The sequence below is a fragment of the Castanea sativa genome, chromosome 9 (genome assembly GCF_040712315.1).
Source record: "Castanea sativa cultivar Marrone di Chiusa Pesio chromosome 9, ASM4071231v1".
Taxonomy (NCBI): Eukaryota; Viridiplantae; Streptophyta; class Magnoliopsida; order Fagales; family Fagaceae; genus Castanea; species Castanea sativa.
Window position 1 is genome coordinate 15844547 of NC_134021.1, and position 72089 is coordinate 15916635.

Consider the following 72089-nt stretch of genomic DNA (forward strand, 5'->3'; position numbering starts at 1 on the left):
TAGTTTTATATTGAAAATACTGTTTCCTTTATTTACGAATATGTTTTAATTATTAATGCATACTAAAATCAATTTGAATATGAAAAGGTTAAAAAAAAAAGTAAAGAAGAATAACAAAATTAATTGAAATAATGCTAGTACTATAACAAAATTCACAATTTGCCTATATAATGAATCATGAGTGGTATATTTATGTGAATCTACAACACCGCCGATCACAACTCTCGGCAAATGAACAATTTGTAGGCAAACTTATGAATTTTTTTTTGAATGTATTACTCAGTTTGGCTGGTCTGCGTACCACTTGAATATTTCTGTGCTCAGAGGGTACGTACACGTCCCAATCATTAGCTCATTCTCGCGCCGGTTATTACTCCACATGAAAGCCACTACGTGTTGTGTCCTCGTAGGGTATACGTACTTACTTGTGCATGCAGACCACATGGGTACCTTTATTAGTTTCTAGCTATTTCCCAGTGATCAAGAATTCGACAACTTTAAAACTTTAAAATTACCAGCGACTCTGGTAGTTTCCAAAACCAGTGGATGCTTTTTCTTTCCTTTTTGGCTTTCAGTGGATTCTGGAATTCAAAAGCTTGCTCTTACGGTTTTAGACTTTTAATAGTCAATTAAGTTGGTCATGTCTTCGTCCATTATTTTTTATTTTTTATTTTTTATTTTTTTTGAATTGAAAATGAATAGAATGTAGGTAAAAAATATAATACTTTTTATATTAATATGAGTAATTCTAGTACCACGTAAAAAAAATTTACTACAATTATTTACATAATAGTATCTAATTAATTATTTGTCACTTTTATATGAACTTACTATTTTTTTTTCATTATTTACACTAATGGCGGAGCTAGGATTTCAGTTTAGGTGGCAAGATTAAAAAACAATATTAAAAACAAAATTAATCTAAAAACATTAATCGATAATAATAACAAAATAAATAGACAATTGTAACTACAAGTATATATTTCATATTATTAAAACAAAGAAACAAAAATAATCAATCATAGTTACTAACAATCAAAGTGAGAAATTAATTTAAATATATAAAATTTAGATATAATTTGACTACTTAAAATAAATTAAAAAAAATAAATCAATCTACAAAAGTTAACTATGGAAACTATTAATTGAATTGTCAAACAAACTCAACTTTTTCACAATTGTTAAAATCGTGGATTGTGAATTGTGAAGGAAATAAAGTGGTGGGTTTATCAATGTAAGTTGTTCACTCTTCATAATTATCTATTTTCACAATTATGAAATTTATTGTGAAAAAAGTTTTGTCTATGGCATTATAATTATAATAAGAAAAGAAAAGAAAAACTAGAATAGGGAACAAAAGTACTATAAATAGTACAATGGATGGGACAAGATCAAAACTACTTGAAATAAATACTATTTAAGAATATTAAAATAGGTGAAAGTGTGATTGTGTGGGGGGAATTGAGAAGCTTTTTTTCCATTCTTTCTTTCCAGTGTCAGGGCTATTTCATAACAGTGGGAGTGCTTTTTCTATTTTTTTTACTGTTAAGGGGTAAACTACTTAAAGGCACATCACATAGCAAGTATCAAGGCATTTTTTAGAGGAGTCAGGGGGCAAATGCCCCTTCTCGCCTCCCCTTGGCTCCGCCCCTGATTCCCACTCTGTCACACAAAAATTGTAGCAAGAAGTGAAAAATTATGCCAGTCTTAGATTTTTATTTACCTATATATATGCTTGATTATCTTAACTTTTGAAATTTTTTGAAGAAACAAACCACATATAGTTAAGTTTGTCTTCATCATGTTATTAAGGAAATAACTTAAAAGGCTATGTGTCAAGGCCAACAAAGAGAGGCCAATCACTGAGGAGCGTGATAATTGTTGCGAGTGAGATTGGGATTTTGAAGAAATTGGTATTTGGTATCTAATTTAGATTCTAAAACCAGGTGAAGGAAGTTTCTGGCTGTGTTCAAAAACCAGGTTACAGCTAAGCGAAGCACCAGTATTGCTGAACAACTTTTGTGTATTGCGTTATTTGGCAATTTGACACTTTGACCCTCTTTTCTTTGGGACCACGAAAAATTTGTCCGCCATTGACCCAAATAACCATCATTTAATGCCAAAAAGTAATACCGCATTCTTCTCAAAAAAAAATAATAACAATAATAATACCACATAATTTGTATTAAAATTTAATAAATTAAAGAATATGCGTAAAAATAAGAGCCTATTTGGTAAGCATACTCAAGCTCATATTTTTACATTTTAAATAAATTTACACACTTTTTTATACACTTTTTCATTCACATAAATTTCATAAAACTACAAAAATCTCATCTCAAACTACTCTACCAAACACTCTTTAACTATCCATCAACATAAATTTTTCATTTGTTAGTGGGTTAGTCATTTTATGATGACATGTCTCGTATTTATTGGATTTTGATAACATTGATATTGTATCATTTTTTTTTAATAACAGAGATAGTATCATTTAATACCAAATACTTTCTCATTGTAACGCCGGTTTGAAATATGCATCAATACTATAAATAATTTACTATCGTAACTTTTTGAGTTAAAAATTAATACAATACTCTATTGTAATAAAAATATTGATTTCTTATTTGTTGTTAATATTTTGTTTTTTAACCCCTTCTTAGAGCATGTGATATGTCATAAATACATTAGAATTATTAATATAATTTATTTTAACTGAAATTCTATTAAAATAGCATAATACTACTCTATTAAAGTTCTATTACAAACAATTTCTAGTTTTAAAAAAAAAACTAGTATTATTTCCATGCAATGCACAGTTTGATGAAGATTCATATGTAAACTAATTTTTTAAAAAAATTAAAAAAAAATTATCAATAAATAGTAATAATAAATTATAAAATAAGTATATAATTTTAATAAAAAAATTGCTTTAAGTTCTAACTATTTAGAGTTTGGACTTTATCAGTGTTTATCTATTTTTATATTTGAAAATTATTTTTGTGCTTGGTGTATATGGAATGAGTTTGATAATTCCTATTTGGGTTATGTTTAATCTATGCTCTAGCTAGTATAAACAATAATAAACAAAATAGTTCCTTAATACAAATTTTTTTCCTAGTGATAGTCTAATTAAAAAAAATCAACAAACTCACAAATTAAGTATAATAACCAAAACCCAAAATCAAAACATAAACAAAAGAGTTCAAAAATTGAGAATATAAAAAAAATAATAAAAAATCACATAAGAGAACCAAGAACTTAAATGAATGTCCATTATTTTGCTTTTTGTTTTTTTCATAGTAAACTTCCTTTGGCGTAATATCCTGCACACAAATTCAAAAGCAAAGAACAATAAATAAGATGAATTTATTAGATTAAAACATAAGCGAAAGTTGCATTTTAGGAAAAAAAAAAGAGTGAAAAATTACAACAATATGAGGTTTATTGCATGGGATTTAATTATAGAGATTACTTTATTGGTTAAGAGAGATGTGAAGGAACGAATCTCTCCCTTAGAAGGTATTGTCCACTTTGGGAATGGGCCAAGGAGGCCGATGCCACCCGCACAGATTTGCTCAATCCCACATCTAAGAGAGACGCCTCCCACTCACAGCTTATAAGCATAATCTCACAAGTGGAGTGTACCGTGAAACCCATTTTTAATGAAAAAGTTGCTGAAAAATGAAGTTTGTGAGTCTCGTGAACAGTGCACAAGACCCACTGATGTGCTGAAAAATGACTGAAAAGTCCACTATTGCGGCTACTGTTTATGCACAGTGCATGAACAATAGCCTTTGTCCCTTAAAAGCTGAAAAAAAAAAAAAAAGAGTTCACACACACACACACATATATATAGGGAAAGAAAGATGAGATAAGGGAATACACTCACATACCAAAATCAAAACTGCATGCGTCAGTTAGTATCGCAGAGCAAATAATAAATCTCTTCTCATGATGGGCCAACTTATGTGATGGTGTGAGACTACGAGGCAGTGAGCAACTTCTTTTTTTCTTTCTCGTTTACTTGCGAATTTCTAAAGCCTTGGATGCTATAATTTCATTCAAGGACCCATAAGGCAAGACGTGTAACACTTTTATACATGGAGCTGCTGAGAATAAGAGTAAAGTAAATTACATGTTCTATTACAAACTTCTCGAAGAAGAGATAGACAAACCTGTGGATCGCATCGATTCCACAGGTTAGTAGTATTTGTAAACCTAGACTTTCTCAAATGCTATCGATTTTACCTTTTATGATACTACAAATCTATCAATTGCATACAACCCCTGTTAAGGTCAAGTTGAAAAAAAATACTTATGGTTATTTTTTAAAAAAATTATTTTTTATGAGGTCAAACTTGATGTGGCATATTTTTAATGCATATTTTCAATTCTCAACAAGCCATAAATGGATTAAATTTTGCTCAATGACATCTGACTACAAAAACTGGGAAAAAAATATGTATGAAACCATATTATTATAAAATAAATCCCTAACCGTGTGCCTCAAATTCTGTCTTTTTAATCTTCTCAAAAAATAATTCTTTGTCTTTTTCAACTGAATAAAAATTCTTACCAAGTTTCTCGTGAAAAAGAAAAACTATATAGCTAACAAGGCAACCGGATATCAATTTTCCTGACAGTTTCGATTCTCATAAGAAAAAAAAAAAACAGTGGGGGACCAAACCACAAAAACTGTACTAAAAACGTCTACAAAGTAGTATAATCGTTCTGTACCACAAGTAATAGTGTATTACACCACATGGTGCTGTACAGTTTGTGGTTTTATAATATATTTAATATTATTTAATATTAATATATATTATTAATAGTTTAATAATCCTAGTTTTTAAAATAAAAAAGTAATTTATTAACCTAGTAAGTGTTGATTAGAAAAACCATCCAAAAATAAAGAAAAACTAAAATTAACTCAATCACATAAAACTTGGCCCAAAACAAAGGAAAAAAAAAATCAGTTTTGAACTGGATAAGAAAAGTCCAAAATTTGAAAAATATATCGGTTTCAAATTATATATCATACATTGCACTGTACATGTGACCGTAAAAATAAGATGTGTACAGTTATACCGCAAAGTGCAGTACTAAAAATTGTCCAAAATCGCACTGCGAATATCCTTAGTCGTGGATCTCATAAAACTCTCTTATAATTTCATATTTTCAACATACTAAAACAATATTGAGGATATAATTCCAATTAAAATTACTTGCCCCACACACCATTCTTCTAGCCCCTTCCTCACTCCAATCCTCGTAAATTGCCATCAAAATTTTAATTATGGATGCAAATATATCCAAAAAAGTGTCTGGATTTCACAAAACACATCATAATTCCAACACATTAATAACAAATGTTAGGTTTTTTTATTTTATTTTATTTTATTTTGAGAATCAAAACAAATGTTAGGTAGTGTTTAAAAAACCTGTTGATTATTTCTTATACCAAAGAAAGAAAAGAAAAGAAAAGGAAATAACTTAATTAAAATTACTTCGCTGACACACATTTCCAAGAATGGCTCCTTTCTCACTCCAAATCTCCAATCCCAAGATCCTCCTTTCTTCCTACCAAAATTTAAACACTGTACAAGAACCCATAGAATTTAGTTTACCACCCCCCATAAAACATATTTCCAATTCTTTTCATAGTTCCTAAAATAATAAATTCTAATAGATTCACATTAAAACTCAATAATAATTTTACCAATTTTGTTATTAAACAATAAACCTAACTACAAAATTTCTCTTCGTAATCCGTAAATTGTAAATTTTATAAAATAAATTCATATCATCAAAAAACTTGCATAAAAAATAAAAAATCTTATAGTTGAATTGACGTTTTTAATATTTTAATATTCAAATTTCTTTCATTTTCAATGTTATTTTATGAAATTACTTTTAATAAAAATTAAAATCAATTATACCTTTACACATATATATTTCCAACATTCATATAATTATAAAATTAGCTTTTAAAAAAAAAAAACCTTAAAATCAATTATTAGTCTGCAAACATTTCTTTTTTGGCAACATTTCTGTTTGCTAATACTACAAAACACCCTCCAAAACCGCCCCTAGTAACAAATCCCACTGTCAAAATCACCCTATAAATTCACAGTCACTTCTCTCACTCACTCACACCAATTCCTAAACAAACAAAAAAAACTCCTACACTATTCCTCTCTCTCTCTCTCTCTCTCTCTCTGATTCTAGAACTATCACACAAACAAAAACATCTAAACAAAACCAAAACCATTCATTCATTCCCTTGATTTTTTACACTCCCTCTCAAAACATGGACACCAAAATAGGAGCACTCGACGCGTGCCCACACACCAGCACAGACCTCTGTACCGTACCGTCAAACGGCGCCGTCTCCACCATCCAAAGCTCAACCCCTTCCACCATTGTCACCCCCTCGGACGCCACACTGGGTCGCCACCTCGCTCGCCGGCTCGTCCAAATCGGTGTCACCGACATATTCTCTGTCCCGGGTGACTTTAACCTCACTCTTCTCGACCACCTCATCGCCGAGCCTGGTCTCACCAACGTTGGCTGCTGTAATGAGCTCAACGCTGGTTACGCCGCTGATGGCTACGCGCGGTCCCGTGGCGTCGGCGCGTGCGTTGTTACTTTCACCGTCGGTGGGCTCAGTGTGCTCAACGCGATCGCCGGTGCTTACAGTGAAAACCTCCCTCTCATTTGCATTGTTGGTGGACCCAACTCCAATGACTATGGAACCAACAGGATTTTGCACCATACTATTGGATTGCCTGACTTTAGCCAAGAGCTTCGGTGTTTTCAGACAGTCACTTGCTATCAGGTAAAAAAAAAAAATGATTGAGACCCAGTTGGGTTTTTTAGTTTTTACTGTGAAAAAAATGTGATTTTGATATGGAAATTTGGTTGAAGTTGTGATTTTTTTGGCTTAATTTTGTTGTTGTAGGCTGTGGTGAATAATTTGGAAGATGCACATGAGTTGATTGATACAGCGATTTCGACTTCATTGAAGGAAAGCAAGCCTGTTTATATTAGTATAAGCTGTAACTTGGCTGGGGTTCCTCATCCAACGTTTAGTCGTGAACCTGTTCCATTTTCGTTGAATCCCAGGTAAAATTTCGGACTTGTTATTTTTTTATTTAAGGAGATTTTATTTTCCTTGTAAAGGTAAAAGTGAATATTAAAAAACTATATTCTGAGAAAGTACTTTTGAAACCATGCATTTTCGTGGTGAAAAAGAGTGATCTTAAATGAAAACACAAAAAAAACTGGTATATTTTTGTGTTCTTAAAATCGAAGTTAGAAGAAATGCACTACAAATTGCAACTTATGCATTTTCAACTTCGTTTTAGTATTGCAGTTTTTAAAGCAATACATGTTATAGATTTTACCAAATGCTCAAATTACGTTTTTAAAAATCATGTTTTCAATTTTCAAAACCATCTTTTTGTAGATCCTGTGATTCTGGTTGTTGAGCTATTATGAGATTTACTTATTGGGTTTTTTGTGTATTGGGGAGGATACAGATTGAGTAATAAAATGGGATTAGAGGCTGCAGTGGAGGCAGCAGCGGGGTTTTTGGACAAGGCTGTGAAACCAGTATTGGTGGGGGGTCCTAAACTGAGAGTTGCAAATGCAACCGATGCATTTGTTGAACTAGCTGATGCTTGTGGTTATCCCCTTGCTGTGATGCCATCAGCGAAAGGGCTTGTGCCTGAGCACCACCCACATTTCATTGGGACTTATTGGGGTGCTGTCAGCACTCCATTTTGTGCGGAGATTGTGGAGTCTGCCGATGCTTATTTGTTTGCTGGACCTATATTCAATGACTATAGCTCTGTTGGGTACTCATTGCTTCTCAAGAAAGAGAAGGCAATCATTGTGCAACCTGACCGTGTTGTGATCGGGAATGGACCTGCATTTGGGTGTATTTTGATGAAGGATTTCCTCAGAGCACTTGGCAAGCGGCTCAAGCGTAATACAACTGCTTATGAGAACTATCATAGGATCTTTGTTCCTGAGGGACATCCTTTGAAGTCAGCACCAAAAGAACCTTTGAGGGTTAATGTTCTGTTCCAGCATATACAGAACATGCTGTCTAGTGAGACTGCTGTGATTGCTGAGACAGGGGACTCATGGTTTAACTGCCAGAAGCTGAAATTGCCACAGGGCTGCGGGTAAGTGGTGGAGAGCATGTAGTATTTGATGTTTGTTTATAAGTTGGAGCTTTTAGTATTAATTCAAAGTTTTGATTGGCTTGCAGATACGAGTTCCAAATGCAATATGGATCAATTGGTTGGTCAGTTGGTGCGACTCTTGGCTATGCACAGGCTGTGCCTGAGAAGCGAGTGATTGCTTGCATTGGTGATGGGAGCTTCCAGGTTCACCTTGTTCCTATATATCTGTAGCAATTTTTTTTCTGCTTACAATGTAGGCAAGCAAGAACCTTGTGGACCGCATCCAAAATTGTTAATTGATTCTTTTAAACTTATTTTGACATTTATCACTCAACAAATGAAAATCTAGAATCAATATTGTCATGAAAAATTCTTACAAAATTCCAGAATGGCATTGTATGTCAATGTCTCAAATGTCATACATGGATTGCTATATCTTACCTAAATCTATATATTAATTCTTTCCAACATACTAGAACTGCCATGATTTCACCCAGGACTTTGATTCGTAAAATCTTGATGTGTTTTTTATTGCCTCACAGGTCACTGCACAGGATGTGTCAACAATGATTAGATATGGGCAAAGGACCATCATCTTCCTGATAAACAATGGTGGATACACCATTGAAGTTGAAATCCATGACGGGCCTTACAACGTGATTAAGAACTGGAACTACACTGGGTTGGTTGATGCAATCCACAATGGCGAGGGCAAGTGCTGGACAACCAAGGTGAGTTGTTTAACATGGTGCATACGCTCTAGAGCATTAATACCAAAGCTTAGAAACACTGATAATACTATTATTTTGTACATTCATTGTTTTCAGGTCCATTGCGAGGAGGAGCTGATTGAAGCAATTAATACAGCAACAGGGGATAAGAAGGACAACCTGTGCTTCATTGAGGTGGTTGTTCACAAGGATGACACCAGCAAAGAGCTGCTTGAATGGGGCTCAAGGGTCTCTGCTGCCAATAGCCGCCCACCCAACCCTCAGTAAATCTTTAGCCACATTAATGAGATTGAAAAGCACAAAATAAATTGAGCAGTTTTATGTTGACATAGTAATATTGAGTTTGCTTGTTGAGTGGTTTGGGTAATGAACAAGGAGAGTTTTGCAGATTTATGTGTATATTCTCTTTGGATTTGCTTTACTATTGAAAGATCAAATTAATGAGTATTGGGATAACATTTTTCAAAACTTTTTCCAATAGTCTGTTGTGCATAATAAAAGTATCAATCACAACTTATGATTTTATCACAACTTATGATTTTAGCGAATTGTAGAAAAGGTTAAGTCTTTACTTGGGGGGAAGGGGGGGGGGGGGTGTCCTCACAGTTGTAGGAATAGGAATTGGAATTTAGTACTCATTTTATTGATGAGATTTCTCTTTGTGGTGTGAGACTGGTAGGCAGAGAGGAAACTAAATAGATACGTAGAGAGATTTACCAGTACCCTGAAAAAGAGCCTGCTTCTTTGAACCCTCTGTGTGAGGACCGCCACTTGTCCCTAAGAGCATTTATTTACAGCAGTGATGTTAAAAATTTAGTTATTTGATATCACAAAAAGTTACTTTATTTATTTTATCTATATACAGTAAATTTATTTTAGTTTTTAACATAATAAAATAAGATATTTACTACAATAAAATAATATATTTATTACACAACTATCATAGTCACACACACAACCGGGCAGTGAATAAAAAATTGTTTTTTTTTTTAGTTCTAAGCTACCGTGCACATTTATAAATAGATGTACACTATAGCAATGAAGCTAAAAAAAAATAACTATAGTTCAACTGCTAAATTGTAACTTTTTGTGTTTTGGTAGAACTAAAATAACTATATAGCATTTTAACTCTGCTGCTACAAGTGTTCTAACGCATCTATGTCACTGGCCACTGCTAAAAAAAAAAAATCTCCATAGGCTCGTGGAAGTTCCAAGCTTTCTTATCCAAATTTCTATCATACACATCGTTGTCACTGGCCACTGCTAAAAAAAAAAAAAAAAAATCTCCATAGGCTCGTGGAAGTTCCAAGCTTTCTTATCCAAATTTCTATCATGCACTAGATTGATCACTGTCTCAATGATTTCAACATGTCGGAAAACCTTACTGGAGGAGGGGAAATGTGGCTCTTCTTCCTCCGGAAGTAGATATTTTTGGGGCACTTTGTGTCCACTCGACACGTAGGAATATAGACATGTCCAGTTTTGGGTGTACCCCATTGAACACAATTTCAACCCATTTTTGTAAGCCTTAAGTCCTGAGGATACTATTACATAAGTCATTACATAAAAGTGGGTCATGATTAAAGTTGTCCTAGAAAAAGACCTTTGCTTTGCTATGATAAAATGATTTTGGTGTTTGAAATAAGCCCACTTGGAATCCAAGGTCATCCCTGTGCTTAATACGTATCCTGCAAGAACTGTTAATTAGCTCCAAGTTGTACACAATCCAATCCAATGAATGAATATCATTACAATTGATTCACCTCACTCGTTGGAGTGACATTCGCTTATTGAGATTTGGCTTATTTCTAGTATTTTTTGAAATGGAGATGTCCTTTTGTTTTAAGAGTTGTGTTAACGGGCACCTTATGGTACCCATTACTTGCAGCCCTTTGTACTTTTGCTTCAGCTTTATGTCATATTTTTGTAGTTTTTAAGTTGTGGGACCAACTTTATAGAGAGAAAAAATATATTAAAATAAGTTAAGGTCAGTTTTATGTCCTTTTTTTTTTCTTCTTATTCAATTTTTTTTTTAATCGAATAGGACCTACATTAGTACAACATTAACCAGCACCACACGGTGCTCGTTAATATTTGTCTTGTTTAAAATACACTATCGTAAGGGATAATGGGTTTTAGTCTCTATTTTTTATTTAGTTAGTGAGCGATGTAACAGTTTCTCATTAAAATAAAATGAGATTTTAGTACAAAAAGTATTGAAAGTAAATCAAATCAAAATGTTAGCTAGGTGATTTGGTATTATTGAAGTATTTCTTTTTTCTTTTTTAAAGTAGAGGTCGAGGTTTTTACTTTTTTAGTCACGTTAGTGACTTCATTTTCAGTTCTCTTAAAAAGTGATTTTATGGAATAAATACAATTATATAACCATTCTTCTCCACAACCTGAAACTGATACTTGAAAGATTACGGTGACATATATAGTTTATTATAAGAATACCACTCATTTTATAATTTTGAATATAATATAATACAATTATACAAATGATACTTTTCTCCCTTTTGCTGAATTATATATATATATATATATATATATATATATATATATCTTGTCATATCATATTCTATATAATAAAAATTGAGTTAAGAAGCCATAGTTGCTAAGTAGTTTCATCAAATTGCAAAAATTTTGTTAGATTAAAAATAAATAAATAAATAAATTTTTTTCTCCTTATTTTCTTTTCCTATAATTTCTAAGTTGATAAAATTTTTAATTTGATTACAATCCAAATTCTTTATATAATCCTTTTATTATTAATTTATCTATAATTTCTAAGCTACTCAAAATCTTAATATTACAATCCAAATTCTTCAAGGTTTAATTTCATACAAAAAAATGTTTAGTTTAATTTTTTTTTTAAAACACCTCATGGATAGACACAAAATTATAATTATTCTTATTGACTTTTTAATTTACATCTCTATCAATTTTTTAGATAAATACAAAAATTTAGTTGTTATATTTTGTTTTTTCATTCACTTTTTTCGATGTTTCAGTTAATTTTTATTTTTATTTCTTTCTTTTCAATGCTTCATTCAAGTTACTTTTTATTTGATTTTTTTTTTTATATCAGGTTGGTTTGATATATATATATATATATATATATATATATATATATATATATAAAGAGAGAGAGAGAGAATCTAATTAAATTTTAAATTGAATAGTTAATTTTGCGTAACGTGTCTCATACAAATTTTTAAAATTTTGTACTGAGTTATTAGGTACGAAAACCAAAGAGTTTTGCTCCATAATCCCTAAAATCCCCTTCAATTCTCTCTCTCAAACCCATTGACATCTTTTTTTTCATTTATTGCTTTTTTTTTTCCTCCATGCTTATTTGTAGAGGTTATTAAATTTTATGGTTTAAAAAAAAAATTTGAAGTAAGTTTTGTGTAGTTGATGATATTGAAAGTTTGAATTGAAGCTAATTTCTTTCATCAAATCTTAAATGAGTTTTGTATAGTTAATGCTATTCAAACACTTTTCAAGTTTAACTTCTTTCTCCCCGTGAAATTGTAAGTGGATTTTGTGTTATTAATGATATCGATATAGTTTCATCTTGAAGGTTTCTTTTTCTTTTTCTTTTTCTTTTTTCTTTTCAAGTTGGAAGTAAATTTGCGGTGTTGATGATATTGGAACACTTTTCATGTTAAAGTTAATTACTTTTAATCAAAATCATAACTTGGGTTTTTTGTGTATTTGCAGTTGATGACTAGGGAGGAATAAAAAAAGAGGACTAGGGAGGAATAAAGAAAGAGGCTTGAAATTTGCTCCTACACTTTCCCTGTTTGTTACAAAATCACCATCAAATTATCTATGATCTTATCAATGGGGTCAATACAGTTATTATTTATTGTGTTTGTAAGAACCGGGCATAGCGTTTCTCAACTATGTATCCATGTAATTTTAGCTTTTCAATTGATTTTTTTTTTAAAAAAAAAGCCCAAAGCTCATATCAATTATTTTTTACAAATTATATAACAGTATCAACTTTGGTTGATGTTTCTCTCATTTAATTTATAATATCAACATTTTCTTAAATTTTGCTATGTTATTTTAATTGAAACATGCAATAGAAAATCTCAATTAAGTGTAAATTATATGATTATATTTATTGTTGTGGGCAGGAAAAGAAAATGAAACCTTTATTGCCCACGCAATTAATTATCAGATATGGGATGCTAGATCAGCATTAAATACCCATTCCGTAATAAAAGTTCATAATTATGTAGCTTGATAATTGACTAAGTAGATTCAGAATTGACTAAGTGTTTATCCTCGGGTTCTGTCCGAGGAAGAAGATACAATGGCTGGTTTTGTTCTCTCTCTCTCTCTCTCTCTCTCTCTCCTATTTCTTATACAAAAATTTCACCCCTTGATCTAGACACTTCTTGGCTTTATATAATTTAGCAAGAACGCATCTGGATCTTACATTTGGAGGGCTACGATTACACTCTCCTGACAATTGTCTCATCAAAACCTTGCTAGAAGGCTTTGACACCAGAATATGGGCTGTGTAAGACACTGTTCAGTGTCATTTCTCCATTATTGCAGCCAGGTAAGTGGTTGTGGTGCATTTAATGTGGAGGGGATGGCTGTCTTATCCTTCCTTTTTCTTCTCTTCCTTGTTTTATACCAAGTTACCTTTGCCTCCCTTGGGATTGCACCATGCTCCTTGCACGCCTGATTCTCGACCATTCGAGGTTAATATGGAGTCCTTGGTCCTCGGTATTTTTCTCAACAGCAATATCTCGAACTCTTTTATTCGAAAAATAGTTCTTCTCCAAAGACTCCTCATGAAATTCCCCTCCTCGGAAACAACCTTGCCCACTTTATTATTGCTTTGGATCCTGGTACCCCCACATTTATGATGATTTTTTTTTTTTTAAGAATTCCTAATTCTGAGGAAGAGAAATAAGGAAGGAAGAGTGGGTGGTAGAGTTATGTTTCTTAAAGAAGGTTGATATAGTTCCTAATGTGTATTCATTTTATTTTATTTTCTGATTTTCAAGTAATTAGTATTTTTTGTTTACTTATATATTTATTTTTGGATGTATGCTTGCATAAGCATGGGTTACAATTTAGTGTACACTTTATACCATTATATAGTTATACCATTGCATAAATTGCTCCTATCTAGCTTGAATTTGTGTTACAATTTGATGAAGAAGTCAAAACTTAAAATATTAGCAAATCGGAAGATTCATTGCCTAGGTATTGTTGAAACAAAACAAATTATATATGACTTCACAATAGAGAAATATAAGAGAAAAATTAGTTATCTTCAAAAGAATAACCCATAGTATAGTTGTTGAAATCTTCCAAACATGTTCAGATATTGCTAAAACTAATGCAAAAAGTCAAATGTTCTAACCTCCAAAGTGCCAAAAAAAAAATTAAAAATTAGAAGATTCTAAACCTAGAATTCTTAAAACAATAGAAAAAAAAATATGACTACAGTCACTACACACAAAAGAGATATATAAGAGAAAGATGCCATTGAAATATGCCAGATAGTTTTAGATAATGCAAAAAATAAACCTAAAAATTCAGATGAAACTAAATAATTAGAAAATTTGGTGCCTACTAATTATTGAAACAATATATATATAAAAAAAAATAAATGTAACTACACAGAGAAATATAAAAGAAAGATGTTATACCCTTAAAAGAATAATCTATTGCTATAATTGTTGAAATCTACAAGAAAATTTCAAATGTTACAAAAAATTAACCAAAAAGTCAGAAATTAAAACAAAATAGAATTATTTAGATAAACCAATTTACTGGTGGGTTGAATCTAGCGCCAAGTTTACCTTAGGATAATAGCTTGTTATTGAGGCTTGAGATTGAAATTATATATATATAATATTATGAAGGAGTATGATAAGCTTAGAACTGCGAGCTAATAGAATTTAGTAGTATCATGGCATTGTAAATCCATAAAAAAAAATAAATATATACAAAAAATTAACAATCTTGATTTAAAATTTAAAAATATCCAAAGAGATTTTTATTTTTTATTATCTAAACAATTAAACTACGCTAAAAGTAAAATTGTTACTTTATTATAAAAATTGATACAATACTTATTGTTACTTTATCCAAATAAGTCAATAAGGACAAATAGAATTAGGGTCTTACTAAAACTAAAACTTGTTTGTTAAATGAATTAGATGAAGAATTTGGATTGTAATCAAATTAAAAATTTTATTAACTTAGAAATTATAAGAGAAGAAAAATTATATATATTTTTTAAAATCTAAAAATCTAAAAAAAAAAATCTGCAATTAAAGATGCATTAGAACGTGTAGTGTAGTAATTAAATAATAATGTTGTTGCATTTTTTATAATACACTACACGTAAAAAATAAGGATTAGATGAAGAATTTGGATTGCAATCAAATTAAGATTAAATAAGGATTAGATGGATTATATGAAGAATTTAGATTGTAATCAAATTAAGATTTTGTTAGGGATATTTGTTGGGATATTTTGTGGTGTAATTGTAATGGGATATTTGTGGGCATTTGGGGGTATGACTGTAAGGCCATTGTGCACGTGTAGTGTTGGATATTTGGGGGTATTGTGTAATGTTGGGTTGTAATTGTTGGTGCTGCAATTATGTATGCAAGGCAGTGACAGGGTGGCAGGTCAGATAGTTAGAAGTTACTTAGGATATTGGGTTAGTTGGAGCAGTACCAAGCACGGGTTAGAGGGTTAAGCATTAGTCAAGGGTATAAAAGGAAGTTGCACAGAAAATATCAGATATCAAATAAGATGATTGTTCCCAAATTTACTTTCCTATTTCTCCATTTCTTTTCTCTGTTATCTTCTCTTTTCCATTAGAGGACCCGCTGACCTCAAATCAGCTAGGAAACCCAAATCCATCTATTCCAACCCTAAAAAATTTCTATCAACTTAGAGATTATAGGAGAAAAAAAATTATATATATTTTTTTAAAATCTAAAAATCTAAAAAAAATTCTGCAATTTGGTGTAGTCACTTGACGCAATCGCGGCGTCTAAGCCCAACTTTTATTATAAAATATATTATTTTTTTAAATAAAAAAAATCTGCAATTAAAGATGCATTAGAACGTGTAGTGTAGTAATTAAAAAAAATGTTGTTGCTTTTTTTATAATTCACTACACTTAAAAAATAAGGATTAGATGAAGAATTTGGATTGTAATTAAATTAAGATTAAATAAGGATTAGATGGATTATATGAAGAATTTGGATTGTAATCAAATTAAGATTTTTATCAACTTAGAGATTATAGGAGAAGAAAAATTATATCTATTTTATTTTTAAAATTTCTAAAAGCTCTTAGAAGTAAAATTGTAATTTGTTTTTATGTGTGTGTGTATAAATTTCTTGCATAAAAAACAAATTCCATAAATTACAAAAATATAAGTATTAGAGTTTTTAGACTGCAATGTAAATGTAAAATTTTACATTAATTATTTTAATGTTGCCATAAGTGAGGAAATAATCAGCATAATCAACGAGGAATACCAAATCAAAGATGAATTGCATTAACTAATTTTTTTTATATAAAAAATCATAGAATTTATGCTATAATTAAACTAAGTTAGTATCTATACCTTCTGTGAGGGTCACTTTTTTTACGGTGTCTAGGCCCAAGCTTAAGCAAGGACCCCGTGGCCCTCTTGTTGTAGTTTGAAGGGATTGAGCTTGGTTAACCACAGCTAAATGGGCTGTTTACAAACCAAGTGGTGCACAGGGCAAGGTTCCTACAATACGTATACACTAGCAAGCGAGAATATATGTATTGAACAACAAGAAAACAGCAAAGGAAGACAATGTAATAAAGAAACACACAAAATAATTGTTAGGGATCCTCAAATCAATAAGAAATACTCCATTAGTTTTCTTAATTATGGATTACAATGTACTCACTAAAACGTGATACAAGGTCCAAATAAGCTCAAAAATTACAGACTTAGATGGCTATCTAAGCCTCTAAGACTTGCAAAGTTTAAATCCTTTTGAATCCAAGTATGTACTATAGTGACTGTTTCTGGGATACCGCGAGATATTTCCTTATTTTCTTAGAGTTTTGACAGAGTTTTATGATTCTATTATGATTTCACTATTGCTGAATAATCCCCTTTCAATGTTGGCCGCTTCACCCTTTTATAGTGTCACTCTAGGGTTCTGGGGTACCACTGATTCCTACCCCCCGTGGCTCATTGGGTACCAGAGCCCCTGTTGTTCCAGCCCTTCTGACGACTGATTCTTTCCTTGTTTCTCATAGTCTCCCTCTTTTGGTGCTGTTTCCCCAAAAGTCTCTTGTTGACTTTTCGTTCTAGGGGTGTCCTTGGAGAGCTGACCTTCAATCTCTCTTCCTTCAATGATTCCACGCCTTTACCTTTTCAGACTTAGTTTTTGGCTGCCCTTCCTTTTTGTCATTTTTCCCAAGTGAGCCGAATCCTTTCCTGCCAAGTTGAAGGTTTTCCCAGCTACTTCCCTTTATGGTTCATCTTTTTGGGTTCCCCGAGGTACCAACCTTTTGCTCATGAGTTATTGCTCTCCAAGCCCTCTGGTTATTTGCTGCATCACTAAGCGCTTGAGAAGGACATATTTGTCCTTCGTTTCTTGTGCTTTTTGGTTCCCCTTTTGAGCTGTCTCAATCCCACTTTGGTTGTGCTACACGTCCCAGGGATCCCAGGCCCTTGGCAGTCTCTGGGATCCCGGCCCAGTTCTTTCTACTGGACTCTCTTTGGTCCTCTGATCTTGGTAGGTTGGGCCTTTTTCTTTCTTCCCTTTATTTCATGGGCTCTAAAACCTACCCCTTCATGGATCTTGGGCTTCAAATCTTTTGGGCCTACCATCATTTTCTTTTGTGAGCTCAACCTCTTTTCAATTTTACTTTCCATGGGGTTGGCTCAACGTGCTATTTCTTTGGGCCTTATGTTATGATTTTTTGAACCTCAACATTTAGGCCCTCGAGCTCGTGGGTTGCCTGTAGCTCACATGTGAGAAAATAAAATTATTCTTGGACACTTTCCTGGTTTGTGGAACCAATGCGTAGATCAAATAATTCTTGAGGGAAACTCCAAAGGAATTGCTACACTTCCTTCATGGAATGAACTAACGTGTTGCCAAAGATTAGAATTCACCTTCATGTTAGTATTAAGTTGTAGATTGGTATTCAATTTTCCATAAAACAAATCAATTTTGTTAAGACGACAATGAAGTATTCATATAAAGCTAAAATTATATTGGTGTTGCATTTGATGTTAAGAGTATATTTCTAGCACTAATGTTTTTTTGCAAGCAATTTTAGGATATGCTTTTTGAAAGTAGCATACAAAAATCACATTGGATGCATATTAAATCTCAATATAAGATAGCGTTGCTTTGTCAACAAGATTTTGTTTGTTTTACAAAATAGGTTGAGTGAGGGAAGCCCCTATAAACTTTGCCAAAGATATTCTATGCATTGTAGTACATGCTTGCTATGGCTAAGGTGAATAACACAAGGATGTTTGCCACATGGGACTATGATATTATAAGTCATTTAATCATATAAATATGCTAATTTAGAGTCTAATCATGGCTAGCTATTCTTTTCAAAATGTATTAAGAGATGGAAACGTCCCTGAGAACATGACTTAGAAGGCTTAAGAACGTCTCCATGCCTTGCTTTAGCTAAAGACCTTGGTCTTCCTATGGATGCTTTTGATCTTTGCCTTATTCTTTTTTCAGATTGTGAGATATTGTATAATATTTCAGATTGCAGCAAATTATTCACATATCATGCCACCAATTATATTGTTGTTGTATTGCTATGTACCATATAGTTCATGAGCCAAAGAAAATAACAGTGGCTGAACTTATGTACAGTAAAGTTTGCACTAGACTTCTGTTGAGGTCTAAAAAAATATATATATAATAAGAGAACATGATGAAAGGCCCAAAGAGATGGTACATTGGGCCAATCCGTGGGAAATAAGAATTGAAATAAAAAAGAGAAAGGTTGGGGCTACAAAAGAAAGAGGGATGATGGACCTGAGGCCCAAAAAGAAGAAAAAGGGATAAAAAGTCCATGGGAACAGGGGGGAGAAAGAAAAGAATTCAACCCGCCTGGACTTAAGAAAAGAAAACAAGGAAAGACTAGAGAAAGAAAAGAGTTGGACAAGGACGTTGAGGGCTGCCTGGGACCTCTGGGTGAACAACATGGTTAAAGGAGAACTAAGACAGCTCAAAAGGCATTAGGAACAAGAAGCTAATGGACCTTTCTTGAAGCACCTAGCAATGCAGCGCAAGGCCTGAGGACTTGGAAAGCAACGGCTCAGGAGTAAGAAGCCGGTGCCTTGGGGAACCCAAAATAAGAAATCCACGAAAGGAAATGGCTAGGGAAACCTTCGATTTGACAGAAGAAAACTCCACTTACTGGAAAAAATGACAAAAGGGAGGGGTGGCCAAAAAGTGGTAAGCCCGAAAAGAGAAGACAGAGCAAAAAGGGGCTTGGGGAGAGAGAAGAGCTGAAGGTTCAGCTCCCCCAAAGGCACCTTGGAAAGGAAGGTCAGCAAGATACTTTCAAGAAAAGAACACCAAAAGAAGGGGGCTATGGAAAAATAAGGAAATGAGCAGTTGTCAGAAGGGTTGAGACAAACAGGGGGCTCTAGTACCCAGGGGGCCAAGGAGGAAGAATCAATGGTACCCCGAAACCCTAATGTGACACTATAAAAGAGGAGAAGTAGATAACGTTAAGGGCATTCAACAAGAGAGAATCAGATAGAATCATTAAGAAAAAGCTCTGTACAACTCAAAAAAAACAGAGAAATGTCTCCCGGTATCCTAGAAACAGCCACTATAGCATATACTTGGATTAAAAAGGATTCAAATTTTGCAAGTCTTAGAGGCCCAGAGAGTCATCTAAGTATCTAATTTTTTAGCTTATTTGAACCTTGCACTAAGTCTTGGTGAGCTTATTGTAATCCACAACTAAGAAAAACTAATGAAATATTTTCCTACAGACTTTTGAGGATCCCGAGCATTCTTCTTTATTACGTTTTGTCTGCCTTTACTATTTTCCTTGCTATTCATATATATTCTCGCCTGCTAGTGTATGTATATTGCAGGAGTTTTGCCTTGTGCATCACTTGGTCTTTAAACAACCCATTTAGCTACGGTAGATCAAGCCCAGTCCTTTCAAATTACAACTACAGGGTCTGGGGTCCTTGTTTAAGCTTGGGTCTGGATACTGTTCAAAAAAGGACCCTCACAACTTCTTAATTTTTATCAAGTGAAAGATATATCTAAGGAAAAATTTTCAATCTTATCTTAGCCCCCAGTGTATGCACTGGAAAGATATAGCAATAAAATTATTTCATGTATATGAAACCATGTGAGGATTTCAACCACACAAGGATTCCAAATTTTGATTTTTGATAATTGGTCAAGTAGGAAGACCAAAATATTAGAATTTTCATTTTAATCTATACAAATAAAGTATTAGTGCATGGGTGATACCTCTTGTACAACTTTTTAGAGTGTTTTGATATATTCAAACATGGTATTAAAGAGTGGGCTTATCGAAATGATACCTTTCTTTTGTTGAATCGAAGTACCTCCAAGCCTTTGGTGAGTTTGCACCTTGTAGGAGGAGGGAAATGTTGCTAGCCCATGTTACTTGGAAAAAATCTGTTTTGGCCAAGTCCTGAGTCAGGTACATGGAAAGTTTGCTGCCACTTGGAAATTTTGTTCATGGCCATTAAATTTTTTTTTTTTCAATCAAGTCCTAGGCCATGTTACATGGAAAAAATCTGTTTTGGCCAAGTCCTGAGTCAAGTACATGGAAAGTTTGCTGCCACTTGGAAAATTTGTTCATGGCCATTAAATTTTTTTTTTCAAGTCCTAGGCCATGTTACTTGGAAAAAATCTGTTTTGGCCAAGTCCTGAGTCAGGTATATGGAAAGTTTGCTGCCACTTGGAAAATTTGTTCATCGCCATTAAATTTTTTTTTTTTTTTTTTCAATGTATAGAAAAGGTTCCTTCGTAGCCTCCCATTCTCAAGTGGGGTCATTGAACTGATTTCTTTTCTTTTCTCCAAAGGGTTAAAGATTTGTTTCCTTCTCCAAGGATCTTTTAAAATATCCTCTCTTGGTTGTGAACAAATACTTCATGGAAATACTCTTCTTTTACGAGTCATCTAAGGTTACTTTCACTGATGAACTGGTGGCTAAGAGGAGCTCCACCAAGGTGATTTTGTCATGGTGTTTTCTTTAGGTGGGGGATCCTCTTACGGGAATCCTAGAAGAGGAAGACTTTCTCTAGGCATGCTCGTTAGTGGTTGTCTTCACAAACCTCATAGTCTGTTTCTTTACAAGGATGTCTACCGCTACTACTTTTTTAGAGATCTTCTCACTCATTTGGTACTCCTCTTCTCCGGGGAACTAAACTAGTAAGTTTGCTATAGCTTAGCTCTTAACAACCCTGGGGATCCTTCAGACCTATGTTATATTGAGAAATTAATATTAGCCACTGGGCCACTCTTCAAGATCGTAAGGGCTGATGGAGGAGAGCTTTTATTGGATGGGAGCTCATCACCAATAGGATTTGGTGGTATGAAAAGTAACTATTCAATTGTTAAGATGAATAACTGCCAAACACGCCATTTCCATGTTGGGATACCTCATTTTGGTATCTTTCAATGCTTTGTATGCTTGGGATCGAGATCCCAGCTACAACAATAATGATTTTGCCATTAACTAGTTCCCATAAGGGAGGCAGATGCCTCATGATCTGTTGAAATTTTATGAAAGACATTCGGTTGCTCGACTCCCCATATGAAAATATTCTCCTTTTTCAAAAGTTTGGATAGTCCACTAGTGACCAAGGCTGGCCTTGGTGTGAACTTCCTAACGTAAGAAATTCTTTCCAAGAAGCTCTTGAGTTCCTTGATCGTGGTATGCTTCTTCATGGTTGATATTGTTGTTGCCTTAATTGGATCTATGAGGAGATCATTGTTAGGCAAGGCAAATTTATCCTTTGGACGCGCCTTATTTAATTTGTGGGAGTACACGCCAATAAATCTTCATTTTTTTTAATAGCTCCACGAATTTGTCTATTTCGTGTGATAACTGACTGTTGATTAGGATAGGCCTCGGGTTCCTTGGGTCAGCCCTCAGGTTCATTTCTTTAAGATCCTCCTTTGGTCGGATCTATGCCTTCCTTTCCATATCCATAGGTTTCTCCAGGATCTTCATAAGTAGTATATTAGCCTTCCCTCTAGGTTTCTTCCTCTTTTGGGATAGGAGCCCCCGGGATCCTAGAGATGGGAGCCCCCCGGGATCCTAACAATGGGATGTTCTTTAGCTAGATCTGACACATCATAGAATGTATTTTCCACAATGTTTACTTCGTGCTAGATCAAGGGACTAGGATTGGCAGCAATTTGTGGGCTACCCATTTGGTCCCTATTTCACGAACCATTGGTACATTGAGAAGATCAGACGATATTTGTGATGCCATGGTGACCTTTAGAGCTAGTTGTACATGTCCTTCAGTGGACTCTATATCTTCTCCAAATCTTGTTATTTCAATGGATGAGCCCCATTGTTGGGCTGCAAGAAATGATAGATGCACTGCATAGTTGTTGAGCTTTCAATGATGTTGAGCTTTCAATGATGTTGATTTTGCTATTGACTTGCAATATAGTATTTCTATTGATTTTCTTCAAAATATATTCAAGGTCTGCTGCACAATAGGCTTTAGGCCCCAAGACATGGGTTGTTGTTGAATCCTGCTTAATCCACCTTCTCTTGATGCTATTGTGGAACTTCTATCCATTTTCCAGATGTCTCCATCTTTTTTTTTTTACTTTGCTGGATCCATGGAAGTACTTCAACTTTGTTGGAACCAAAGAACTATTCCACTTTGCTAGAATCACAAAACTATTCCATCAAGGAATAACTCGAATTCTTTTTTTTTTTTGGAACCAAGGAACATTTTGCTAGAACCATAGCTGGAGCTAGGAATTTTTTTTTTACTGGAATCTGGGATCTCCTGTGAAATCAAGGATCTCCTCAGCTTTGTTGGGATTAAGGATCTCCTAGGCTTTGCTGGAATTGAGGGTGTACTCAGCTTTGCTGGAATAAAGGATCTCCTCAGCTTTGTTGAAATCAAGGATCTCACAGGCTTTACTTTCCTGGAGTCAAGGATTTCTGAGACTTTGCTAGAATTAAGGATGTATCCAGCCTTACTGAAGTAAAGGATCTCCTCAGCTTTGTTGGGATTAAGGATCTCCCAGGCTTTGCAGGAATTAACGGTGTACTCAGCTTTACTGGAATAAAGGATCTCCTCAGCTTTGTTGAAATAAAGGATCTCTTTAGCTTTGTTGGGATCAAAGATCTCACAGGCTTTACTTTTATGGAGTCAAGTATCTCCTAGACTTTGTTGGAATTAAGGATGTACCCAGCCTTGCTGAAATAAAGGATCTCCTCAGCTTTGTTGGGATTAAGGATCTCCCAAGTATTGTTGAAAATTAAGGGTGTACTGAGCTTTGCTGGAATAAAGGATCTCCTCAGCTTTGTTGAGATCAAGGATCTCACAGGCTTTACTTTCCTAGAGTCAAGGATTTTCTAGACTTTGTTGGAATTAAGGATGTATCCAGCCTTACTAAAGTAAAGGATCTCCTCAGCTTTGTTGGGATTAAGGATCTCCCAGGCTTTGCAGGAATTAAGGGTGTACTCAGCTTTGCTGGAATAAAGGATCTTCTCAGCTTTGTTGAAATAAAAGATCTCTTTAGCTTTGTTGGGATCAAAGATCTCACAGGCTTTACTTTTCTGGAGTCAAGTATCTCCTAGACTTTGTTGGAATTAAGGATGTACCCAGCCTTGCTGAAATAAAGGATCTCCTCATCTTTGTTGGGATTAAGGATCTCCTATGTTTTGTTGTAAATTAAGGGTGTACTCAGCTTTGCTGGAATAAAGGATCTCCTCAGCTTTGTTGGAATAAAGGATCTCCTCAGCTTTTTTAGGATCAAGGATCTCCCAGGCTTTACTTTCTTGGAGTCAAAGGTCTCCTAGACTTTACTAGAACTAGGGATGTACCCAGCCTTACTGAAACAAAGGACCTCCTCAGTTTTGTTGGGATTAAGGATCTCCTAGGCTTTGCTGGGATTATGGAACTACTCCATTTTGCTAAATCCATGGGCGGAGCCAAGGACCTTGTCCATTTCACTAACCTGCGCCATTTGATATTATTATCAAGTCGTTGCAAAATTATTTAGCCCTACAACGTGAGGCAATTGCTTTTCCTATGTAATTTACATTTCATCAAGCCTCTTTGATTCACTTACTTCTTTTTCTTCTTTTTTAAACAAATGAAACAATATCATGAATTTTTTTTAAAGAAAATACATTAGCCCCCAAATGTGGGGCCATTGCTTTATTATGCAGCTCATACAATCTTCATTTCATCAATCTCTCTATTTTTTTATTTCTTCACTTTTCCATTTTTTAGCAATGAGACAATGTTATGATTGTTTAAATACTACAACATGATTCTTTTTTTTTTAAGAGTGTAGGGCAATGATCCATTATGTTCAAATTGTATAATGCATAAAATAATGACTCATAAAACTTATCTTGTGTTGGGAAGTTCCCCAAAATTCCACACAGAGTCTCTTGGTAGGATGTTCTTTGGAGGAACCCGCACTTTAAGGAACTTTAAGAAGAACTTTCTTTCCTCTTGGTGTTTCCCAGCTTTGGAGCCATGCTTGTGAAGGGACTGCTTTTTCGCTCTCCTTTTTCCCAGTCCCCAGTAGAGTCGCCAAAATGTGAGGGGTTACTTTTTTGACGGTGTCCAGGCCCAAGCTTAAGCGAGGACCCCGGGGCCCTCTTGTTGTAGTTTGAAAGGACTGGGCTTGGTTTACCGCAGCTAAATGAGCTGTTTACAAACCAAGTGGTGCATAGGGCAAGGTTCCTACAATATATATACACTAGCAAGTGAGAATATATGTATTGAACAACAGGAAAACGGCAAAGAAAGGCAATATAATAAAGAAACATGCAAAATAATTGTTAGGGATCCTCAAATCAATAAGAAATACTCCATCAGTTTTCTTAATTATGGATTACAATGTGCTCACTAAAACGTGATATAAGATCCAAATAAGTTCAAAAATTATAGACTTAGATTGTTATCTAAGCCTCTAAGATTTGCAATGTTTGAATTCTTTGAATCCTTTTGAATCCAAGTATGTACTATAGTGGTTGTTTCTGGGATACCGGGAGATATTTCCTTATTTTCTTAGAGTTTTGACAGAGTTTTATGATTCTATTATGATTTCACTATTGCTGAATAATCCCCTTTCAATGTTGGTTGCTTCTCCCTTTTATAGTATCACTCTAGGGTTTTAGGGTACCCTTGATTCCCCCCCCCTTAGCTCCCTGGGTACCAGAGCCCCTGTTGTTCCAGCCCTTCTGATGACTGATTCTTTCTTTGTTTCTCATAGTTTCCCTCTTTTGGTGCTGTTTCTCCAAAAGCCTCTTGCTGACTTTCCATTCTAGGGGCGTCCTTGGGGAGCTAACCTTCAATCTCTCTTCCTTCAATGATTCCACGCCTTTACCTTTTTCAGACTTAGCTTTTGGTTGCCCTTCCTTTTTGTCATTTTTCCCAAGTGAGCCGAATCCTTTCCTGCCAAGTTGAAGGTTTTCCCAGCTACTTGCCCTTATGGTCATTTTTCTAGATTCCCCGAGGTACTAGCCTTTTGCTCATGAGTTGTTGCTCTCCAAGCCCTCTGGTTCTTTGCTGCATCACTGAGTGCTTAAGAAGGACATATATGTCCTTCATTTCTTGTGCTTTTTGGTTCCCCTTTTGAGCTATCTTAATCCCATTTTGGTTATGCTGCACGTCCCAGGGATCCCGGCCCAGTTCTTTCTACTGGACTCTCTTTGGTCCTCTGATCTTGGTAGGCTGGGCCTTTTTCTTTCTTCCTTTTGTTTCATGGGCTCTAAAACCTACCCCTTCATGGATCTTGGGCTTCAAATCTTTTGGGCCTACCATCCTTTTCTTTTGTGAGCCCAACCCCTTTTCAATTTTACTTTCCATGGGGTTGGCCCAATGTGCTATCTCTTTGGGCCTTGTGTTATGATTTTTTGAACCTCAACACCTTATAGGGTACCACACTTAAAATAATTTCAATAATTGATAAATAAAGGTACATAAAGAGAAACCAAATATTGTAATGCAATGTAGATATAAAAGTTTAAATATGTAATACATACTTTCAAGAAGAATAGAGGTTGTAGGCAAAAGAATATAAGAATAAAGAAAAAGAGTTGTATTGTAGGTATTCATTATGAATTATTTGAGATATATATACAATCCACATTGAAGAAGTTGATATGAACAAAAAGCCTAATGTTAGTTGAATATAATTTTATAAAAGACTTTTTTTAAGTGTACTACATTGTTGTTAGGTTGTTGTTTTCTTTTTACATGTAGTATTATATGTTTTTTTAAGTTGTTGTTTTCTTTTTAAGTGTAGTAATATAATTATAGGAGAAGAAGAAGATAAGAAAAAAAATTATGTCTATTTAAAAAATATATATATATATATATATATAATGTGTACTTGTGTACTACTTCTTCTCAAAAAAAAAAAACGTGTATTAAAAACCTGTTTGATTTTTAATATATAAGAATATATATATATATATATATAAAAGAATATATTAATATATAAGAATATATTAATCATTAATTATCATTCTATTATAATTTAAAAAAAAAAACGTGTACTACTTTTTACTTGTGCTTCTGTTTTTGTTATTAAACGTTTGGGTTTAAGATTTTTTTGTTGTTGTTTGTTTTTCATTAAGATTTTTTTTTTCAACTTATATATTATAATAAGAAAATGATTAGATGAAGAATTTAATTTTATTGAAAAATAACAAATTAATAATCACTTGAGTCTAGATCATATAAATTATATATAAAGTATTGTTTTTTGGATTCAAACAATCACACAACATATTTATGTGAAAAAAATTCCTGAATTTAACAATTATAAACCTAAGGAAACTTAATCAGAGGTTTTTCATTTGTCAGAATATTTGTAGTACATCTAAAATGTGTTATGCACTTGAAGAGTATAGACTACATGGTATTTTGTTTTTCAAACCTTTATTTAGAGTTACGATTTGATACACTAATGGCATTTTTTATCTAAAGGGATCTCCTTAAAAATGAGTGGAGAGTCTTGAAGATTTAATATTAAAGGAGTCTTAATGGATAAAAAGGATAAAGACAATTGTTAGAAAAAATTATTAGTTCAAACAAAGAGTTGCATGATCATATTAAGATGTGAATTCCTTTTCATGATGTAGATTTAATATTGCTTGCTAATAGCAATCTTGTGAATGAATATGTTGTTGATATTTATAACATGCTATGTTAAAAAAAAAAAAAAATCATGAATACTATTCAAATGTGTTATGGGTGATAAATATAGGTATGGATATTGATATTTGTAAAAACCAAAATAAAAATTAATTACAATGAAATTTAAAATAATAAAAAAAGTTACATGCTTATAATGTTAGACAATTTCTTTCGCACACATATAATATCATTAACAAAAAAAATAAAAATGAGAAATAGTAACATAAAAATTTTACTTCTCAAAAAAATTAATTTAATCTAATAACACGCATATAAACATAACACAAATACAAATAGAACCCTTGTTGTAGGAGAGAATACAAAATTTGATAATTCTTAAATAATATTTATAGAGGTTTATATAATAGATTTCATGCATTTAAAATTGCATTTATGACTCATAAGCAAAACCTAAAAAAAACAAAAACAAAAACAAAGAAGAGAAATACATACTGTAATAGTTTGGATGGTAGGCTTGATAAAGGCTTTTACTATGGATTTCACAAACATCAAATTGCCTAAGTAATAAGAAAAAAAAACAAACAAACAAAGGAGAGTTAGATTTCTAAACAACATAGAAATTGTAAGAGAATGAGAACTATTGATAATGGGGGAGAGAGAAGAAGAAGAAGAAGAAGAAGAAGAAGTCGTGCCTAAGAATATATAAAAATACACTAAAAAACATTATGTATATGTGTGTGTGTGTGTGTGTGTATATATATATATACACACACATAGAGAGAGAGAGAGAGAGAGAGAGAGAGAGAGAGAATTTTCAATTGTGAGGAACTTAAATTTCTAATCGTTTTATAAGAGAAGAAGAATTAACTACGTGAATGGCAATAAGGAAATAGGACACACACACACACACACACACACACACACACACACACATATATATATATAAGGTTATTATCAGCTTAGAAGTATAAAGTTATCCAAATAAGATGTTAAACTCAACGTAACTTTATCTAAAAAAGTGATAAAATCATAGAAGAAAAGTTGATAATAGCAAAATTATATTTATAAATATTTGCATGTGTAGTATGTTGATGTTTTTTAATAAACGTGTAGTATGTTATATATATATATGTAAGTGCACAATTGCACCTGGCCCCAAGAACAGTTATGGACTCAGGCCCAATGAGCCTTAAACAATATGAATTTGTAGAGTGTGGGCTTGAAACCCAGGTTAGAAGTGTGTGAGGATTAAATGACAAACTACAGATTGCAAATACTTGGAAACAACAAGGAATATAGTAAATCAGCTTCCTCGGACGTAAGCCGAGAGTTGTTCTTATATTATCTCTCTCTCTTTTTCTTTTCCTTTTAGGTTACAAAAAGTCCGTCCCCATTTCCTGTCTTAGATTGCTCTTTAAATACTACTCTTTTGAATACTTTGTACACGTGTTGCCCCAACTCCCCCTTAGTCTAGATATTTCTTTTCTTAGTGCCTTTGAATAGTAACCAGAAGTTTCCCTTCCACTGTTCAAGTGTCACTTCCCCATTAATGCGGCCAGGGTGGTTGGTGCAGGGTCTTTAATGTGGAGGTAGCAGCCTTTATCTTTGATATTTCTCCAACATTGGTGCTTCTAGGACATTCAAGGGTTCACTCCCTCTAACCATTGGTCTTGACCGTGTCATTCCCTAACCTGTACCATGAAGTCCCGGGTTCTCCGGTGTCAGTCCGAGGGGAAAATCACCCTCGGCTGGATCCTCGGACCCTCGGCGTATGGATCGACCCGTAGTACTATCAAGTCCTAAACCCAAGGATAGGTCGGCCTTCCTTAGCATGGCCCCACGGCCCATATACCCATCAAGGTCTTTTTACCCCCCACAATATATATATATATATATATATATATATATATATATATATATATATATATATATATATATATATATATATATATATGATTGTTGTGCCAAGTGGCTGCATCAAATTGCAGTACGTTTTTATTTTATTTTTTGACGTGGTTGCAATAAGTTTTTAGATAAAAATAAAAAGTTTCTTTTTTCAATCTTATCAACTTCTTTGGATAAAGTAATAATAAGTGTTCTAATGTGGGTTTTTATTTTTTATTTTTTTTTATTTTATAAAGTAACAAAAAAAAAATTATCCTACATCATCTATTTCCTAATAATAAAGTAACAAATTTAAAAGTATTATTTTTTCTTCTCAAAATTTTTTTTTTTGGGATAAAGTAACAAAAAGAAATAGCTAATATGTATTAACTTTAATGTAAACTAAAAAAAATTCTAATAACAATCCAATAACATTAACTATTTTTTGGGGATAAAGTTAAAAAAAAAAAAACTAATATGTAATTAACGTAAACTTCTTAATTACTTAAACTCCTTTTTTCTGTTTGTTCACATCAAGTTATCAACTTTTTCGCAACTTAAAATTATCTAATATAAAAGTGTAGGTATATATACGGTTTGTTTTATTTTTCCCTTTTCCTACTATACGGTTTTTTGATGTATTCATTCATTCTCATACTTACCTTACCTATGAACTTGCATGTATGTATTTACTTTCTTCTGTTTGTTTTTTCATAAAATTCCTTTCTTTATTTTTTTTTCCATCAAATTGAATATGTTTTGTGTGCAAGTTGCCTTTTGTATAAGTTATTTTTGTTAACTTTGATCTAATTTATATGCTTATTATGGTTTTCAGAATCAATGGTATATACAAAAATCTTATTCACTTTTTGAAAGATATGTTTTCTAATATGTGTAGATCCCATAGGTAGCCATGAAACCAAGATTTGAGCATCACCCAAAACCATGACAATGAACATCACTCAGCAAAGAATGAAGACAGAAAATTGATTAAATATAAATGGGTGATGTAAAAACAATGGATATTTAAGGCGATGTGAAACCTCCATGGCTTCACTACCTCTCCCTTGCTGTTAAAATTAATTCAATTTTCATGTGAGTATCTTTACTTTAACTCTAATTCCAGATTTTTTTTTAATGTTTAGAAATTTATATTGTTTGTAATTATTGAATTCAAAGTTTCTTTGTGTTTATATATTTTTGAGTGTGTTATTGTTATAGAGAATTTTGCTTTCAATTTTTTTTTTTTTTTGTTTATAAATTTGGGTAGTTTTAATTTTTGTAAATTCGGGATGATTACTTGGGGTTAATGTAAAAATATTAGGTCAATTTTAATCATAATTCATGCAATAGTAGGGTGTTAGATGTTGATATTAATTTTATGCTTATTTACATTAATTGACATAAACATCTTAGCATGTTTAGTGTTGATATTAATTTGACACTTTGAGATGCAAGCGTTTCATTATAATTAAATATAAATATTATTATGTCGGTATGCAGATTATTATTATTTATTTTTCCTCACCCTACTTTACCTTAATTGTTATTTGAACAAGTAAAAGTAATGTCTTAGTCCGACCGGGTATAGTATATCTCTTCAATCATTAATTAGTGTTTCTCAATAAAATTATTCATGTTATAAGTTTATGACCAAAACCATCCAACGCCCGTTTATTACTAAGAGCTTTTAGAAATTTAAAACTTGCCATAATCTTTGAAATATTTTTACTATTTTATTTGTTGTTAAATTTAATTATATTATTAAAACATATATATTTTAAAATTTATATATAATTCTTTTATTAAACCGTACATCGCACGAGCATAATATACTAGTATATATATTATACGTAAGTGGAACTCATTCCTCGGATATGAGTCAATTAAGTGATGTGGCAAACTAGGCTGAGGAATACCAAGTAAAAGTTACTCTCTGTTTTAAGAAAAAGTCAAAGTTGTGTTCCTAACTATTTGAAGAGAGGGTCAATTCTACTCCTATAACTCCTAAAACAAAGTTTGCAATTCCAATAACACATAGGCCCTAAACAGAATGTAGATAAGCCCTCTTCTTCTTCATTTTCTTCTTTTTAAATTTTATTATAACAGAATGTAGATGAACTTAAAACCATGTGGAATGCCACAGCTTTCCTGGCCTAGTATTTCTGCTGCAAAGCTTTTGTTGTACCATCAACGCTTACATTATGCAAGGTGGTTCCTAGTGCATGTTCTCTAACAATGAGAACTTTAACCATACAATTGTACAAATTTTGGGTTTGTTAGGAACTCATACCATAAGAAAACTAGACTATCAAAATGGTTCCAGTGAAGTGCAAACAACAAACGAAATCAGCACCAAAGTGTATAAAACATGTATTTAAAAATTGTGAGAGCATCTCTTCATTCTTCATAGTTGGGAGAAATTACACTTTACCACCTTAAACTATACTCTCGATTACACTTTGCACCCTAAACTATGATCATTGTTACACTTTGCACCCTGACATCAAATTTGTTGTTAACTTGGATGGAAAAATATAATATAATGTGAAAAGACCTAATTGCCCTTTTTTATCCCTTACAAACAAATGAGAAATTAAACTTTACCACCCTAAACTATGTTCTTAATTACACTTTGAACCCTAAATTTTAAATCCATACACGTTAACAGAAAACTTAACGTTGGAGTACAATTTGTAACAATGTTCATAGTTTAGGGTGCAAAATGTACATTCAAAAAATTTATGGTGCAAAGTGTAATATGAAATATAGTTTAAGATGGTAAAGCATAATTTTCACATAGTTGACTAAGGAGGAAGGAAATGTTATAATCTCCTAACACTACTATATTATTTCACAATCACAACTACAGATCCATTGAAAAGACAAAAATCATAAAGTTAGATTGTAGATGCACAAGGATTTCATTACCAGTGCCAAGCCGGCCAGCAAAACACAATTGCTTGAACCAGTATGATTCTACATTTTTTTGATGCAAAGTGTACATTAGTACAATTCTACATTATTTACAACAAAATTTGAGGATACATGACAAATAAACACATCTAAGGATCAATACCAGCATTACATGGGGCAAGCACTAAGCGGGAATTTTGAAGTAGAGAGGGTGGAAAGGGGGCTCTACAATTGCTTATGTGTGACTTCAACCGAGGAATGTTGGGTTGTGCACTTCTACATCGGTGACAACGCAACTCCATAGATAACAAGCTTTCATCATCTCTTAAGGTTGCTTTACCATGACAGCTGACTTCCTCAAGTACATCTACAGAGTCGAGAAAGAAAGCGGTATTGAATGAGTTCCAGTGCTTCTTATGTTTCAAATTTTTTGAATCAAAATCTTGGCTAATAACATGTAGGTGTAGTTGTCGCATTGATGGGACCTGCAAAGAGGAGACACAATCAGAAATGCCTTTTAAGAAACCCAATTTTCAACTTCCACTATACCACTGTTGATTGACCAGCCAGCAGTTTGTGCATGAAACTGGAAAAACTATCGAAATTAACAATGAACAGAAAGGCACAAAAACTGCTACCAAATGTAATGGCATGTTGGATCATCCTTAACACATCTTTATTATACTCCAGTCTTTAATTCTTTCCATCATGAATTATTCTCACCAAATCAATTCAATTTACAATTAAAAGTAACTTTAAATACTTTTTTTAAATCATAAAATCATCTTATTTTTTCAGACCAAAAACAAATGTTTCTGTCCTCTCCCCTTCTCATCATAGATCATCATATTGTCCCATATCATTATGCATTGTTCCAGTCACTTGATATCACATAAAACCAAACCCAGGTAGCTAATCCCTAATTTGGCCTGCAATTGGTATTGTCCTCAACTTTTAAATTTATTTGTTTGTAAATCTAGCCTTTCCACAACCCCAAGTCTATGGCTTTAAAGCTTGGAACTACTAACATAAAATAGTTTCTTTTTTCCTCTTTTTGGCAGAGTCAAATGCAGAAGCTACACAGACCTCACCACAACAGATCCTGAGCCACAGCCCATAGGCATAAAAAGGAACACAAAAGAGGAACACTTAAACAAATACTCTAAAGCAAAAGTATTGCATACCGAGTGATAGCCAAGGCGGAAGATCAATGATACATCTTCTTGCAGAAACTTCTCAGCCCACTTCAAACCCACATCATGCATTGTCTTTAATAACTGCAGATGGTCTTTACTAACATCTGCAAGGCGATCAAGACCTTCAGATCGTGCTAGCACCAAAAGATGCCTTCTTGCCTGCATAAGGAACAAAAATTCCACACCTGATACATGCAATTTATAAATAAACGAAAAGGGTAAGGGGAATTAAGGGTATTACCTTGGGATAAAGATCATTCAGTACTACAACATCATCTGATATCTCCAGCGCAACATCCTTATGTATCTGAGGGTGCATGGCAATTTTATGAAGAGCTTGAGCCCATGATCCCCATGCCTTGGCCATGCTTCCATCAATCTTGTCATTGTTTTTGTCTACCTTTCCGATTTTGGACTCAGGGATATTTGCCCCAATTTCATCTTGAGATCCTTTGCATTTTTTGCTTCTATCATATTCATGTTCATGCTCTCTCTTACTCTTTTGATCATTATTTGGAGAATGCTTTGTATTTGCACCTTCAATGACCTCTTGTGCCCCTGAAGAATTTGAGTCAAGGTTTTCATTGCTTACTTTGGCCAACTTTCCTTGGGTCTTAATTGTAGATGCAAAACCTTCAAATAATGAAGTGTAAGCTTCACGGAGAATTTGGCAGCCTTTAATATAGTCATTGTTCAGACAATTTGGTCGATGTTGGTTCATATTTGGGCCAAGAACATGTATGACATGGGTAACCCCTTCCCTACTAAACAAGGGAGAAGTTGAAGGGAGAGGAACAACCACAGCTTTCCCAGGGTGAAGAGATTTAGCTTGTTCTTTGGTTGCAACCTCAAGGGCAGGACCAGCAGCATTAAAAATTGCAGCATTCACACCTCCACCTCCGGGTTTAAGTCGCCTAGAAGGGAAAATTACACATACATTTGATAATCTTGACATGCAAATTATGCATATAATCACAAGCTTATTGTATTATACTTTCGCCAACAAAGTAACAGTGAACTAAAGAAAATTGAACTTTTGCGTTATAATTGAGCAAGCAAACATGCAATCAGAGCTCAGCATATTGTAACGAGAGCAAAATGGTTGACCTTCATTTTCTCCGTGTAGTCAAAACAAATAATGACCAAAGCTTTTAAATGAAAAAGCTCAAGAGCACATCTTGCAACAGTTTTACAGTCATGGATTAAATTCAGCCAATGCATCTTTGAAAATAGACAAGTGATCTTTGGAGTTAGCCTATATGGTTTTTTTTACTCATATATTTATTAGCCCTATGTGGTCCAGGTGCCAATGAGGTTGAAATAAGGGTCTCAACTAAGTTTTCCTGCTTTAACATGTGTCCCCAACCCCCTTTCTTTTCCTCTTCTTTGGCTATGTAAATAAATACAAGGAAATGATAAACTTACCAATTTGCAGCATTAGCTATTACATTGCAGCGTAAACCTCCTACTGAATAAAGTTTTGTGATATCTCCTACAAATGTAAAAAACTTATTCAACTCAATGTTTTTCTGGGCGGCTTTTGTCTTAACCAAAGACAAAATTTTTGATTTATGAGACACGTCCACCAACACAAGCCTAGCACTCCCAAGCTTATTTACATATTCCTCAACTACCTCCACAATAATATCAGAGGCTTTCTCAAGGTTGAATTGGAAATCTGATGTTGAAATAGATGGAAATGCCAGAGTAGGAGCATTGTTCAAAGAAGCATGACTGCCAGAAGAGTAAACTGCCAGGTTTTCACCTTCCTTTAACTCCTTACTGGCATTCCCTGAAAATGAAGATATATTATTGTGTCCTTTGTAGCTGGGCTGCTTTTCCTCAGTATTCTTATGAGAAACAGAACTCTGAATGCTATTTGCATCAGATACCGTGTTAGCAGGAACCTCTACTTTCTTTAAAAACCTCATTATACCAAGCTGAATTTTGGCATCTGGGTTCTTCTGGCCAAAGGAGCCATTGGGAAGTGTATCCAAAGGACCAAGTGCACTGTATGTGTTATGAGCAGCTTGGACATCACTCTCATTCTGGCAAAATGTGATCCGAGTAAACCCTTCACTCAGTTTAGGAAATTCTTTCTTTTGTAGCATTCGGTTCACCACTGCAGCAGCTTTTCCACCTTGCAAGTTTCCCTCGTGCCCAGTCCGTTTAACTGATCGAGATGTACAGAGTTTAGCTGGAAGATCAAGCACAACGGCATGCACATCTACATTGGGATTGCCAAGCTTCAGAAATTCTGCACGCTGTTCTCTGTCGAGATTGCATCTATCGATAAATACACTTTTTCCATCATTCAATGCACTAGCAGCACTCTTTAGGCACTGGGCTTTTGTTCCAGACTTACCATTTCCAATGGTGTCCTGACCAGGGCAGTGACATCATCGAAAAATATCAGGGAGAAGCACTTCATTCAAAAGAAGTAGTTCAAACATTAAATAGACACCACAAATTATTTGTATATTTGTACAAGAAACACAAACTAGCCAAATAATAGCAGCTAGATAACATTCTAAGAAATGGGTCGTGGATAACCATAAGAAACTCTGGTAATAAAGCAATTGTGTTAGACCATTAGCCTGGTGGTGGTTGTCTTTTAAGATATTGTTCTGTATTTGCCATTGAATTTTGTTAGAGTAATGTTTAAAAGATTTAATTCACCATTTTTTAACGACTTAAGTTTTCAAGACGGTAATTTATAATAGTATCATAATTTGTGATACCAAATTCAAACCTTTTCTTTGTTCTACCTACATTTAAAAATAAAAAAAAATTCTCACATGTCAGGTCCCACTTAGTAATTGGGAGTTTGGGCTCACGTGAGATTATTAGAATAATAGTTAAATGATTAAATTCACAATTTTCTACTGGCTAAATTTTTGGAAAATTTTGCAATTATCAAATTTCACTCAGTTAGTTCTTCCTTAGAGAACTAATCACTTACTGATACCCATCACATAATTCACACACACACACACACACAAATTGATGCAAACGAAAACAATCCCACAATCTGTGAACTGAACTCTAAAGTCAAACCCCATACAAGCATTTCATCGAACATGTGGCATTCATCAGAGATAAACAAGAGAAAGACAAAAAAAAAAAAAAACCTGGCAAATTCGAACCCAGGGTCTTGTAGAAGAGGCCATGACTTGTTCACAAAATGTGGACTTGCCACTACCTGGTGCACCCACCAATATCACCACGATAGGCTTCCCTTTTGTCTCTTCACCTTTGAACAACACACAATGAATATCAACTAAAAAGAGCACAAAAAGACACAGAGTTGAATGACATTTGATACTCCATGACAGCCATAAACCCTAGCAAAGTATAAGAAAAATAATTCAATAAATAAATAACTGCTCTCAAAGGTGGTACCTTTGGGTTTTGGAGTGTCATCGATTTCCATTTCCATTTTTTCGATTCCGATTTGCCTTCAGGAGAGTTAAACAGTTTGTCCTTTGTAGTACATTCTGTTCTGTAAAACTTTAGTTCTATACCTTTGGTTCTTCAATTGCTTCTACGCTGTGTTTGGCTGCGGTTTATGGTTGGCCTAGGCGAAGGCTAATCTCGTCCTAGAAAATATGTGTTTGGCTGAGAAAGATGGTACCAATTACCAAATACCAAGCAATAATTAATATAGTTATCTATCTATGCGACGGTCGTTTAGTGTTAAACTTATATACAAACTAAAATCCTGTTTGATCCGGTCTAAAATGTTTTCTGCAAATTTTTTTTATTTTATTTTATTTTATTTTTATCTAAATGTTTTAGGCAAAATTGAACATTTTATATGATCCGTAGATATCTATCTATCTATACCAAAATTACAAAAAGAAAAGAAAAGAAATGTTTTACACTTTTAAACACTATAGATCATTATCCAAAGAAAGTTTTGGATTCATATGTTTTTTAAAAAATAAAACATTATTTGGTTTGGGTGTGATCGGATCCCTTGGGTGGGTTGAGTTCAATGGGTCTCTAGATAACCTTACATGCTACCGCCACCCTCTTCCATCACCGCCAATGACCATCATTAGTGCCATTGGGTTCATCATTTAGCTATCATAACCCCTCACCCATCGTAAATAGTTGGTTGTTGGTCATTAGTCATTGCGACCATTTTAGTTAACCACCACCATTGGTCAATGTTGTCACCACCTACTCGCCATTGCTATAATTATTGGTCATTTGCCAATATTCTTGCCACTACTATAACTAACTTTTTCTTCTCAATTTTAACAATCATTTCAAATTTCATTTGCAACCAAACCTTAGAATTAGATAACGAAAAACAAATCAAAGTCTCCAAAAATTGTTTCCCACTAATATTTGTTCCAATAGAAAACATTTTACATCAAAAAAACAAAATTATATGCGTACAAATATATCAAATTGAAACTATCAAGTAACAATTTTCAAAATTTGTGAACCTGTTTATCATTTGATTAAGACAATATATAAGTGGTCATTTGAACAAGATTTTGGTGATTACTAAATAAGTGGTCCATATGCATCATAACGTTTTGCCTAAAATCCAAATTGCACTTTGTAAAGTTTAGATAAATTGATAACTTTATAATGTTCGATGATGCATCCAATATTAGAAAAACCAAGTTAAAATTTCACTAATTTTGTCACGAATAGAGCTCATATTAACCATTCATATCAATTGCCCACATTTGGTGAAAAAGAGAAATAGAGGGTGTGGATTTTTAGTGGAAGTTGACGCTCTCAAGGACAAGGACGAATGTGGTTTAATTGAGCTACAAATCTAACCCAAACTATGTACTCAATGCCACCATCACATAATCTTAAGGTAAGGATGAGAGAGATTGACATAATTTAACACATGTGCAAGTTGTGGCAAAATATGTGGTCATAGAAGAATTATATTATTATTTAAAGCCTATAATTATAAAAATTTTAATGCCTATTTTTATAGTTATTTAAATAATTTTAAATTTCCCTCACCCATAAGATGTACTTCTTCCTATTTTATTCCATGGTTAATATTAAAACCCATGCCAAAAATTTGTCTACTTTTTCATCCACACGTGAGAAGCCCAACTTAGCTATAAAATATTATCATGGAGTATTTATTTATTTACTTTTTTATCCGAGTACTTGTTTTACACAAAAAAATAAAAAGAAAAAGGAAAATTTTTTTTTTTACAAAGAAAGGGTTGGTGAACCGGTCCGGACGGTCTGATAGTTGTGAACCATAACGAGTGACTCCGGTCTAGCAATAGGGTTTAGCTATAAATACTTCCAAACCCTTTCACATCTTTCACATTTTCCCCTCAGATCAACTAGGGTTTCTGGAAAAACCAAACGAAGCAAGAAACACAACCGCGGCGGTTTTCGTTAGCTCAATCACCATGAGAGCCAAGGTAAAGCTTCCAATCAAATCTCAATCCCAATCCAAATCGATCTATTTCTCCGATTTCAGCTTCAAAAAATTTCGCGATTTCATTTCAATCTCTCATATATTTGCTTGCGTTTTGTTTGTTTGGTAATTTTGTTTCAGTGGAAGAAGAAGCGTATGAGGAGGCTGAAGAGGAAGCGCCGAAAGATGAGACAGAGATCTAAGTAGAAATGCTTACAGATACAGTCTCCTCTTGTTTAATGTTTTGTCTTTTTGAGTCTCGAGAAACAAACAGAGGATTGCGTTTTCGTTTGTTCTCTGTAATGTCTTTTGACTAAAACTCTGTTGTTGTTAGATTCTATCTAATGGATTATTATTATTATTAGTTTTTGGATCTTTTTATTTGGTTCTGTTTTGATTAAATTTTTTGAGGATGTTTATGATTCCGCGTTATAATTGCGCATTCCGTGAGTTTTTGCGTAGTTCAATATTTTCTGTCTTTGATTGTGAATTTGTGAAGTGGGTTCTCAAAGTATTGAGAAAAATAGTTGAAGATTATGGTAAACTGCATGACAAGCTAAATGAAATTATGGTATCAATTGTAAATAGGTTGTTTGTGTCATGTTTGCTTTCCCATTATCTAGTTTAGTGTATGATTGTTTTATGGATTCTTTGTTAGTTTCTTGAATGTATATAGTTTCTTATTTAGGATTACATTGTCTTCAATGTGTTTGTTTCTTCGGAAATTGGAAAACTCTGTTTTGTACTTTTTGTTCTACACATTACATTTTATTTAGGTAATCGATAGAACAAATCCTTTGTATGCACTGTACTGCTATTGACTCTGTTATCTACACTAACAATAACCAAGCCTTAGACCCAAAGATTTCCGGCCAGTTATGGATTCTCGAGTGTATTCTCTTTTGTCACTCCACTCTATCATATCCAAAGGCATTTCTATGTCACCTTCTTAATTGACATACTTTTTTACTGGCTCCACTAATGTCATTAAACGTCTTCGTCTAATTTTTTTTCCTTGTTGATTTGAATTCACGCACTCTTCCCATTGTTTCATTAATTGTTAACCTTAGCACATCACCAAACCATTTGAAATTTTTTAATCATCTTTTCATCAGTAGAGCCCACCCCTAATTTAAAAAAAAAAAAAAATTTTGAATCCAATTTTCCTTATGCTCACTTTTTTTTTTTGTTTTTTAAATTTTTTATTTTATGAATCCATGTATCTTCACTTATGTTATTTGTCTCATTTTCAGCTACCCTCATTACCCAATTTTTTAAAAATATTGCTTTTTAACAGCCTGACATTCTTAGCCATGGAGCATAATTGGTAATAGTCATTTTAACTTAAGAAGTATTCTCTTGATTTGAGTTTTCACTTTACATAGTACATGCCCTACATCCTCTTCCTCTTCAATCTGTGCTATGGCCTTAGCGATTAAGTTTTACAATTTTTCATTAATACTTAGTATATGAGGAATCTCCTAACCAGCATTTTGATTCTTGAGTTTTACAATTTTTCATTAATACTTAGTATATGAGGAATCTCCTAACCAACATTTTGATTCTTGAGGCCATCCGCAAAGGATTCCTCTTGATTAAGTGGAGTGTACATTAGGGTAAAAAGGGTAATAATGTAGCAAGAAATTTTCACTTAGACTGTTCAAGTAAACGCATTAATGTATTATGCATGTATGTAATATGTGTATGAATAATTATTGAGTTGTAGCTAAAATGGCACATTCTCCCCTTGTACGTTTCAAGGTGGGGGGGACGAGGATGTGAATTCAAGACTTACTGATGTGTATCCTAGGAAGAAAAATGTGTGTATATAATATTTATAGTTTAATTATGTTTCAATTATATAGAATAGATTGGTCCTCTTTAGGAAAAAATATTGGTTTGGTCCTTGTTTGTTCAAAACCATGTTTGTTTCAATTTTAATATTCTAGAATTGTTTTGTTGGTTCAACAATGAATGTAAATGACTCGTGCATGAACATCTTGTAATCAATGTAACCATTTAATTTACTTGAAAAAATTACGATAGTTTTCCCAAGGAAATGATGCCTAATGAAGTTCCTAATTAGCTTTGGAGTGCCGAGGAATAATTTACTCCTTGTTTTGGCATAATAATTTACTCCTTGTTTAGGCATAATATAAATGGTCTGTTTTGTATAATGCTTATTTTGCTATGCTAAAATTGAAAGTTTATTGCTGAAAGTACGGTAGATAAAGATAAAAGTTAGTTGAAATAGTACAACAAAAATAAGCTGAATAGTAAAATAATTTTAATTTTTCATTGGTATCCAAACACACTAAAAGTTTGTTTGGATACCATTTATTGTTGAAAACTGAACACATTGTAGTAAAATAATTTTTAAATGTGTGAATAATGCATAGAACTTACAGAAAAAAATACATTTTCATTGGGAAACAAGCAAAACCCGCTTCTTAAGCGGAGGCTAAGACTAGGTTGATATAAGATCTAAAGCAGACAATGTTTGTAGCTTTGTTGTGGACTCGTTATTTGGACATGTCATTCAATCAACTCATCTGGCAGATTCTATCATTCAGCATGGCCAAGAATTTGACCAAGATAAACCTTTCTTATGATGATCAAACAGGTGGGATTGGTTCCAGTAACTGGATAGATCTTCGAATCTTTTTAACCTTGACTTGCGTTCCAATTCGCCTAATGGGAGTATTCCAGTCTCTTTGTTTTCCCTTGCGTCATTGCAGAAATTACAACTTTCCAACAATCGATTTTCTGGTCTAGTCGATGCATTTTCGAAAAGTTATTTTAATATAATGGATACCCTTTATTTGAGTTCCAACAAATTGGAAGGGCCTTATACCCATGACTGTCTTTGAACTTCAAGGCCTAAAGTTTCTGTCACTTTCTTCAAACAACTTTAATGGCTCCTTTCAGCTTAATAAGATTCAGCAATTGAGAAACCTCGTCCATCTTGATCTTTCGTACATTAGCTTGTTGATTGAATATAATGGAAATAATTCTTCTTTGTTGCCATTCTTTCCCCAAATTACAACATTAAAGTCATCTTCTTGCAAGTTGAAAGTATTTCCTGATTTCTTGAGAAACCAATCCAAATTAACCATTCTAGACCTTTCAAATAAACAGATTCAGCAAGGGAGTCCTAAATGGATTTGAAACTTAGTAATCTTCTTTTCTTAAATCTCTCTTAAAACCATTTGCAGACGACCCTTAAAGGACCTTTACTCAATCTTTCTAGTTTGAGTGTCCTAGACTTCGTTCCAACTAGCTTGAGGGGGAACTCGTGGTTCCCCCACAGTTTGCCACATACTTGGATTTCTTGAGGAATAAATTCAACTCTGTCATACCAGCTAGCATTGGTCACTCCCTTCCTCTTGCTTATTTCTTCTCTCTCTCAAACAATAAATTCCGTGGGGTAACCCTCTTTCATTATGCGGCACTACATATCTTCAAATTCTTGATCTGTCATATAATGCTTTGAATGGCACAATTCCCCAACGCTCGATTGAGATGAGCAATAGTCCAAGGGTGTTGGATTTGAAGAGAAACAAACTAAAGAGCGTTAGTATCAGTAGTGCAAAAGTTTCCTTCTTTTTTTACAATAAAAACTTACTTTTTTTATTTTATACAATCAATTTGCAAAAACATCTACATCAGATTATTTATAATACACTCTCTTTTATTAAAATAATACTTTTTCATTTTTTTTATTATTATTTCCCTTACTCATACATGGCCGCACCACCTTACCTCACTTCTCTGAAACTCTCTCTCTTTCATTTTCTTCTTCTTCTTTCTACTTGCTTCTTTCTTCTTCTCCTTCTTTCTTCTTCTACGTTTTTCTTCTTCAGCATCTTCTTTCTTTCTTCTTCTTCTTTTTCATTTTTTTTTTAAAATTCTTTCTCTTTCTCCCCCTCTCTTTCTCTATCAAATCAATGCTCCCTTCAAATCTGAAAAAAAATCTCTCTACCAAGCTTCTATGGCTCAATACACTCACACACTCTCTCTCATGGCGGTGGCAAGCTTGGGTTTTGGGTTGGTTTCTATTTTGCCAAATGAGTTTTCTATTGTGTTTTATTTTGAGTTGATTTTAAGTTGGGTTTGTAATGATTTTTGGGTTGATTGTGTTTGGATTAAATTGATGTTGTAATGGGTTGGTTGTGGTGGTGGTGGTTAGTTGTGATGGTCGGCTTCTTCTTCTTCTTCTTCTTGGCATTGAAGAGTGGGTGAGAGAGAGTTTGACAAGGCAAGGGAGAGGAGAGAGAAAAAAAAAACATAAAATGATAGATTGAAGAGCTATAGTAACCGTGCATATATGCACGGTTACTGTAGCAATTGTGTATAATGCACAATTTTACATCCACTGATGTAGGTGTTTTTTTGCTCAAAATGTGTAAAATGATCAACTTTTTCTATTTTGCAAAACTTTACGCATACTGATGCTAATGCTCATAGTGGCACAATGTCTGATACATTTCTACATATTTGTGGTTTGAAACTCTAAATCTTAATGGAAACCTACTTGAAGGAAATGTACCTAGGTCTTTGACATACACATGTTGCGCGTCCTTGTCTTGTGATCTAATAAATTTCACGGGCTGATTGTTTATGGAGGGTCAAATTGCATCTTGCTGATTCTTCAAATTCTAGACCTCAGTTCAAACAACTTTACTGGTCAGCTTCCAAGAAAATCCTTTTCTACCTGGAAGGCAATGCTGGAAGGAGAGGAGAATCTCCCTTCAGCACTCTATCACCTTTACCTCAAATTCGATTTCCTTGATTTAATCCATTTTATTATCAAGATGTGATAATAATAACTAGTAAGGATTTAGACATCTAGCTAGTGCAGATTTTAATTATACTCACCTTGATTGACGTTTCCAACAATAATCTTGATGGGCCAATACGAAAAGAATTAGGAGAAATCAAATCACTATATTTTCTCAACTTGTTGCATAATCCTTTTACAAGCCAAATCCCACCATCTCTTGGAGACTTAACTCAACCGGAATCATTAGACTTGTCAAGCAACAATCTTACTGGGGAGATCCCTATGCAACTTGCAGATCTTACTTTCCTGGCAGTCCTAAACTTTTCGTTTAATCAATTGGTGGGGCAGATTCCACAAGGCAAGCAATTTGCTACATTTTCAGAAGATTCCTATGAGTGGAACAAGGGATTATGTGGGTACCCTTTGGAGATAGAATGCACATCTACAGAGCCTAGATCACTACATCTAACATTTGAAGAAACTCATTCGAATTCTAGAATTGTGATTGACTGAATTTCTTAAGTGCAGAACTGGGATTTGTTGTTGGCCTTGGGCTTGTCATTGGACCCCTTATGTTTTGGAAGAGGTGGAGGATATGGTATTACAAGAACGTTGATGACATTCTTTTCAGCATCTTTCCTCACTTGTATCCTGGAAAAGAATATGGTCGAAGACGAGCACAGACGAATAAGGAGCGGAGGCACTATTGATAGTTAGGAGGAGCAATGCAACAGTGTGATCATGATTACATCTAGCAAAATATCCTTGCAATTGGATGTAAAAGCATTGTCTTAAGGTATGATGTTTGTAACTAGTAAGCTGTATCTCTGAAATACTATTCTAATATATGAGACGCACATGTAATGTGGAAGCGAAACTTGCCCCTGCTATCACTTGTTTGTCTAACCCGTTAAAAAAGCGTTAAGACTTTTTTGAGCAATTCTTCCTATACTAAAGCACAAGCTTTCGAAGGCTCAGATTTTCCATCAACACGCTAATTCTGAGAGATGTAAATAGATTGCAAGTAATATTGATCTAAAGCAATTAATAATAAACAATTTTTTATTACAATTTTAACTTAATAGGTTTGGTCTTCTATAAACTTTTTAGTATCCCCAATCCTTTATTTTAGTTTAAGGGTAGATGCCATAGAAATGATCAATGCGTAGTTCCACAATGAGGCAGTCCCGTGAAGTTTTCAACTAGGCAGTATTGAAAAAGAACAAAAGACTCGTGCTTATGTAGCTTTCCATGAAGAAAGTGGTGGAGTTTCAGAATCCCTCCAGGTTACAAAGTCATGCATATATCTGTCACCCTTAACTAAATCCTCTGAAACAAATGATTCAAGTTCAACCATTTCTTTTGATGTCAGTTTCATAGACAAAGCTCCAATGTTCTGGTTGAAGTTTACAATCTTGGTAGTTCCAGGTGTTGGACACGTCTTCCCTCGGTTATGAACGCAGGCCAGTGATAGTTGCGATGGGGTGCATCCCTTCTTTGCTGCCATATATTATTAACATGCTCAAATCCGCTTTAGTTTTTGTTATTCTCTAGATTTTCAGGTTGAAACATAGGTAGAAGCTGATCGAAAGCAGAGAAAGACATGTATCATCGTGACTACATGTTATGATTTCTACTTCCACAGAAATTTCCAATGCCTTATTAAAGTCATAGGACAGGACAGGACATGACACGTTTTAACAGAATTGAAAATCAGGTCGTTGTTAAAAACTTAAAATGGCCATTTCTTATGCGCCAAAATGTTTTACAAATTTTCACTTCAATTTTTTTTTTTGAAACTTGATTTGGCACTGATGGTTCCATTTATGCACTCAATATATCATTCTAATAGTTAGGGATTATGATTTTGTTTGAAATTAAACTTTTGTAAATCTAACGGTCAAAATGATGTTTTTATCCTTAAATTATAAAATTATCATTTTACCTTTAAATTTTAAAGTTAGGTTAAACAATGGTTGAAAAATAAAATAAAGTAGTACATATATACAGAAATTTATACAATTTTTAAAATTTGGTACTTATAAAAGCTTAGGTCATAAATTAGTTAGTTCCCCTAAAAGTTTAAACAGTTAAGAAATGATTTAGTTATTTACCATAATTTTAATAATAATTTAATGGATATCATTTCTCATTGAAAATGTCAATGATAATACACATTAAGACTGATTCTACTACAAATAATTTCGAGTTTTGGTAATTATTGTAAATTAAGGTAGGAAGTAATGAATTCAAAATGACAATGCTTGAAAATTTATCATCATATAAACAAAAGCCGACACAAACAAAGGCGTTTTACAAGACACCACCAAACGTTACACAAAAACAAAAATACGCGGTTTACTTTGACGATGACTCTTCTCTGCTAACAAAACAATCAATCCCATTCTCTCTCTCTCTCTCTCTTTCAATCGCTCTCTTTCTTATCCTGTCTTTTGGCTTTTGCTTCTTTATCCTAACCCCAATTCTACAGAGACTTTCAGTAACAGTCCCATGGGCCTTTTCCCTCCTCAACCCACCATTAATTTCATTATCTCTTCAATTCTATACTGTATGAGTCTTTCTGTTACAGCCCCAATGAGAATTCCACTCTTTTCATGGCTTTTCTTCATACCCATTTGCTCCATTTTTCTGACCTTCAGTATCCATGAGGTGTCTGGCCATTGTCTTGACGATCAGAAATCCTTGTTGCTCCAATTCAAGAACAGTCTCAAATTCAATACTACTTTGTCCACAAAACTGGTGCACTGGAATGTAGCTCGTGATTGCTGTTCTTGGGAAGGTGTAACCTGCAGCAATGAAAGCTTCAGCAAGGGACACGTTATTGGTCTCAATCTGAACAACGAATCAATCTTTGTTGGACTTGACTATTCAAGTAGCCTTTTCAGTCTTCAGCATCTCCAGGACCTGAGTTTGGCTTATAACAACTTCAACAATTCTCAGATTCCACCAGGGTTTGGCGATCTGATGAATTTGAGTTATTTAAACCTATCAAATGCTGGCTTTGCGGGGCTGATTCCCATTGAGATTTCGAACTTGAAAAGGTTGGTTACCCTCGATTTGTCTACCTCTCCTTTCTTGAGTGTTTCTATGCTGAAAATTGAGAACCCAGATTTAGCTATGCTAGTTCGGAATTTTTCGGAGCTAAAGGAACTTTAGCTTGATGGTGTAAATATATCAGCTTCAGGGAATGAGTGGTGTCAGGCCTTATCATCTTCACTACCAAATTTAAGTGTGTTGAGCATGTCGGATTGTTATCTTTCAGGCCCTCTTGATTCCTCCTTGTTGAAGCTTCAGTCCCTCTCAATTATTCGTCTCAATAATAATCCCCTTAATGCTCCAATTTCAGAATTTTTTGCAGATTTCACAAATTTGACTTCCTTGGGTCTCCGTTATTGTGGATTGAATGGAACATTTCCGGAGAAGATCTTTCTGGTTCCAACACTGCAGACGCTTGACTTGTCGTATAATGACCTACTTCAAAGTTCTTTGCCAGAATTTCTTCCAAATGGTTCTCTTTGGTCATTGCTGCTTAGTGGTACAAATTTTTCAGGGGCACTGCCAGATTCTATCGGTAACCTTAAAAGGTTGTCCAAAATAGATCTTTCTACGTGCAATTTCAATGGATCAATCCCAAATTCTATGGCAAACCTTACTCAGTTAATTTATTTGGACATGTCATACAACAAATTCAACGGACAGATTCCATCATTCAGCATGGCCAAGAATCTGACTGAGATAAACCTTTCCTTTAATGATCTGGGAGGTGGTATTAATTCAACTCAGTGGAAAGAACTTATAAATCTGGTGAATCTTGACTTGGGTTACAATTCAATTGAAGGGAGTATTCCAATGTCGCTGTTTTCCCATCCATCAATTAGGAAGCTACAACTTTCGAACAACAAATTTTCTGGTGGACTCCAGGAATTTAACGTTTCTTCTTACCCATTGGATCACCTTGATTTGAGTAGCAACAACTTGGAAGGGCCCTTACCTGCGTCTGTCTTCAAGTTCCAAGGTCTTAACTTCCTCTCATTTTCTTTCAACAATTTTAGTGGCTCCTTCCAGCTTGATGGGATCCAGAAATTAAGGAATCCATCAGAACTTGATCTTTCTTACAACAAGTTGTCAATCCAAATTAAGCACTCTAGACCTTTCACACAACCAGATTCATGGAGAGATACCCAATTGGATTTGGGAACTTAATAGTCTTATGTATCTAAATCTATCGCATAACCACCTTGTGACTCTACAGGGGCCTTTACTGAATCTTCCTTCTCTATTAAATGTCCTAGACCTTCACTCCAACAAACTCCAGGGGCAACTCCCACATCTCCCCCCACTTGTTACATATCTGGACTTCTCAAAGAATAATTTCAGCTCTGTAATACCAACTAGCATTGGTATCTCCCTTAATTCCACAATTTTCTTGCCTCTTTCAAGCAATAAATTCCATGGGGATATACCTCATTCATTATGCAATGGTGCATATCTTCGAGTTCTTGATCTATCTAATAATTCCTTGAGTGGCACCATTCCCCAATGCTTCTACGCAATGAGTGAGTCCCTAGGGGTTCTGAATCTAAGGAGAAACAACCTCTCTGGCCCAATATCTGACAAATTTCCAGGAAATTGTGGTTTACAAACTCTAAGTCTCAACGGCAACCTACTAGATGGAATGTTACCCAAGTCTCTGGCCAGTTGCACAAATTTGGAGGTCTTGGACATAGGGAACAACCATATTGAGGATGTTTTCATATGTTACTTAAGAAAAATATCCAGGTTACGTGTCCTTGTTCTGCGATCGAATAATTTTCATGGGTCCATTGGTTGTGATGGGCCAAATTTCACCTGGCCTATGCTTCAGATTGTAGACTTAGCTTTAAACAGTTTTACTGGTCAATTTCCAAAAAAATCCTCTCCTAACTGGAAGGCAATGATGGCCAATGAAGGTGAGGTCATGTCAAAGCTCAATCACCTCCAATTTAGATTCCTACATTTTGGTCAGTTTTATTATCAAGACATGATAACAGTTACCACTAAAGGCCTAGAGTTGGAGCTGGTGAGTATTCTGTCTATCTTTACCTCAATTGATGTTTCCCGCAACAAACTTGACGGGCCAATACCAGAAGAAGTAGCAGCATTAAAATCACTATATTCTCTGAACTTATCACATAATGCTCTTTCCGGAAAAATCCCACCATCTCTGGGAAACTTGACTCAGTTGGAATCGTTAGACTTGTCAAGCAACAATCTCACTGGGGAGATCCCTATGCAACTTGCAGATCTTACTTTCTTGGCAGTCCTAAACCTTTCGTTCAATAAATTGGTGGGGCGGATTCCCCAAGGCAAGCAATTTGCTACTTTTTCTGAAAATTCCTTTGAAGGGAACAGAGGATTATGCGGAGACTCTTTGAATAAAAAATGGGCTGCTGCTACGGGGCCAAGATCGCCACTTCCAAAATTTGAAGAAACTCATTTGAATCCTGGGATTGTGATCGACTGGATTGTCGTAAGTGCAGAACTAGGATTTGTTTTTGGCTTAGGAATTGTCATTGGACCTCTTATGTTTTGGAAGAGGTGGAGGATATGGTATTACAAGCACGTTGATGACATTCTTTACAGCATCTTCCCTCAGCTGTATCTTGGAAAAGAATATCATCAAAGACGAGCATACTAAGGACCGAAGGCACTATTGATAGGTAGGAGTATATGTGTGTATGGAAAAATAAAATATTACTATAGATTCCATGATGAAGTAAATTATTATTTTTTCATGTCAAATTTATTTTTGGTAGTCTAAGTAAGGGAAAAAAGAAAAGAAAGTATCAATGGATGTAGAAATATGTTCTTTCATAAGATGAAATATTTTCATATGTGAAAATTTTCATGGACTTTTTTGGTAGTCCAAGTTATTTATTTAACATTCTCAAAAAAAAAAAAAAAGTTATTTATTTAAAATACTCAAAATCAGCATAAAAAATGTGGGTTCCAATTATGGTCTGATGATAGAGTTATATCAGAAGCGGGCTATAAGTTGAAACTCTCTCAAAATCACTAAATGAGAAAATGAGGATAGATAAAAACTAGTGCTGGGTCAACAACAAATAGAAGAAACCCTTTAAATAGTAGTATAGATAAAAACTAATGCTGGGTCAACAACTAGTAGTATATGGTATCCTATAAAAAAAAAAAAAGTAGTATATGGTAATTCTAGATTTAATTTAATATTTTTTGTTGTTGTAATGGTTAGAATTTTTTTCGATGAGTAATCACTAGAATTACAATAATACTTACTTATAGTGAAGCTTTCCTGTGTGTTACCCAGATTTACTTATTAAAGGATGATATTGATAATCATCATAAATTCATAATTATCAAATTTTATATTTAATAACAAATGAAAATTATGTTTTTTTTTTTTTGGTCATTGCAAGGTTAGTGACTAGTAACTATGAACAAAAAAAAAAAAAAAAAAATTGTAGGAAAAAAAAAATGCAAATGACGCCTTCAGTTAACGCCTTGTACTTACCTGACTCGAATTGGGCTCTAGTCCATTCTAGCGAAAATTATATGTTGTACCCGGCATATATGCCGGGTCTCTCACATAGAGGCGGGCCCCACAGTGTGTGGGACCCACTAATGTGTGAGTGACCCGGCATATATGCCGGGTACACCATATACCAGCTCCCGTTCTAGACTCTTCTATTTGTTGTGAGATGATGCTATAGTCCTCTGGGTGTACTAATTAATTTCCTGTGTTGAGAATTTAGATTTTCAAATTAAAATCAAACACATAAATTTTTTTTTTCAGCTTTGAGTAAAGTTAAACCACATATTTGAAGTATTATGATTATTTTTTAGAATGATTAAATTAAATATAATCATGTATCTGAATTTAATTAAAGAAATGTAAGGTAAAACACTTAAAAAGAATTATACCTAATTTTTGTTCTTTGTAAAATATAAAATATACCTCATCTCTAATGTTCTCTATTTTCTTCCTCCCGATATTACTGCCTCTTAGTAAAATATTTCAATTTTTTTTTTAATTTATTTATTTTAATTTCAATGGCAAAGCAAAGTACCAAACTTCCAAACCCATGTCTTCAATTTTTTATTTTTATGAAATTCATTCATAAACATACAAATGAAGTCCCATTGCACTTTTACTTAATAAAAATAAATATTACTGATTTGGCTCATCTCTATAGTTCTTTTCCATTGGATAATTTTAGGGGAAAAAAAAATCTTTCTGTAATAGAGGCTAACTATTTGTTGGGAATTAATGTACAATTTTATCACGAGCAATTTTATAATTAGGCTCACCTTGAGATGGGGAAATTGACTTTGTTGGGTTGGTTCTAATGGTGAATTATTGTTATTTGATGTATATGTTTGTCATTATATTTGATATCCTATTTTAATTACCAAATGTTGAACTAAGTATACGTTTGGATACACGTTGCGTTTACTGCGTCTGGCGTTTCCTGCGTTTCACTTTTTTTGTTTTTGCTGCAGCACGCGTTTCAGGGGGACAAACGGCAACTGTTCATGAACAGTAGCAGTATATTTCTGATTTTCAGCCACTTTTCTTCTGTAAACAGTACATTCGTGCACTGTTCACGGACCCACAAACTTCATTTTCGGCCACTTTTTTTTATTTATTAAAAATGGGTTCCACAATATTATTCACACATTTAAAATTTATTTTGCTACAGTGTTTTCAGTTTTTAGTTTTCAGCAATAAGTTCTATCCAAACGGATCCTAAATCTAAATTTTAATGTGGTTAATTGGGGCAGTATTATCTATCTTGCTTAATGATGGGCTAACATAGCTCTGTTGGTCTGTCTTGTCTTGTGCTGCCTTTAGCTAGAGTTGGTGTTAGCTGTTTTTTAATGGGTTTTCATGTGTCTTTGCAGACTTGAGTCTACTCTCTTTCTGCTCCATTGACAAGGTTCTCAACTTCTCGTGCTCTGGTTTGGCTGCACTGCAGATCCCATCTGCCTCCAACTTGATGACGTTGTATGCCACTCTCCCTCCTCTCTCTCTCTTTTTGAGTTTTTATTGTTCTAGAAATTTTGAAGCATGTGAACTCAATTTGTTTTTGTCTACACAGCTTTCTAAATCACCTCGTGAGGTGTCCAAATTTGCAAGTGTAGCACTTGTATATATTGATTTCGATGAAATTCAAGTTTATGTCAAGTATTTTGACATTACTTTCATACCTTCAACAGTTTTCTTCTTCAATGCTCATCACATGAAGATGGATTCTGGGTATGTATGAACACTGTTTTGTTGTTGTTTGTTTATCATGTTATTCTAGCAGTAGAGCTGTATGTCTCAAAAGCCCTTTCAATTATTTGCTAAGTTTGAACTATAATTGTGAGTTCTTGTATTTAATGTGTGTGATTCTTTAAAAAACAAATTAAGAGTGGTGCCTTTATCAAGTAACTTCCCTATACTGAACAAATTTAAATACACATAAATTGAAGTAAAATAAAAATAAAGGAAAAAAAATGCCTTTTCAGTTTTGTTTGTAGGCCTGCCTTTCTTTTGCTTAGACCTGTAAGTTCCTTGTTAAACATGATGATTGGACCTATGGAAGACAAATGGAACAATTAATTAGTTTTCTTGCACTTGAACCTTAAACAATGGCCTTTCACAGACTTATTACAATTATAGTCACATTGTATTTTATGTATGCAAGAGGTGAACTGTGTAGGTGGTATAATGCTTTGACTGTGATCATACATTGCAAACATTTTATCATGCCCTTGAAAGAATGAGAATCTGTTTCTAAGCAAAAAATTTTAGCTGAATCTCTTGTATTTTGAAAATGATGTCATGTGACTATGAATTTAGGGACTTAAAATTTCAGATTCTAGTATCATTTCTTAGTTTTTGGTTGGCAGGACTGCAGATCACACTAAATGGGTAGGTGCTTTTCACAAAAAGCAGGATTTCATTGATGTGGTAGAGGTAAGCAACTTGTAGCTCCTTTGAAACTGAATGGAGTTAAGGCTCAGTTATATTAATTGTTAGTCTTGCCATTGGAATTTAAATTCATTTTCGTTTATATACTTTTGTGAAACTAGTCTGCCTTGATACTCAAAAAATTATAAGCTGCTTCCAATCACCATTAGTACATGCATAAATGTAAATACATCATTGGCTTTGTTGTGATTTACTTACCTAGTGGTGACATTAATATCCAGAAGACTTTTATTTTCACCAGTCCGTTGTAGTGTTAATTGCAAGACTAAGTCCTCTAATATGAATCAAGATTTTGCAGCATAGTTTATTTTCAATAATTTCTTTTGAGCAGTAGAGGTGGAGTACTTGAAAATTTAAACTACAGCTATGATTTTGTCAATGTTATCTTGGGCCATGAATCAATGTAGGAAAAACTATCTTTTTTTTTTTCCTCTCCAAGGGAAAGACTCCCTTAAAAAGAAGAGGCAAGGTGGAAACTTTCTCTTCAGCAGTAGATATTGGATACTAAAAATTTTCAAATACCAAAATTGGAGCTGTTTTAGGTGCTAGATTAATATGGGAAAACTTCATTGAATTAATTGATGAGCAAGCATCAGCCTTAGCAGTTAATATTTGTTGTGGCATTGGCATGTGGCCTACATCATCACTCTCTCAATAGAAATAATGGGTAATGGGACTGGACATTGCTGTATGGTTCAGTGGAAAGTCTGCTATAATCTTTCAGCAACTTTGTAGATTTAGTGGTAGCATTTCTTTCTTCACATCTTTGTTTAAAACTTTGTCGCATAAGCTAAGGGTTCCTCAGTTGTATGCTGAATCATATATTTTAATAAACTACTTAGCAAAAAATATATGATGGATGTAAGGTAGGAATTGTGTCTATTGACTTTTACCTATCAAAAAAAAAAAAAAAAACAAAAGGAATTGCGTGTATTGACTTTTCAGAGTGGATAATGTTTTAGGACACACAAAATGACGGATGAACAAACTGTGTTGGAGGTAATAAGTAACTTTACTAGGACAACAAATGTTCTTCTGTTTAGTCAATGGAAAATCTGGGTCACCTTTAGGAAACATTGCGACTCTTGTTCTTTATAAATTTTATTTTTCTTAAACTATTTTCATATTTGCTTCTTCTGTAATACACTCCTTGCTTGTATAAAGGATAATATGTAAATATGTTAATAACATTTGTCTTGTGAACGACCAATGCTTCTAGATGTTTGTAAAGCATAAATAATGGTTTTTCCCCTTAACATTCTTCTAGGCAATATATAGAGGGGCCATGAAAGGCAAGCTGATAGTGAGTTGTCCGCTGCCACCAGAGTGAATACCAAAGTATCAATTGTTATACAAGGATATTTAAGCATTAAAAGGTGAACTAGCCACAAACCCGCATGTTGCACGTGATAATTATCATTATGGTAGCTTTATTTTATTTTTTTACAATTTAAACTAATTAAATAATGAGTAATGTATTTCGTAATCTATAGTTACAATCATAAATGTAATATAGGAACTATCATAAATCATAAATATAAATTTTGTCATATCAAAATGAAAATAATATAATTTTTCTCAGAAATTCAAAAGGCAAGTCAACGAAAATATTCATTTTTAATAAAAGTTATTTATAACATTTTGTTAATCATTAAAAAGAATATAAAATTTGATTTTTTTTTTTTGTTTTTGTTTTTGTTTTAGACAAACTTTCTCAAACCTTATTTTTTCTACTTATAATCCAAAACATTGAAAAACGTAATTAAGAAGTAATAAAACTTAACAATGATTAATTGGACCAATTAGGAAATCTAAAAAATAAATTGTTGTTGATAATCTATTAAGGTTATTTTCTTTGCAAAATATGTAATTTTGTCCACCAAAAACATATTATTTAATAAAAAATTATTAGCAAAATCTAAGAATTAAATTTCTATATATGCATTGTTATAAAATAATAATAAAATTGCAAAAGCTAAAATTTGTCACCCATCCGAATTATTTTTGTTTGGCTAACCTTTGCTTTTCTCTAAATAAATGGCATTATAGAGTACTTCTAATAAAACTATTAAGAATACTTTGTCCACGACAAATGATTAAAAAATAAATAAAAATTAGTAAAGTCTCATAGTTTAACATCTAAATTGAGTACTATAAAAAATCATACTATGTAATAGAATGATACCAAATTGAAATAAATAACAAATTATCTAAATCATACTATGTAATAGAATAATATTATATTTTTATAGGCTATATTTAATTCTTTATAACGCAATAGGATAAAATTTAACAATCAAAGAGACCAGAAAAAAAAAAAAAAACAATTTAAAAAACAAAACTGAATTACATTAACCCAAAGTAGAGTTTTAAAGAATATAAAAAATTATCAACCTAAAGTAGAGATGCAAGAAAAAAAAATATAAATCCATGAAAAAATTGAGAGAGAGAGAGAGAGAACATTTTTTTTTTGTGAGTAAAAACTATGCATAGAATGGAAGAGGTAGTGACAAATTTATAGTAAAAGGGTGTGAATAAGAAGAGAAAAAAATAAAGGAAGATGAAGGAAAAGAGGAAGAATTAGTGGCGGCTCTAGGAATTTTTTCCAGGATGTTCCTAAAAAATTTTCTCAAAATTTTTTTTTTGAGTACTCAGTTTTCTTATCAAATATTTGTTCATAATTCTAGCAAAAGAATAAACAATAAACTATAAGTTTATTTGAAATATTAATAAAATTATTAATTATTGTTGTTTATTTGTTTCATTAATTTGTTTGTCTTTTATAAATTATAATTTGTTATATTGTTGTTTCATTAATTATAAAATTATTAATTGTTGTTTAGTCTAACATAATTTAATTTTTTTTGTCTTTTATAATGTATTGGTTAATTATACTGCTTTAATTTTTATTGTTTAGCGTAACAATAAACTATATTGCTTTAATTTATTTGTCATTAATTATACTGTTTTAATTTGTTATATTGTTTAGCCTTATATGCATATTACACTAAAAGAGTCACTCATTACGCATCTCATGTGCAGCACAATAATTAAAGCAGTGTAACCCGACCCCATGTGCCCATCTACCCCCACCCCACTCAACAGACAAGCACATTGGTACAAGCCTCATGCCTAATGCCCCCAATCACAATAGCTAATTGCCGATCAGAAAATTTCACAATCACAAATTACAATACACATTACACATATCTCACTAACACCAACACCAACTGACCAACACCAATGGATAAGAATAAGATAATGCCAAATTTAAAAAGTAAAAAAAAAAAAAACAAAAAAAAATATTTATAAAGCTGCCAATCACAAACTCACAGTTCAAAAGAGAGAGTTAGACTCTTAGAAGAATAAAAAGCTTGTTCATTAATTTTATTTCATTTCAGATAGAAAGAGAGAGAGTGGGAGACTGCGAGAGAGAAATACCTTGAGATCCCAATCACCGAGCTCCAAGCACCGACCACCGGAGACGCTGTGCGATCTCGATCTGCGATGAGGCAATAAGGCGCGATCTGCGATGAGCAATGCACGATCTGAGATGAGCGATGCGCGATTTGCGATGAAGCGATGAGGCGGCGGAGGCGCAATCTGCGATGAGGCGATGAGGCGCTATCTGCGTTGAGCGACGATGAAGACGAGCGAGCTACGACAACGACGAGCGAGCTACGAGCGACGTGACCGTGGGTTTGGTTTGCTCTGCGAGCGACGTGACCGTGGTTTTTTTTTTTTTTGAGAGAATCTGTGGGTTTGCCTTGGGCTTGCTGTGGGCTTACCTATGTCTCTGTTACAATTTTTTTTCCTCTGTCTCTGTTACAATTTTTTTTTTTTTTTTTTTTTTTCAGATTTTTGTTCAATTTTTTTTTGGGTATTTTTTTTGGGTTGAAAGTAGAACAAATAAATTTTTTTTTTTAAAATTTGAGGGTGTTTCTAATTTTGTTGAGCGTGTTCCCGATATCTTCATATATAAAATATTTTAATTATTATATATAAAAAAAAAATTCAAGTCAGGAACACCCTGACTTGTACGTGGCGCGGCCACTGGAAAGAATGATATTAATGTAGAGGGTAACGAGGAGAAAGGTTGGGGAAGTAATAGGGAGATGAAAAGGTAAGGAAAGAAGAAAAGTTGGAAAAATATAAATATTTAAAAAAATAAATGTTAAAAACAATTATAGGAAAGTTGGAAAGAAAAAAGATAATGACTTGGAGTTGATGTGGCTTAATTGGTATGTAGTAATAAATGCTACGTTTCAGCTTTTAGATATATAGATTAGCCTGACACGCTCGCCAATCAGACAATCATAAGCATGTTGCATATTGTCCTGTAAGGATGGTTCAATTAATTTTGTAAACTCATAATTGAGAGCAGAACTCACATCTGGCAGATTGTTAAAAGAGAATAGGAACTAGAGTTACTCTTAAGACCCCATTTAGAGCATTGGCAGCTTTGTTGAAGTTGCTGTGAATCGAACAGAACAGATAAGAACATCCAGCTGACCTACATAGATTAACTATATGGTGTACAACATCCAGTTGAAATTAGAGATACTTGATACAGCTTTTCTACTATCCTATATTGTGTACACAGTGACTTAAAGAACACCAAGTTTATATGGTCTTCTTTTCGGAGTTGTAATCTGTAGGGAGGTTCTTTGGTATGGATTGTATATTTTTAATGATGTTTACAACTCTTTCCTATTGTAATAATCAATAGTTACAAAAAAAATATGTGAGAGGAGATTTGAACTCTAGATGTCTTTATAGAAAATACCAAATAAAGTTAAGCACTATTCATTGCATTCCCTTATCGTTGCCAACAATGGCGAATCTAACCAGGCAAGGTATACTTCATGATGCTGCATTTGACAAATGCAAGGGCGGCACTAGCCACTAAAATTAAGCGCTTCACCGGCCCTTCAAGGATGTCTTGTAGTTGCTCCATCTGGGAATTGCATTTGCTAAAGACAAAACTCCCAGAACCAACAAATTTTGTGAATAGATACATGAATTCTGAGAGCCATGTCCATACTTAAATACCTTTTAATTAATAATTCTCTACGGAAAGAAATCTCACGTCTGTGAAAGTAATATCATCCACTAAGTAGGAAGTAAGTGCACGTGTGAGTGTATCATATTATGGTGTGATTATTCATCACAATCTATATGACATCAAAAGGTTGAAATGTACTATTTATTGTTGTAACGCTTTTGTTGAGCTATATCAGCATAATATTTTAGTCCAGTTTGGTCCATTTAAGTTCAGTTTGGTCCATTTTTTTTGTGTTTTTTTTTAAACCTATTTATTGGTTGAATCATATCTTCAGAATTATTACTAGTGATAATCTATCAAGTCTATAAATGTCCTCTTTTTCTTTTGGACAAATTATGATTTGAGTCATTTGACCGAGATTTAAGTTGCTTAACTTTGGTTTGAAAGTTGACATTTTACTCATCTAAGGTTAGCTCAATTAGAGATTCGTAACTACCTCTGTTAAAAATAGAACTAAATATGTAATTTTGCTCAACTTTTATGTCTCTTTTTTCTCAAAACAAAAAGCACATACAAAAACAAGATAAAAAATGGAGTTTTTTTTTTTCAATCTATATTTTGCTCACACAAAAAGATGAATACTCTCTCTCTCTCTCTCTCTCTCTCTCTCTCTCTATATATATATATATATATATATATATATTCTTTCTTTTAGTGGATGCTTAATTCTTTAAATTTATGAATTTTATGTTTAACTCTACTTTAGGCTGATATGATTTGGTTATATCTTGATTTTTTATCTTTTTAATTTTTTTTTTGTTTGTTACATATTATCCTATGGAATTACAGAATGATTTAATGTTATTCTATTACATAGCATGACTTGGATAATTTGGTGTTTACAACTATACATTTCCTTTTGAAAATTCTTCTACTCATCTTCTTTTATATATTTTTGTTATTTGTCTCGCATTCTCTTCCAAAAAAGATAATTGTTCTCTCTCTCTCTCTTATTAATTCTATCTTGTAACTCTATTTTAGATTGATGAATTTTTGTTTTTTGTTTTTTTTTTTTTCGTGTCTCTACTTTTGGATGATGCACTTTGATGGTGTGTTTTTTGAGTTATTTATCATATGTACTCTCTATCCCTCTTATAGTTTTGGTTTAAGTTAATTTTTAGATATTTTAGAAGTGAGATGATTATGTATTTGAATGTCTCTATAAGTTATTTGAGTAATATTAATTGTAAATTTGTGATGAGGTTTGATTATTATGGTAATCTTCTTAAAAGAATGGAAAATTCAAATAATTAATTTTGGAACTTAAAAATTTTAGTTGTAGAAAAAAAGCCCTAAAACACTATACAAAAGTTTGAATAATATTGATCACTTGAAAAAAGAATAGTATTTCTATCTTTTATCTCAAAAAAAAATATTAATCAAATGCACCTAAGTTTTTCTATAAAAATAAAATAAAATAATAATAGAATGATATATTTGTAGAGATATAGAGATGAAAAATAACTTTAGAAATAATATCTCCAGTACGTTTTAGAGAATAAGTCATACATTATACCACGTTATAAAATATTTATATATTCCTACGCATTGTGTGAGTTTGCAACTAGGTATAGTGTAAAAGCTGAAGTATAAAATTTATTATTGCTATGCTCCTGATGAGCTACATCAACATAACATTTCAGTCCAGATCGGTCCACTTCAGTCCAGTTTGGTCCATTTCTTTGTTTTTCTTTGTTTTTTTGTTTTTTGTTTTTTGTTTTGTTTTGTTTTGTTTTTTTTTTTTAATACTTGTCTATTGGTTGAAGCATATCTTCAGAAGTATTACTAGCGAAGCATCTAACAAATCTATAATTGTCCCCTTTTTTTGCAGATAATATTTGAGAAAATTTTGATGGATATATTAGTTCTTCCACTTGGAATCATAATGCTCCTCTTTTTCATATATGGACATTTTTTTTTTCCTGATGAACATAACATTGAATATGAAAATGAGAAATCTATCTTGATATTACTTTCCAATGCCTCTCTTCTTCATTGTGAAGTGACTTAAAACTTAAAAAAAAAAAAAAAAAAGAAAGAAAAAAGAAAAGAAAAGAAACTTTTTAGTTAATGTGGGTGAATCACTTGCAAATCAATGTATCTTATCCAATATGGATATTAGTTTGTTTAGCGTACGAGTAGACGAACCGAAGCCTCTGTTAATAAGATTCTAATGATAGAATAAAACCAATCCTAAGCCTTAGTTAATAAGTTTCCAACTCAAGTAACTGGGCGAAAATAGCCAAATAGCACCTTTTTGTAAATTATATTAAAATCTATCATTGTTTCGAAAATATGTAAGTATCTACCATTTTTTAGGTACTCAAGAAATTTTTCCAGCAAATTTAAAGTATATTTTAGAACTTGAGTTTTTGGAACTCAGTTTCATGGCAAACTCGAGTTTCAAAAAGGTGTTAAATCTTTCTATATTTCTAAAACAGTGATAAATTGCTAATTTTCTTGTTAAATATTGGTAGTGGGACATTTTTGCCCAAGTAATTGCGCAGGCATGCAGAATTTTTAAGAATGATTTGTAAAATCAGTAGAAATAGCAACATTATTGTCTACGCAAGAGGCACCGTGTTCAATAAGAACTTTGTCTGAAATAAATTATGACTTACGAGGTTCAATTTTTCTCGAAGACCATTTATCATCATTGCTCCACTTGAAAAAGGTGCTACATTTTCTTACAAACCCATTCTACACTTCTGGTTGCCTAGTGGTTAATTAAAAGGGCCATGTCAATGAGTCTTCACCATTTGTCTTTAATGTATGCTCACTTGTCCTTAGCTTCCTTGTCCTTGCGGGGTCAGGCCAACGCTTTGGTGAACAGCTATCATTGTTGCTCAAATTGAAGAACAGCCTCAAATTTAATAGTACTTTGTCCACAAACCTTGCGCGTTTCCGTTGCCCGCAGGTTTCCGTTGGTGGGCATCCTTAATGGGGTTAAAATCCCACACAGGTGTAATTATTCCGCTGGTTGCCTGGCGCCCTGCCCGGGGTGTAATATAACCATAAATCCTCCCATTTTTTTTTCACCAAAAAAAAGAAAAAGAAAGAAAGAAAGTATTGATTCCTGTTTGCGGAAATTAAGTTGTAACCTGCAGCAAGGGACTTCTCGTTGGTGCCAGCCTGGACAGCCAATTAGAGCACATAGGAAGGGAAATTGCTATAAAAAACACACTATCAATTTACTACAAAAACGTTTACAAACTTGTAAATTAATTTAATTAGTGTCTTGATGTTATGATAAATAACAATTTAAACATCACTGTGCACTCTTGGTATGATGGTCACTTCCCAAGTCTAAGTTATTGTAGGGTGGAGACAAAAGATGGGGTTCAAGTTTTCAAGAAGGAGTTTCATCAAACATATACACACTTAGATTAGGTTATAGTAGAATTCTATCTGAGATAAAAAAAAATCTAAATTACTTAATTGAAAATGATGATGCATTAATTTAAGAAAATTATGTAATAAAATTTGTAGTATTATTTGCATCACTCCCATAATTCTGCTCAACAGGTCTTTGTACGTTTTTAGACCCCTTAAACACAATCAGATTAACCTAGTTATTTAGCCAAGTGATTAACTTAGGTAAATTAAACAGATCTAGGTTAACACAAATATATCATATCATGCAAAGCAGCGGAAATATAAAGAACACAATGATATTATGACCCAGAAAAACCAAACCGGTAAAAAACCTGGGGAGATTTAACCTAGCTATCCTCAAGGTAAAACCGAATCCACTATGAAAGAATTGAAATTTACACAATAGCGACTTAGACCACTAACATCCTATTGCTACTTCGAGTAGAAAACTTACTACCATGATCCCATGATAGCTCCAAGTCCATGGACTACTTCTTTCTTGGATTCCCAGCAAGCACAAGCACTTCCGCTTGTATATCTTTAAGCTCTTGAATTTGCAACTGAATTAATCATCAAGTTCTTGACATAGTCTTGATCCTTGATAATCCTAAGTATGTGTGAAGACAAATACTTCTAGATTTCACAGAAGATTCACACACAACATCAACAACTACTAAAAAATGTGACTAGGGTTTTCCCTTTTATACCTAGGGCAAAGCATAAAACTCTACACGTAAAATGGGCTTGGGCTGAGTTGGAAAATTTTACAGAAAAAAAAATCTGCACGACTTTCAATCGGTTGAGTCTAATTCTCAATCGATCGAGCCAGGCAGAATTGCACAGAAAATTCTGCAGCAACTCGATTCCAACTTTACATATAAGACACATACTTTGAGCAGTCTAAACAAGACTAAAACGTTTTAATCATGGTTTGCCAACATTACAAATTAGTGTTCTAATACATTTAAACCTAAAGGTCTTAGAACCTAACAAACTCTCCCTTTGGCAATCCGTGAAAAAACACAAACATAACAAAGTGCTCAAAGTTTACATAAATACAGTCCATTACACAAACATAGCCCAACACAACAAATTCAACCTAACTACCATCCATCAGTTGCAAGTGTAGACAGCAGAACGACTATATCAACCTGTATATTCCTGTAACACTTAACAAACACATAAACACATTTGTGGAAAATACAAGTAAACAACATAACTTCTTAATTTCACCTAAACATAAACTACAAGACATATATCATGAATAACCTCATGTATAAAGATTAATAAACAAAGTAGCACAATGTGAAACAAGAAACAGATAAACAAAACAAAATATCTCCCCCTATCATGGACAACCCAAACACAAACATCATGAGCCAAAAAGATAAATACAGAGTGAAGCACCTAGATACAATCTAAAAACTCCACAGCTCCAAACAACACAGAATCTCCCCCTAACAACAAAAACTCCTCTCTACAACATATGTACTCCCCCTTTTTGTGACGAATTGCCAAAGGGCACTCATTCATCATCAAAAGGAGGTGGCGGTCTAATACTCTCCAAATCTGCTCGTAAAGCATGAAACTCATCAAACATGTCCACCAAAAGCTGACCATGAGCCGCCTGAACGGTCATGATAGTCTCCAACATATGTCGAATGTTTGAATCATCCAAAGTAGAAGGCGGAGGAACATCAGCAACAGCAGCAGCAGGATCGACGGACGCCTCAGAAAAAGTATCACATGTAAAGGAGGAATGAGGAGGAGGTACGACACCAGAAGAGTCAACCCTAGGACGTTTAGAACTTGTTCTCAACTAAGCAGCTCTCTGCCTACGAAAGGTGGCACCTATAAGAGCAATAATATGAACAGGATCAGACACAGGAAACTCCTTTAAACCAAGATGTAAAAGAATCCGATAAATAAAAATGGGGAAGAAAAGAGCATGAGCAGTAGAACTACTCCTATAAACCTTGTTCAAGGAACGAATAAAAAGATAAGGAAAACTGATAGGAGCATAATTAACAAGGGCATACAGAAACACACATCGCTCAATAGGGATGGTGTGTAGATGAGATATAGGCCACAAGGAATGACAAGCAATCCGAAAGAAAAGATAGTGAACCTTAGTGAGCTCAGCAGTAGTGATCTGAGGATCAGAACTCCACTGGATAGAAAACCCAGTGATGTAAGACATGATGTCGTCGAGGGGTAGAGACTTATTATAAGGGTAGACAGGATGCTGAACAAGAGGTACCCCAAGAGCTTCAGCCACTACCAGAGGAGTAATGGTGTACTCTTCACCTCGTATCCAACTATTAAGTAAAGTGTTGGAATCATAGACGTGGATAGAGAGGTTCAAATAGAACTCTTTAATCAAGGTAGCCAGAAGAGGGGTGAGAAATATCTAACAAAGGTAACCAACCCCTACGCTCAAAGTTCCTTATAATCTCGGGATCTAGCTCATCTAAAAGAACCTTTCTCTTAGCCCAAATGTTTCTCTTAAGGTTAAGTGTCTCAAAGGTCGCTTGGTGTTTCTCACTCAAGAATCTCTCACTCTTAAAGGATGGAGTAGAAGAAGAGGAGGATTTCTAGTTGGCTCTAGAATTTCCTAGGCATGATGCTAAGGAAAAGACAAGATAAACAAAAAAGAATCAAAAAAGAAAACAAGAGAAAACTAAGGGCAGACTGCAAGTTAGTACAAAACAATATAGAAAATAACAATCTATATGATGCATGAACAGTGTAAGCAAATGATGCATGCCCTAATGTAGTGAGAATAAGTTCAATGTAACTTTAAAATCACAAAATTGGCTTGAGCATAGAGTTTATATCAAAAACCCCAAAATTATGAAAAACCACTTGTACAATTTTCAAGAACTTGACCAATTGATCATTAAACAAGATAGAGAACACATTAAAATGATCAAATTAATCAATCCAACAAACCAATTTCATCAAATTAAACTTAATTGAACAAAATTCCCAATTCAGGTAGTTTCAAGCCCTAGAATTTCCAATTTTTCACTAACCATCAAATTGATCAAATTAATTCACAAGAAACATGTTTATGACATCCCACAATAAAAACCCAGTGATCAATTTCTCAAGAAAAAGCTGGAATCAACACAAAACCCAAAAAATCTTAGGTTCAAAATACCCTCCTAAATGCATGATTTAATGCATGAAAAATGAAAATAAATGACAAAGGAAGGATAAAAAGGTCTTACCGGCCTAAGAAGACAAAAACCTTGCAAAAGAATTGGAGGAAAACGACAAAAATCTTGAGTGGGAGCTTGGACAGATCGGATAGAGAGAGAAAGAGTTTGAAAAAGTTTGAAAAGTGCTTGAACACGTGAGAAAACTCATGATTTAAAAAACTCTCTATACGATTTTCGATTGGTCGAAAGTTAGGTTTGATTGATCAAAAAAGCCTTCGATTGATCCAACAACGATTGAGCATCGATCAAAACAAACAGTGGATGACCAAAGTTTTAATCGCAAGTTCGATCGGTCGAGAAGCAGATTCGATCGATCGAAATTCTGGAAAAACCAAATTTTTAAAAAACAAAGCATTTTTACGTAGAAACTCCTCAAAGCAAAGAATTTTACGAATAAAATGCATGAGTATGAAATGAAATGCTTTTCAAAAACACATGATTTAAGCCCAGATTTCCAAAAAAAATTAAGATTTTCACTAAATTCACCTTAAAATCTCAAACTTCAAAACACATTTTGCATTTAAACTCAAGGAAATTTCAATCTTGGATGGCTAACACTAAATTACACACAATAACATGTACAAAGTTTAGCAAAGAGTAACTTGTGTAGTGTGTGCGTGCAACTGAAAAAAGCTTGAGAGACATGTGAGGTGATATGTGAATAGAAATTAAGCACAATTTTTACAAAATTTATCACATACATTTAAAAGAGACTATCCCTCAAAGAGTTACATCATATAACTCTCACATCCCCTAGAATAAAAGCTTGCAATCATGTAAGTTTCTTGATTTGCCTCATAATGTACACACCAATTTTATTTGATCAGAAACTTATTGAGAATTAGCCAGGATAATGTACACACCAATTTTAATTGATAGAAATTATTATAGTCCAATAATATACACACCAATTTTAGCATTTAAACTGAGGCTACACCTTATGTTCTTTTTGTGCATGTGCTACACTTTCTCGAGCACAAAATCTTAAGAAATGCACTAAGGTGTTCATGATTGGCTAGTAAACAGTGGTGAGATGGTTATTTATGTCTTTCTCATTAAGATCAAGTTCGACAATCAAAGGCATGTGATTTCAAGATCAAGAACATGTGATAAAAAACTATAAACATCTCCCCACACAACATGCACTACAAAGCTCAAACTAGTAAAGTGCAATAAAATAAGCTCATCAAAACTAAACAAGGTACATAAACATGTTATGTAAAGATACTATGGCCAACCTTAATTTCAAAACCAAGACACAAATGCAAAACACATTTTGCTTCCTCCTTTTTTATTTATTTATTTATTTTTGGATGAAAATAACAAAAAACAACCTAGAATGAAATGCATGAATGTTATGCAATGCAAATCCTAGAAAAGCAAAGAAAAAAAAATGGTCACAAAGAGTAGAGTAAAGAAGCACAAGGACCATGTCAGAGAGACTCACTTAGATTGAGCCTTTTGCATCCAAAGCTTTTTAGATGCACCTTGAGCATTGGAGTTTTGGTTCACATTAAAATAATTTCCAACTCCAGAATTGGAATAAAGGTTTAAAGCCTTTACCAACTCACCAATAAGTACCATAGGATCTTGTACTTGAGGCATAGGTACTTTTAGTTTATTTGCTCGCTTAACAGCTTGCAACTTGAAACAGTTTAGACGAATGTGCCTAGACTTTCCACAAAAATGACAAACCTATGCAGGTCTTTCATGTAACTTGCCCTTAGAAGGATTAGAAGTCTTAGGTTTAGACTCTTGAAGATCAACCCTAATCTTTCTAGGAGGTATGACTTCTACAGGTTTAACAACCTCACACGCAGGGGGCTCAGAAGAAGGAACAAAGTTTGTAGAGTGTTTTTTAGAAACAGAGATGCTTTATACCAAACCTAACCCAGTTTTGTCTGAAGAAGACTTTTGAACACTCAGCATATGATCAAGTTTGGAACTAGCAGACCTATTAATTTATTCTCTAGCAACAGATAAATCATGTTCCAAATTCTTAACTTTATCAAGTAAAATCATGTTTTTAGTCTTCACATTATTCAACAGTTCATTAGCATCAAACAATTTCACAAGTAAATTTTTCTTTTTAAGCTCAAGGGATGCAATTTTCTTTAAGCTTAGATCAACATTCATAACATCCTTTGCAGCAACTTTGCAAAGTTTATTGTAGGCTTCTTGTAAATCTGCATCCTCAGAGAGTTCCCCATTAGAAGGGTTCTCCTCAATAGCAACGCTTTCATTAACTACAGCAGTAGCAGTGAAAGCAATGAAGTTTCCATTCTCGTCACACCCAGACTCATCATCAGAAATTTCATCATCACTAAGGGTTACAACCATAGCTTTACCCTTAGACCTCAAGTATGTAGAACATTCAGATTTCATATGACCATACCCTTGACACCCAAAACATTGTTGTCCCATAGAATTATTAGAAGGCTGACCTACTTTTTCTTTAGATTTTTCAGTGTTATTAACCTTAATGGGACCATTCTTCCTAAAATTTTTAGGTTCAATAATGTTCTTACCTTTTGCCCTTTTGTTGTTGTTCCTAAAAAAGTTTATAAAGTTCTTCACAAGATATGCAATCTCTGTAGCAGAGAGCTCGTCATCAAATCCACTCACATCAACATTATCAATAGACTTAAGAGCCATTGATTTGGATTTGCTAGTCTTAGGTAGGTCCAACTCACAGGACTAAAGAGATCCTACAAGTTCATCCACAAGGATGAAGTCCACATCCTTGCTTTCAGTGATGACAGTCACTTTGGGTCTAAAGTCCTCAGTCAAAGATCTAAGTATCTTCCTAACAATTTTAGGTTGATCATAGATTTCACCCGGATTATATGCAGAATTAACAATATCATTAAAATTAGCATAGAATTCATAAAAAAATTCATCATTAGACATCCTAATGCTTTCAAATCTAGTAGTTAATTGCTGTAACTTATTAATTTTAACTGTCTTTATGCCTTCATGCATAGTTTGGAGGATATTCCAAGCAGTATGAGCAACCTCAACATTAGAGATTCTCTTAAATTCCTCCATAGAAACAGCATTAAAGATAGCATTCATGGCTTTGCTATTGAAAGCGGCTGCTTCTTTCTGAGAAGTTTGCCACTCACTCACAGGAGTAGTGGGCTTCTTCCATCCGTATTTAACGGAGTTCTAGACTCTCTCATCAATGGCTTTCAGGAATGCTTTTATCATGACTTTTCAGTAAGTATAATTATTCCCATCAAAGTGAGGAGGAATAACAAGAGAGTGTCCGTGTTCCATGACAACTGGGGTCAAGGATCAGCTCAAAGATTAAAAGATCTTCGACAAAAGAGCTACCCGTTTTGATACCACTTGTACGTTTTTAGACCCCTTAAACACAACCAGATTAACCTAGTTATTTAGCCAAGTGATTAACTTAGGTAAATTAAGCAGATCTAGGTTAACACAAATATATCATATCATGCAAAGCAGCGAAAATATAAAGAACACAATGAAATGATGACCCAAGAAAACCCAACCGGTAAAAAACCTGGGGAGGATTTAACCTAGCTATCCTCAAGGTAAAACTGAATCCACTAACATCCTATTGCTACCTTGAGTAGAAAACTTACTACCACGACCCCATGATAGCTCCGAGTCCACAAACTACTTCTTTCTTGGATTCCCAGCAAGTACAAGCACTCCCACTTATATATCTTTAAACTCTTGAATCTGCAACTGAATGAATCATCAAGTTCTTAACAGTCTTGATCCTTGATAACCCTAAGTATGTGTGAAGGCAAACACCTCTAGATCTCACAGAAGATTCACACACACAACATCAACAACTACTAAAAAACGTGGCTAGGGTTTTCCCTTTTATACCTAGGGCAAAAAATAAAACTCTACATGTAAAACGGGCTTGGGTTGAGTTGGAAAACTCTGCAGAAAAAACAATTTGCACGACTTTCGATTGGTCGAGTCTAATTCTCGATCAATCGAGCCAGGCAGAATTGCATAGTAAATTCTGCAGCAACTCGATTCCAACTTTACATATAAGACACATACTTTGAGCAGTCTAAAAAAGACTAAAACGTTTTGATCATGGTTTGCCAACATTACAAATTAGTGTTCTAATACATTTAAACCTAAAAGTCTTAGAACCTAACAATCCTTTTCATTCTTTTGAACTTTAGACCATGTCTATAGCTTTTCCAAAAAAGCGTATGAGTTGGACATGACTTTTATAAGTCTTTCTCGTCAATAATCCATGCTTTATTCTGATGATATATTATTTGTTAAAGGAAAGTAGAACTCATGGAGTCTTACTACCAAGTTTTTCCTATGGACATTTATTCTACTTCTACCCCATGCCATGACAAGCCTTACAATGGTAGGATCGTGAAGGAACCTAACTGAGTCAAGCATTAAAAGATATTAAGCTTATCACATGTTTAAGTTTGGTTCATTTTCTTGTTTAACAAGTTCGAACTTGTTTATAAGCTACTATTTTATTAACTTAATCTTTCTTTATTATGGTAAGCATCATGACTAAAATATTTTAATCCCTTCATAGATATATAATAATATTTAATAACAGAATTCTAGTTGAAATTATATTTTTGAGTTAATTAGTGATTTTCATTTATAAACTTATAAAAATTAGATTTATCAACCTTGTACTATTTAAACAATATATTGATCGATAACAATCTTGCACATTTCATATTGTTTTGTCTTACCATTGCACACTCTTGGTGCGATGATTATTTCACAAGTATAAATGCTTGTGGGGTGTGAGGGGCAAGGGTTCGGGTTCAAGTCTCTAGGAAGAAGTTTCACACACATGTACACTTAAATTAGGCTAGAGTAAAATTTCTATCTTTGTACATAAAAAAAAAAAATGTTTTGTCTTTATTAGCATAATAATGGCTAAATAATTGAATTTACAATTTTTAATGGTTTAAAGTTAAACTTTTAAACAAATGATAGAGTGACATTTTATGAATTGGCACGATGAAATATGATGGAAAAGATTGGAGTTTTCTCCCTAAATTTACATTTTAATACACCATACAATAGCCCGTATGTCACCCAAAAGAATGTTCCATAGAAGAAAATCAATGAGACTGTGTAGTATATATAAATTTGAACAAGATTGTTGAGGCATGAAAAAAAAAAAAAAAAAAAAAAACCTCTGAAGTAAAGAAGAAAATCAAAGAGACTGTGTAAGTATATATAAATTTGAAAGAGATTGCTGAGGCATGACTCCATGTAGGATTCTCTACTATCATACTATACGCAGTATGCACTCTGCATTCTCACGTTGTGGTAGCAGTTGCAGAGCAGATTGGCCTTTCTTATTCTTTTTTATTATTATTATTTTCTTCATTTCTCTTTAATCCTAGAATTTTGCTGTGTGTGGACTCAGCTTTCAAATCTTCGGCCATTATAATATCGCTCACATAATCTTCCTGCCGAAAGTTATTTGTAAAATAGCAAGAGATCAAGCAAGGTAAAATCAGTGGAAATAGCAACATTATTTTCTACGCAAGAGGTACCGTGTTCAATAAGAACTTTGTCTGAAAGAAATTATGACTTACGAGGTCCAATTTTTCTCGAAGACCATTTATCATCATTGCTCCACTTGAAAAAGGTGCTATATCTTCTTACGAACCCATTCTACACTTTTGGTTTCCTATTGGTTAGAAGGGCCATGTCAATGAGTCTTCACCATATGTCTTTAATGTATGCTGATCACTTTTCCTCAGCTTCCTTGTCCTTGCGGGGTCAGGCTAATGCTTTGGTGAACAGCTATCATTGTTGCTCAAATTGAAGAACAGCCTCAAATTTAACAGTACTTTGTCCACAAACCTTGTGCATTGGAGCGAAAGTATTGATTGCTGTTCGTGGAAATTAAGGTGTAACCTGCAGCGAGGGACTTCTTTTTCGGTGTCAACCTGAACAGCCAATTAGAGCACATAGGAAGGGAAATTGCTAAAAAAAAACACTATCAAGTTTGCACCACTCCTTAGGTAGAGCCCATAATTCTGCTCAGAATGTCATTTTCATTCTTTTGAACTTTAGACCATGTAAAGAAGCGTATGAGTCGGGCATGCCTTTATAAGTCTTCCTACAAAGTTTTTCTTGTCAACGAGTGCCATGCTTTATTATGCTGATAACATATCATTTGTTTAAGGAAAGTAAAACTCATAGAGTCATACGACAGGAATAAAGCTTTTTACCCGCATTTTTTCGTCAATGCTTTTGGCATTATTGATGACTTCTATAGATCTTCTTACCAAGTTTTTCCTATGCTCATTTATTCTACCCCATGCCATGAAGTCTCACAATGCTTTTATCTATTGATTTTATATATATATATATATATATATATATATATATATATATATATATATATTCTTGTATTGATTCTTTATTGGATGTGGTGACTTCCATTAAAATTTTTTTTAAAAAAGGTAGGCATTCTCCCAGCTGCATTTGGGGGTTTTTTTAACTTTTTGGATGTGCAATTAACAGAAAATAATAATACTTCAAGCAAAAACCAAAAACAGATGATGATGATTTTGAAATGATTCGCCTTTTTTTTTTGGGTGCATTTAGCTGTATATTGATTGGATAATTGAGAACAGCTGCTGGCTGATAAGCTGCAGCAAATTTCAGTTTTTCAGTTAACTGCTGCAAGTAAGGGAAAAACATTGGCAACATCCCTGCCTTACAGGCGGGAAGATTGGGAAAAATTATTTAGTGGGACTAGTAGAAGGTCAGGGGATGGGAAGGATTTAAATTATTTTATTATGTGCATTATCCATTCATCTTAGATGCACTTATGCATAGATTTAAAACTTGAAATGGCAAGAGAAAATGATTGGTTATGTGTTAGTTCCTGATGATGCCGAAAAAATCACTAGTAAGCTGCAAGCACTCCCAAATCAAAATAACTCCTGCAAAAAGAAAAGAGAAGACCTAACAGAGAGCACCGGTGTGGTGCCGGCCAAAAACCCTCCGAAGGTCAAGTTAGAGTCTTTTTACAACCCTAGAGTGCCAAAGTCGAGCTAATTATGCGTACTTTGATGCGAGGGTTTTTGGGGTATTTATATTGGTGTAGGGTTATCACTCATGCCTTGGCTAGGAAACCCTTTCCTTTTAGGATAACACTTCTTTCGATTCTACATTCCTTGTAGAGTTTTTTCCATATAGGAGTCTTTTTATTATGGTCAAACGTGTAATGCAAGAACTCCCTGTATTCACGCTTGTGTGGAGATCAAGCAAAGCCATATCAAACTTATCGCGTAATGTAGGTTGATTCCCATTAGGAATCTATGACGCCTAATCAGTACCCGACGGAAACCCAATGTTGCCACTGTCCACTACGTGTCCTTGTAGTATTGATCCGTCGACCCATCTCATGTCAACACCACTCCGTCGTGCTTTACGAGGAGAGATCCGTCTCATACTTTTATCCTCTTCAGTTCCTATATTCTAGGACTACATCTGATCCTATAATGATTGGTCTGAAGCTGTTGTGTTAAATTCTTGAGTCATGACTACTACTTGCTTAGTCATCCTTTGTGTCATTGAAAATTGCATAACTTCACTTTGTTCGACACAGACACAGTAACCTTTTTTCTTAGTCCGGAATAGAATTCCTGTTTGTATGCACCATAATGCAACAAGTGAAAACCCCTTTTTTTTGTGTTTTGTGTGTGTGTTTTTTTTTTTTTTTTTTGTTACTTGTTTATTGGTTGAAGCATATCTTCGGAAGTATTACTAACGAAGCATCTATCAGGTCTATAACTGCCCTCTTTTTCTTTTTTTACAGATAATACTTGTGAAAATTTTGATGGATTTATCAGTTCTTTCACTTGGAATTATAATGCTCCTTTG

At 33.7% G+C, this 72089-nt stretch overlaps 2 protein-coding genes, 1 long non-coding RNA gene and 3 pseudogenes across 5 annotated transcripts; 5 read left to right on the top strand and 1 right to left on the bottom strand.

The window, feature by feature from the left end:
- The first annotated feature begins 6154 nt into the window (after positions 1–6154).
- LOC142611185 (pyruvate decarboxylase 2) lies at positions 6155–12872 on the top strand. Of its 2 annotated transcripts, XM_075783231.1 has the most exons (7): positions 6156–6841; positions 6965–7128; positions 7545–8195; positions 8282–8399; positions 8738–8926; positions 9023–9189; positions 12653–12872. In XM_075783231.1, the coding sequence occupies exons 1-7, from the start codon at positions 6314–6316 to the stop codon at positions 12654–12656; spliced, it is 1821 nt and encodes a 606-aa protein (XP_075639346.1). In that variant the 5' UTR covers positions 6156–6313; the 3' UTR covers positions 12657–12872. The 2 variants fall into 2 exon arrangements, with proteins under 2 accessions (XP_075639345.1, XP_075639346.1); XM_075783230.1 differs by lacking the exon at positions 12653–12872 and having other exon boundaries at positions 6155–6841; positions 9023–9394.
- Positions 12873–32116: 19244 nt separating this feature from the next.
- LOC142609594 (transcription factor bHLH140) lies at positions 32117–36873 on the bottom strand. Of its 2 annotated transcripts, none has more exons than XM_075781213.1 (6): positions 36729–36873; positions 36473–36579; positions 34752–35707; positions 33568–34240; positions 33315–33485; positions 32117–32615 (listed from the first exon to the last, which is right to left on the bottom strand). In XM_075781213.1, the coding sequence occupies exons 1-6, from the start codon at positions 36763–36765 to the stop codon at positions 32280–32282; spliced, it is 2280 nt and encodes a 759-aa protein (XP_075637328.1). In that variant the 5' UTR covers positions 36766–36873; the 3' UTR covers positions 32117–32279. The 2 variants fall into 2 exon arrangements, with proteins under 2 accessions (XP_075637328.1, XP_075637327.1); XM_075781212.1 differs by having other exon boundaries at positions 36458–36579.
- Positions 36874–38637: 1764 nt separating this feature from the next.
- On the top strand, positions 38638–39114 carry LOC142610046 (uncharacterized). Its single transcript, XR_012839752.1, has 2 exons — positions 38638–38743; positions 38881–39114. It is a non-coding gene; the product is annotated as an uncharacterized LOC142610046 (long non-coding RNA).
- A 2121-nt stretch (positions 39115–41235) lies between these two features.
- Positions 41236–44232, top strand: LOC142608820 (receptor-like protein 33; annotated as a pseudogene).
- Positions 44233–46093: 1861 nt separating this feature from the next.
- LOC142611266 (receptor-like protein 7) lies at positions 46094–49228 on the top strand (annotated as a pseudogene).
- Positions 49229–50041: 813 nt separating this feature from the next.
- LOC142608821 (uncharacterized) lies at positions 50042–53904 on the top strand (annotated as a pseudogene).
- The last annotated feature ends 18185 nt before the right edge of the window (positions 53905–72089 follow it).

Bases quoted from the DNA above. Each gene is read 5' to 3' on its own strand.
- LOC142611185 (XM_075783230.1), top strand. From the start codon at position 6,314: ATGGACACCAAAATAGGAGCACTCGACGCGTGCCCACACACCAGCACA. The intron at 7,129-7,544 runs GTAAAATTTCGG...GGGAGGATACAG, and splicing joins CCATTTTCGTTGAATCCCAG to ATTGAGTAATAAAATGGGAT. The intron at 8,927-9,022 runs GTGAGTTGTTTA...CATTGTTTTCAG, and splicing joins GCAAGTGCTGGACAACCAAG to GTCCATTGCGAGGAGGAGCT.
- LOC142609594 (XM_075781212.1), bottom strand. From the start codon at position 36,765: ATGGAAATGGAAATCGATGACACTCCAAAACCCAAAG. The intron at 36,580-36,728 runs GTACCACCTTTG...TGTTGTTCAAAG, and splicing joins TGACACTCCAAAACCCAAAG to GTGAAGAGACAAAAGGGAAG. The intron at 32,616-33,314 runs GTATGCAATACT...TCCTCTTTGCAG, and splicing joins TCCGCCTTGGCTATCACTCG to GTCCCATCAATGCGACAACT.